Below are 72,089 nucleotides of genomic sequence, written 5' to 3'. Positions count from 1 at the left end.
TTACATCTAGCATTGTACATACTTTACATATAAATGTATACAAAACAGCTGAATTGACAAATTAAATCCAATTGTTAAAAACCATCTCCAACAAACTAGATAGTTACATTTTCCTGAATAGAAGCTTGATATGACAGGCTAAACCATACAGGCTAAACCATGCAGGCTAAACCATACAGGCTAAACCATACAGGCTAAACCATGCAGGCTAAACCATACAAGCTAAACCCTACAAGCTAAACCATACAAGCTAAACCATGCAGGCTGAACCATACAGGCTAAACCATACAGGCTAAACCATGCAGGCTAAACCATACAGGCTAAACCATGCAGGCTAAACCATACAGGCTAAACCATGCAGGCTAAACCATACAGGCTAAACCATGCAGGCTCAAACATACAAGCTAAACCATACAGGCTAAACCATACAGGCTAAACCATGCAGGCTAAACCATACAGGCTAAACCATGCAGGCTCAACCATACAAGCTAAACCATACAGGCTAAACCATACAGGCTAAACCATGCAGGCTAAACCATACAGGTTAAACCATACAGGCTAAACCATGCAGGCTAAACCATACAAGCTAAACCATGCAGGCTAAACCATACAGGCTAAACCATGCAGGCTAAACCATACAAGCTAAACCATACAGGCTAAACCATGCAGGCTAAACCATACAAGCTAAACCATGCAGGCTAAACCATGCAGGCTAAACCATGCAGGCTAAACCATACAGGCTAAACCATACAAGCTAAACCATACAAGCTAAACCATGCAGGCTAAACCATGCAGGCTAAACCATACAGGCTAAACCATACAGGCTAAACCATGCAGGCTAAACCATACAAGCTAAACCATGCAGGCTAAACCATACAGGGTAAACCATACAGGCTAAACCATGCAGGCTAAACCATACAAGCTAAACCATGCAGGCTAAACCATGCAGGGTAAACCATACAGGCTAAACCATGCAGGCTAAACCATACAGGCTAAACCATACAGGGTAAACCATACAGGCTAAACCATGCAGGCTAAACCATACAGGCTAAACCATGCAGGCTAAACCATACAGGCTAAACCATACAGGCTAAACCATGCAGGCTAAACCATACAGGCTAAACCATGCAGGCTAAACCATACAGGCTAAACCATGCAGGCTAAACCATACAGGCTAAACCATACAAGCTAAACCATACAAGCTAAACCATGCAGGCTAAACCATGCAGGCTAAACCATACAGGCTAAACCATACAGGCTAAACCATGCAGGCTAAACCATACAAGCTAAACCATGCAGGCTAAACCATACAGGGTAAACCATACAGGCTAAACCATGCAGGCTAAACCATACAAGCTAAACCATGCAGGCTAAACCATGCAGGGTAAACCATACAGGCTAAACCATGCAGGCTAAACCATACAGGCTAAACCATACAGGGTAAACCATACAGGCTAAACCATGCAGGCTAAACCATACAGGCTAAACCATGCAGGCTAAACCATACAGGCTAAACCATACAGGCTAAACCATGCAGGCTAAACCATACAGGCTAAACCATGCAGGCTAAACCATACAGGCTAAACCATACAGGCTAAACCATGCAGGCTAAACCATACAGGCTAAACCACAACGCTTCTCATCTGTCAGTCCAATCCAGGGGCTGTGTTCATAAGGATCAATTCCCAGTGTTACAACTCTCTGTTTTATAAACTCCTATGGAGAAAACAACACAACGCTTCTCATCTGTCAGTCCAATCCAGGGGCTGTGTTCATAAGGATCCATTCCCAGTGTTACAACTCTCTGTTTTATAAACTCCTATGGAGAAAACAACACAACGCTTCTCATCCGTATGAAAGCCTTGATGGCTGAACATTCATTTTTTATACTATTCTAAATAAAGTATATTTTTAACTTAAAGAGCGAGAACCCTGTCTGCTTTCCACTCAAGTCAACCAATTGAGACCGACATGCAAAACACAGAGATACTAAAAGAAGGATGTAGCCTAACGTGAAGTCTGCCCTTTATGTGAGAGTCAAGTAGCAATAAATTACACTAAATGAGCAAAAGTATGTGGACACCTGCTCGTCAAACATCTAATTCCAAAATCATGGGCATTAATATGGAGTTGGTCCCCCAATTGCTTCTATAACAGCCTCCTCTCTTCTGGGAAGGCTTTCCATTATATGTTCGATAACTGCTAACTTGAAGTCTGCACTTTATGTGAGAGTCATGCAGCATTTAGTTACACTACATGACCAAAATCTCCTAACTACTCTCTGTCTTTAGAGAAGTATTAACATGATCCATTGTGGAACTCCCAGCCAGGAGAACACAGCTGACTGGTATTACATCTCTTCTGATTCCCTAGAAGAGAGAAGAGATAACATCATTGAAATGTGATAACTTTCACTTCTATATCCTGTGATGTTCTTGTTAAATGTGTGTGTGCCCCTTTAAGAGAGCACAAGAGTTATGGACTAAGGGAGAGATAACCAGAAAGAGAAAGGAGATATCTGGAATGAGAAACAATGACATACTGCGTTTAGACAGTCAGACTAATTCTGATCCTTTGCCCAATTATTGCTTTTTGCACAATCAGATCAGATCTTTTGACAATAATTGGGCAAAAGATCAGAATTGGACTGCCTGTGTGAACACAGCCTTAGAGACAGAATGTGAATAAATGAGCCCAGGGTTCACATATTCCTCACACTGGCTGCATTTACACAGGCAGCCCAATTCTGATGTTTTGCCTAATTATCAGCAAAAGAGATGATCTGATTGGTCAAAAGCAGTTGAGTCAAAATGCAGAGTTTAAAATAGTAACACAAGAGGAATAAAATAAAATACACAAGAATGGAGCTATATACTGGGAGTACCAGTACCAGATCAATGTGAGGCTATATACAGGGAGTACCAGTACCAGATCCATGTGAGGCTATATACAGGGAGTACCAGTACCAGATCAATGTGAGGCTATATACAGGGAGTACCAGTACCAGATCAATGTGAGGCTATATACAGCGAGTACCAGTACCAGATCAATGTGCAGAGGTGTGATGTATTTGAGGTAGATATGTGCATGAAGGAAGGGTAAAGTGACTAGGCATCAGGATAGAGTAAAATAAAGAACCATTTGTAGTGAATGTGTGGGGTTTTTGTGTGGGAGTGTCAATGTAGTGTGTGTGTGGATATGGTTTGTATATATAGTCTAGATTGTGTGTATATGGTTTGTATATATAATCTAGTGAGTGTGTATATGGTTTGTATATATAATCTAGTGAGTGTGTATATGGTTGTATATATAGTCTATATAAGTGTAGTGTATACACACTCTGTACAACCAACTCCACAACAGCCCTCTCGATGTTGATAGGGGCGTGAGTGTATATGGTTGTATATATAGTCTAGTGAGTGTATATATGGTTGTATATATAGTCTAGTGAGTGTATATATGGTTGTACATATAGTCTAGTGAGTGTGCATATGGTTGTACATATAGTCTAGTGAGTGTGTATATGGTTGTATATATAGTCTAGTGAGTGTATATGGTTGTACATATAGTCTAGTGAGTGTGCATATGGTTGTACATATAGTCTAGTGAGTGTGTATATGGTTGTATATATAGTCTAGTGAGTGTATATGGTTGTACATATAGTCTAGTGAGTGTATATGGTTGTACATATAGTCTAGTGAGTGTGCATATGGTTGTACATATAGTCTAGTGAGTGTGTATATGGTTGTACATATAGTCTAGTGAGTGTATATGGTTGTACATATAGTCTAGTGAGTGTATATGGTTGTACATATAGTCTAGTGAGTGTGTATATGGTTGTACATATAGTCTAGTGAGTGTATATGGTTGTACATATAGTCTAGTGAGTGTATATGGTTGTACATATAGTCTAGTGAGTGTATATATGGTTGTATATATAGTCTAGTGAGTGTATATATGGTTGTACATATAGTCTAGTGAGTGTGTATATGGTTGTACATATAGTCTAGTGAGTGTATATGGTTGTACATATAGTCTAGTGAGTGTATATGGTTGTACATATAGTCTAGTGAGTGTGTATATGGTTGTACATATAGTCTAGTGAGTGTGTATATGGTTGTACATATAGTCTAGTGAGTGTGCATATGGTTTGTATATATAGTCTAGTGAGTGTGTATATGGTTTGTGTATATAGTCTATTGAGTGTGTATATGGTTGTACATATAGTCTAGTGAGTGTGTATATGGTTGTACATATAGTCTAGTGAGTGTGCATATGGTTTGTATATATAGTCTAGTGAGTGTGTATATGGTTTGTGTATATAGTCTATTGAGTGTGTATATGGTTGTACATATAGTCTAGTGAGTGTGTATATGGTTTGTGTATATAGTCTATTGAGTGTGTATATGGTTGTATATATAGTCTAGTGAGTGTGTATATGGTTTGTATATATATATACAGTATATAGTCTGGTGAGTGTGTATATGGTTGTATATATTATCTGGTGAGTGTGTATATGGTTGTATATATAGTATAGTGAGTGTGTATATGGTTTGTATATATATATATACAGTATATAGTCTGGTGAGTGTGTATATGGTTGTATATATTATCTGGTGAGTGTGTATATGGTTGTACATATAGTCTAGTGAGTGTATATATGGTTGTATATATAGTCTAGTGAGTGTGTATATGGTTTGTATTTATAGTCTTGTGAGTGTGTGTAGGGTCACTGCAAGATATAGTCAGTGCAGATAGTTTGGGTAGCATTAACTGACTATTTAGCAGTCTGGCTATTTAGCAGTCTTATGGTTTGGGGGTTTAAGTGTCTCGGAGCCTGTTGGTCCGAGAGCCGGTGATCCGGTACCGTTTGCCGGACGGTAGCAGAGAGAACAGTCTATGGCTTGGATGGCTGGCTTTTTTGGCAATTTTTCGGGCCTTTCTCTGACATCGTGTGGGTAGCCCTCTGTACCACCCTCTGTTTGACCAACTCCACAACAGCCCTCTCGATGTTGATGGGGGCGTGGTCTCCCCTCTTTCTCCTATAGTCCACGATCAGCTCCATGGTCTTACTGACGTTGAGGGAGAGATCATTGTCCTGGCACCACACTGCCATGTCTCTGACCTCCTCCCTGCTGACTCATCAGTGTCTGTGATCAGGCCTACCACTGTCGTTTCTGGGACTCCCAGAGTGATAGCCAGGCCCAGCAGTGGAACACAGAGACAGACCAGGGTCACCACGGGAACGCTCCCAGACCCTCCCTCAGGGATTGTAGACTTTTACCCCACTGAGGGAGAGGGGTCCCTAGTGCCAGGGTCACTTCCTGGAAAGGAGTGGGGGTCAGAGGTTATAAGGTCATGAGGTTAATTAAGGGGTACTTAATGTAACCCGTAGCTAACTGTAACACACACACATCTCACCTTTCCCAGGATCCTCCTGCTCACTAGCTCTACCTCCTGGTCTTCTAACCTCAGAGTATGTGACATCTTCTTCATGTTCGGCTACTCCTATGGTTACAGAGAGATGAAGAAAGAGATGGTTCCTTTTTTTTCTTATTTTATATATATTGCACCCCATGCGTGATTATATTACTTCCCTAAAACTAACCTCATGGTGATTACGCCCAATTAGATTTGTACCATTCTAGTTTCTCCCTCACAATCCACTATCTCAACATTCTATTAGAATTGTACCATTCTAGTTCCTCTCACAATCCACTATCTCACCATTCTGTTAGAATTGTACCTCTCTAGTTACTCTCTATGAATCCACTATCTCAACATTATATTAGAAAATGTATCAGTCTACACTGAAACTATATATAAAAGCAACATGTAAAGTGTTGGTCCCATGTTTCATGAGCTGAAATAAAAGATCCCAGAAATGTTCCATATGCACAACATTTTTATTGCTCTCAAATTTTGTGCACAAATGTATTTACATCCCTCTTAGTGAGCATTTATCCTTTGCCAAGATAGTGCATCCACCTGACAGGTGTGGCATATCAAGAAGCTGATTAAACAGCATGATCATTACACAGGTGCACCTTGTGCTGACGACAATAAAAGGTAACTCTAAAGTGCCACAGATGTCTAAAGTTTTGAGGGAGCACGCAGTTGGCATTCTGACTGCAGGAATGCCCACCAGAGCTGTTGCCAGATAATTTAATGTTCATTTCTCTACCATAAGCCGCCTCCAACGTCGTTTTAGAGAATTTTGCAGTCTGTCCAACCGGCCATGTGTATGGTGTTGTGTTGGCGAGCAGTTTGCGGATGTCAATGTTGTGAACAGAGTGCCCCATGATGGTGGTGGGGTTATGGTTTGGGCAGTCATAAGCTTCGGACAACGAACACAATTGCATTTTATCGATTGGCAATTAAAATTAATAAAAATACCGTACCGAGATCCTGAGGCCCATTGTGAGGCCCATTTTTTTTTAGGTATCTGTGACCAACAGATGCATATCTGTATTCCCAGTCATGTGTAATCCATAGATTAGAGCCTAATGAATTGATTTCAATTGACTGATTTCCTCATAGGAACTGTATCTCAGTAAAATCTTTTAAATTTCTGCATGTTGCATTTATATCTTTATATGTTGCATGCTGCATTCCGAGTCCTCTTTAACAATCCACTATCTCCACATTCTTTCCTTTGAGCTCTACTAGATTAGAGTCCCTTGACAGGAAGTGTCACGTCCTGACCATAGAAAGCCCTTATTTTCTATGGTAGAGTAGGTCAGGGTGTGACTGGGGGGTTAGTCTAGTTTATTATTTATATGTGGGGTTCTAGGTTTGTTTTTCTATGTTGGTGATTTTGTATGATTCCCAATTAGAGACAACGATTACCAGCTGCCTCTAATTGGGATCATATTTAAGTAGCATTTTCTCCACCTGTGATTTATGGGATATTGTTTTGAGTTAGTGCACGTAGTACCTCTGTAGTCACGGTTCATTGTTCTATTGTTTATTGTTTGTTTTGCTAAGTTTCACTTTATAATAAATTATGTGGAACTCAACATCCGCTGCGCCTTGGTCCGATAATTATTCCAACGAAGGTGACAGAATATCCAATCAACAAAGGACCAAGCAGCGTGCCCGGGAGGAGATGGCATCCTGGTCTTTGGAGGAGATCGAGGAGAGAATATCCTGGACTTGGGAGGAAGTCTTGGCAAGACGCGAAAGCCTGCCGTGGAAACAGACGCAAGGAGAAAAGGGAGGACAGCGATGACGCCGAGGTTCGCGGCCACAGAGAAAGCCCAATAGACAGCCCAATTTTTTTGGGTGGGAGGCACATGGGGTGGTCGGCCGAGCCGAGGAGTGAACCAGAGCCAGTCTGGGAGAAGAGGGAGAAACTGGAGGAGAGTGAGAGGAGAGAGTCAGAGACCGTCAGAGAGTGGATGAAGGTATTGGAGAGAAAGAGCGGAGAGAGTTGTTAAGTTGGTGGAAGATGCATGACAGTTGCCCTAAGGAGCGTGTAATTAGTTTAATGCCACCTGAGTCAGCTCCCCGTACTCGTCCTGAGAAGTGTGTTAAAGTTCCGGTACAATTGATGCCGGCTATACGCACCAGGTCTCCAGTGCGCCTTCACAGCCCAGTACGTCCTGTGCCAGCTCCTAGAACTTGCCGGGCGAGGTGTGTCATCGAACCGGTACCATTGATGCCGGCTATACACACCAGGTCTCTAGTACGTCTCCACAGCCCGGTACGTCCTGTGCTTGCTCCCCGCACTCTCCCTCAAGTGCACCTTCCCAGTCAGGTACGTCCTGTGCCTGCTCCTCGCACTCTCCCTGTAGTGCATGTCCCCAGTCCGGTACGTCCTGTGCCTGCTCCTCGCACTCTCCCTGTAGTGCATGTCCCCAGTCCGGTACGTCCTGTGCCTGCTCCTCGCACTCTCCCTGTAGTGCATGTCCCCAGTCCGGTACGTCCTGTGCCTGCTCCTCGCATTCGCCCTGAGGTGCGTGTCACCAGTCCGGTGCCACCTGTGCCAGTCCCACGCATCAGGCTTCCAGTGCGCCTACCCAGTCCAGAGCTTCAGGCGACGGTCCCCAGTCCAGAGCTTCAGGCGACGTTCCCCAGTCCGGAACCTCCGGCGATGTTTCACGGCCCGGAACCTTCGGCGACGTTTCACGGTCCGGAACCTTCGGCAACGTTTCACGGTCCGGAGCCTCCGGCGACGGTCCACTGTCCGGAACCACCGGCGACGGTCCATGGTCCGGGAACCTCCTGCGATGGTCAACGGTCCGGAACCTCCAGCTCCATGGCCGGAGCCTTCCCCTGCGCCGATGCCCAGTCTGAGCACGGCTTCCAGTCCAGCTCCAAGGCCAGAGTCTTCTTCTGCGTTGGTGCCCAGTCCAGGCACAGCGTCCAGTCCCGCTCCATGGCGGGAGCCTTCCCCTGCGCCAATGCCCAGTCTGAGCACGGCGTCCAGTCCAGCTCCAAGGCCAGAGTCTTCTTCTGCGTTGGTGCCCAGTCCAGGCACAGCGTCCAGTTCCGCTCCATGGTGGGAGCCTTCCCCTGCACCGATGTCCAGGCCAGGGCCGGTGTCCAGTCCCGCTCCATGGCAGGAGCGTTCTTCGGCATCTAGTTCCAGTCCAGGCAGAGTGTTCAGCCTGGGTCAAAGGCTGAATCAGCGGGATGAGCGGTTTCTTCGGCCCGCACCAGAGCCGCCACCAAAGATGGTGGATCCGCGAGCTGAGCGGGTTCTTCGTCCCGCACCAGAGCCGCCCCCGATGCTGGGGAGTACTGTCACGTCCTGACCATAGAGAGCCCTTACTTTCTATGGTAGAGTAGGTCAGGGTGTGACTGGGGGGTTAGTCTAGTTTATTATTTCTATGTGGGGTTCTAGGTTTGTTTTTCTATGTTGGTGATTTTGTATGATTCCCAATTAGAGGCAGCTGGTAATCGGTGTCTCTAATTGCGGATCATATTTAAGTAGCATTTTCTCCACCTGTGGTTTATGGGATATTGTTTTGAGTTAGTACACGTAGTACCTCTGTAGTCACGGTTCATTGTTCTATTGTTTATTGTTTGTTTTGCTAAGTTTCACTTTATAATAAATTATGTGGAACTCAACATCCGCTGCGCCTTGGTCCGATAATTATTCCAACGAACGTGACAGGAAGGTCCAACATGCAAACCACTATATTAACTGTAAGGGTAACTAACCAAGAGATACAATATCTAATTTTCTAATTCAACATATCTGATGAAAAGCTAACATATTGTTATGAGAAATTAGGAAACACTTTTTTTTCTCCAAATGTAACAGGTTGATGCTCTGTCTGTCTGTCTGTCTGTCTGTCTGTCTGTCTGTCTGTCTGTCTGTCTGTCTGTCTGTCTGTCTGTCTGTCTGTCTGTCTGTCTGTCTGTCTGTCTGTCTGTCTGTCTGTCTGTCTGTCTGTCTGTCTGTCTGTCTGTCTGTCTGTCTGTCTGTCTGTCTGTCTGTAAAAGCATCTGTGTGTAGCTGGTGAGATGAGTCAGGCGCAGGACAGCAGATAAGAGTAAAGATAGCAATTTTACTCAAAATATATCACAATACACGTCGTAAATACAAGGCCACACAATACGGACAGCAATACAATAAACAATTACTCACAAACAAACATGGGGGAACAGAGGGTTAAATAATGAACAAGTAATTGGGGGATTGAAACCAGGTGTGTAAGACAAAGACAAAACAAATGGAAAATGAAAAGTGGATCGGCGATGGTTAGAAGGCCGGTGACGTCGACCGCCGAACGCCGCCCGAACAAGGAGAGGGACCGACATCGGCGGAAGTCGTGACACTGTCTGTCTGTCTACAGTATTGCACTAATACTGTACATATCTTTCAAAATAGGATTCTCTGTGGAGAACCATTTTTGAGGCCCTATGGAATATATTCAAAAGGAAATTGACTGAAAGTCATAAATAAAACACAAACATTGCACTATACGTAACTGTGGTATAGTACATTCTAAAAGAGATTCCCAGTGACTCATACAATACCACATGTTAAACATATAGTACTAATTCATATGAATAAGTACAGATACAAATACACTTCAGAAAAGCTCATATTGATCCCAACCAAGATACTGTCTTATTTTCCCTATATCCCCTGGGTTTACACAGTTATTATTTGTGACACAAACACACAGTAAATCATCATTATAGCCAGTTAACAATATTCATTGAGTCTAACATCAGTCAGTTAAGATAGAGAGATCTGTTTTTTTTATCATGGGTCTCAATCCACCGAATCCGCTTATGTCGACCTTCCGCATCTGTGGTGGAAAGTGGCAGAGGTACAGCGCTGTTTCTCAGGCCAGGAGACATCACAAAAATCGGTCTTCTCACGAAAACGGCTGTACCACCGATGTGCCAACGTCTGTCTGTACCGTCTGCACCGTTTGGGTTACAAACTAATGTGACCCCACTATGGAAATGGGAGACTATCAAGAACACAATGGTGTTCTCTGTCTTGCTCTACGACCCCCACAAGTGTCACCGGACTCGTCTGAAGGTAACCTATAAAAACGAATGGAAGTATGGAGCTAGTTTTGTGGCAAAAGAAAAGGGGTTCAATATGTGTCCAAAAAACTAAAATGATTCCTTAGTTATCTCCTAGATATAGGACATAGACATCAAAACCTTATTCGTTATGATTTGTTCTTTGACTGTCTTTTTGGGCATTTATGAATGTGTTATTCAATGCATTTCTATGGGCTGTAGTAGTAAAGACCAAATTCAATATTTTATCAAATTATTATGGTATTTCTGTACATACAGGGGTCTTGCAAGGTGTCAAAAGCATTACGCAGGATTGCTGGCCCATGTTGACTCTAATGCTTCCCACAGTTGTTTCAAGTTGGCTGGATGTCTTTTGGGTGGTGGACCATTGTTGATACACACGTGAACATTTTGAGCGTGAAAAACCCAGCAGCATTGCAGTTCTTGACACAAACCGGTGTGCCTGTCACTTAATACCATACCGCGTTCAAATCTTTTTTCTTGCCAATTCAGCCTCTGAATGGCACACATACACAATCCATGTCTCAATTGTCTCAAGGGCTAAAAATCCTTCTTTAACCTGTCTCCTATCCTTCATCTACACTGAATGAAGTGCATTTAATAATTTACATCAATAATTGATCATAGTGTTCACCTGGATTAAGTTGGTCATTCTATGTCTTGGAAAGAGCAAGTGTTCGTCATGTTTTATACACTCAGTGTATTCAGCCTTCTTCTGTTACATATTCTTGTTGAAATATAATCTCCACCCCCCACCTCCCAAAATGATTAAATGTTGTATTGTAAACTTATGTTTGAAAATGAATAAAACTATATAAATGAGAGAGAATAAAGAGTAGGAGAGACTCACCTTTAGAAACTTAACTTTCAACTCCAGTATCTTGGTTCTGATGCCGAGTGAATGTAACATCAGAGTAGACAATTTCACCAGACATTATTACTGCTCTAAGTTCTCTTTCAGAGTGGAGACCAGAAGAGGAAGAAGGCCCTCAACATCACACATACTCACTCATTCAAATCCCATGAACACTCACACAATCACATGTGCACGCAAGTGTGCATACACACACAGACAGACATACACACACACTAGTAGTACACAAACATACCTGTTAAGGAATGACACACACGCTTGCAGGCACGCACGCGTGTCCCAGGAGAATGCTGAGTGGGATGGTGAGTTGAAATACAGGTCTTATTTTCCCCTGGAATTCATTTGAACATGTTGTAAACTAGCAACCCTGTGATTGAACTGTATTAGTAATACCACTTCTAAAGGCAGTTCCAAGACAGTTGACTTGTCATCGTCATTCAAACATGGCCTGTAGAATTTACTGTAGGTAGGATTCTAGCTAGCTGTAATTATATAGCGATATAAAATATTATCTTTCAGATACGTTTCATTTGTGATAGTTGGTTAAAGCGAGACAGCAGATAATACATTATTTCTATAATGCTAATATATTATAGAACATCAAATATCATCAAATAATGTGTTATAATAATCATTTCATAATGACAGCTCCTGCCAATTTGACTCTTTTTGAGGGCTCTCTTGGAGCTCCATACTGACAGCTGTGGAAACAACTGTTGTTTTCTGTGAATCTATTTGTATAACCGGTGACAGTGACACTGTTCTCATATTTACACACTCTGCTTCATGTTGTCAAAGGCAGGTAAATGATGTGGTGAGGTGTATTCAGATGAGGTATTATGTCATTTGATCCTATTTCATGGTTATAAAATGACCAAATATCAACCAATGTATGAAATACTCAATTACTAATACTACTGCAACTACTACTACTGCTACCACTACCACTACTACTACTATTACTACTACAGCTACTACTACTGCTACTACTGTATTACCATGTCCTACAATACATTTGACAAATATTACTGTTTCCCACTGTGTTATTCTAGCATGACTCAACAAAAAGAGAGATGCGTGTCAGTGCATCAATGTCATGTCACTGTTGTCAGATGAAAGAACTCTGTAATGTGTTACATGGAGAAGACATGTTGAGCTCTAGAACCATCTAACTTAAAAGATACTGTCATCAGTTGTCCACATTACACTCATATGATACTGTCTGTGTATACTGTAGTGTACATCTACTTGGTGTGTCATCAGTCCCATTATTTACAATATTTACATCATCAACAGTGGTAGTAGCAGAGATGCAAGAACAAGCGAGATATCTCAGTAGCTCCTTTTTTGCCCTTCATATACAGTAGGTCTATGAATTAAGCAGATCAGACCCAGCTGCTCTCACATTGGTGTCTATGGGAGAGCCACGCCTTAAAGCGGCAATATGTAACTTTTTGGGCAACCAAATTCACATAGAAATATGAGTTATAGATCTGTCATTCTCATTGAAAACATGCCTAAAAAGCGGTAGATCTGTTCTATGGCCTGTTCTATGGTCTTTTACTTTCGGTTTTGTACACCAGATTCAAACAGCTGAAAATACAATATTTTTGGTTATTGAATATATGTATTGAATGTATATATTTCACAGCGGTTTAGATGGTACAATCATTATCTACACTATACATTGCTTATTTTGTCACATAAACTGAAATTAGGCAAACTATTTGAATTTCAGCAACCAGGAAATGGTAGAGCGATTTCTGAATATTGCACCTTTCAGGATTAAGCAGACCGGAAATGTGCCAATTTTGTTCAACGGTAAGCAATTTTTGACCGTTCAAAACAAAGGTTGGACCACTTAAATTAGTTATTTGTATGTATGCCTCTCAAGACACAAAATACTGCACAAAGCCTGAGATACTTTACCCGTGAGGGTTTGAGGGTTTGTGGAGGGTTTGTGGAGGAGGGTGGTGTGTGTGAAGCTGCCTTTTTCCACTGTGGGCAGAGAGAGACAAGTGTCTTGATGGTAAAACATGTGTTTTTCTAGTCCCTCCAGGTTCCGTTGTCTCCATCTCTCCATCACCAGGCTGCTGTGTGGTCTACTGGTGATGTCTCCCTTTCTACTGGTGTCCATCGTGCTGACGGTGAAATGCTGCAGGGCTCGAGGTGAGAACTTTATTTCAGTGTATTTACAATCAGTTTATCCAGCTGGATAATCTCCTTCTTTATGTCATGCTCTGTGATCAATCAAGCAACATTATGGACTAAACGTTCAAATCCTGTTGCTGCAGGATTATTTTGCTGTGACAATATAGTTTACATTAAGATCATATATCTGTATATGAGGTGGGGGTGAATGACCACCCTATATTGAAGTAGCATCTCTATGAGAACCTGAGCTTGTATAGCAGATGGTGTGGTGAGCATTTAACCAGGTCACCACTCAGGAACTAAAGAGTAGCACTAACTCAGTGGTTGCTTAATGTGCTGTCAATGACAATGAATGCAAAATACTATATTTGTTGGATGTGTTCTAGTATCAAGTTGTGATTATTGTAAATGGTTGAGAGTTCCGTCTCTACAGTTATAGTAAACTGTACTAAGAGATTAATGAGTGGGGGTTTTTGGTGTCTGTGCTTTGTGTGCAGAACAGCAGGTTGATGTTTATTGGGCTGTATCTTAAACTGGAGGCAGAGCTGAGCAATTTCCACTAGATAGGCCTGCTCCAAAGTCTAAATTGGCTACATATTGAAAAATAATAAAAACAAAAATATGCTTTTTAGTCATAATTTATGTTTATGCATAATGTTTGCAGTGTGGTTAAAGTTAGGATTAAGTTTAGGTTTAAAAAAACTGATTTTATGACTGTGTCTATGCAAGCTAGTGACTACTCTGCAGAACTGCCTCTAGTACATCAGTCATCTCAATAAATGCAAACCTGCTGCAGGACATGGTAAGTCAGTGGCCATTTAAAGCTGCAGTCCGTAATTCAAACTATCACAAAACGGACACCCTCGCACTTGTGTTATACAGCTGAGGAATGGGGCTAGGGGAATTAATTCATGTACGTTGTTTACAACTGACATTGTTAAGAAACATTGTCATAAAATAACAGTATATGTTTGTTATGATGGGATATGACAGTTACGGAAAGACACAATCATTTCACATGTGATCTTATGAGCCATTATCAAAAAAACAAGCTTTTGGCAAACCATTGTGGCAAACCTTTGTGGAAAATTTGCAGCAACTTGTGAACTTCTGGTAAACAATTCTGGGAAACTTGTGAACATCCTACTGAATGCTGCAAATTTGCTACAAACGTAGTATTAATTTGCAAATTAGATCAGGGTTTTGGTTACTGTGTGTTCACAAAATTGAAATGTATCTACAAAAACCAAATCACATAACTTTAAATCAATTTGCTTCTCAGAGAAAATTAAAGAGAGACATTAAACATAGGAAATATACTAAACAACATGCATTCAATGTCTTAACAGATCAAAATAAATCCAACACAACTTGAAATCATCAGCATGGTAATGAAGAAAAGAGCAAAGACTAAATTGTTTGTTTATGTCACGATCATCTTGGGAAGAAGTGGACCAAAGCGCAGTACATGCTTATTTAATATAAGAATTCGCCAACAAAACAATAAACATCAAACGAAACAAGACCCCAGTCTGAGGGATACTCTGTGAAGGAGCACGAATGAGGATATAGATTTTTAAACATACAACAAACATGCTGTCTGCCATACATAGCTTTACTACATAACAATCCCCTTACCTCATTAATACTTCAACGGCGACAAATGAACCGTTCTCGGACCATCTCGGCCAAAATAAATCAAATGTGACCCCTTTTTTTTTTATTCTGACCAAACCAAATAGAGACATAAAAATGATCTCTAAGGTCAGGGCGTGACAGTTTAATCTTTTGTGACCACTCAGGGGATGTTTAAAGGGGCAACTACAGAATTATTTACATGAGCCAAGTGATAACTGAGCAATAGATTTCAAACAATGGAAGTTCAGACGATAATTAACAACATTTCAATAAATAAAACTATTGCCTTTTAGAGTGATCTTTGGAGATGGCGGCCCTGTGGAAGTCCTTCGTCCAAAGCTTGTTGAATGCATGCAATGAAACAATCAGAAAACACAAAACTAAATTAGGATACTGAAAACATTCGATTTTGGATTCTTAAAAAGGTAGAAATTGAGGAATGCATAATATGGCAATTCATACTGTATTATTTTTCCAAAATGTTGGGTTAAAAATAATCACATTTGGGTCATTTCGACCACACAGCGCTGGGTAAATATTAAACAAACACAGCATTGGTATAATTCAATCAAGCAGGGTTGGGTTGGGTTGTACATCTAACCGAGAAACTTGGGTTGAGAGCTTCACCCAGCTGCAGGGTAAATTATGCTATATTTCTGGGTTGTGTGACATAAACCCAGGACATTGACGGGGGGGGGGGGGGGGGGGGGGGGGGGGGGGGGGATAGAATGTTGAAATGAAAATAATTCATTTGTATTGACTGCATTTCAGAACATATATCACGTCAGAGAATTGTCCTATGTACAATAATGAGAGCAAATCAATAGATATTCACATCCACTGTCTTAGGTGGCAGCACACAGACACACACACACACACTCACATCATGCTGTTATGCCATAAGTAATTTGGGTCGAGTCAAAACATCCTTACACAGAGAACAAGTGTAAAATATTACATTTGAAGGTCACTCTACAAAGGACATGGACTAATGACTCATGACCTAACTGTATTTCACTCATATAGCACTTTCACGATGTAACATTTGAATTTAAAATAAATTGTTGTGATAAATTGAAATAGTAGTGGAACGTGCGTTAGCCCAGCTTGAACAAAACTTTTAATTATATATGAATCGTACAAATATATAAAGATGTATGTGCAACAGTAGATTATTAACTAAAGGCAAACAAGCACATACTGCACAGTACACTTAATGTATATTGAGTCCATCATGGTCTCTGTGTCAGTATTATTAGTTATAATAACAAAAATAGATTCCATCATTTTTTTCTCATTTCATAATATAATCACCATCATTCTTTAATTATTATATTATAAGAATCAATAGATTATTATTATATTATAATAATTAAAGAAATATGGTGATCAATCATATTGTTAGGGTTTAAATTAACAGAGTAGAAATCTCACAGATGCTTAATAAAGCTCAAACCAAGTTTATTCACCCACTGGGTCATACAGCTGCATAAGACAAAGAACATATTCACACAAGCACTAGTTTTTAACCCTTTCTCCTATGCTGAGACCCTCCTACACATCTGAACAGCCTATACATCGCTGTTGCTAGACAGAACCTTGGAGATATCTGTTCTTCCTCACTTCATCTGACCTGACTTCTGCCCAAACTACTCACTCCTCCCCAACTCACCGTGGTCATGTTGACTTGTACCAGACTGTGTCTCTTCTCCTCTCATAGGATCCCTGATGGCTAACAGTAACATATCCTGACACAATGTAAACGTTATACATTCCCTCTCTCCCTCAGTGGCATTAATAAGTATACTTCATATTTCAAGTTCAGAAGTCAGAACACAACAATATTTTGAAAATATTGGAACATGAACTGCATTGGCCTTAATGTTTGTGTTTTTCCACAGCTCTGCCCAGAGTCTCAGTGAGTGTCTCTCCTCTGGGTCTCCTCTACTCTGGAGAGACAGTCAGTCTGCAGTGTGTCATACCAGGCTACACAGACTGGACGTACCTCTGTTTCAGAGACAACCATCATCTTCCCAGTCAGACCAGTAAAGCCATCGATATCACCATCCCCATCACTTTGACTGGTCAGGCTGGTCAGTACAGATGTGAGGGGAAGAGGATGAGGAGAGATAGGACCCAGAGGTCACAACCCACATCTACATGTTAATGTTGCATGTACTATAATCTACCAACTGTGTTACAGAGGACCACCATGTGGGTAGTGGACAAGTGGACACTTCAGGAAAAAGTGTAGAGTATTGAGATGTATAGCCAACAGGGGGGTTCCAACCCTCCAAGACCCCAAACATTGACATATATTTGACCAAAACACTACTACTACTATATACTACTCTACTGTACTGTACTATACTGTACTGTACCCTCCTCTATTGTACCCTACTCTACTGTGCTGTACCCTACTCTACTGTACTGTACCCTACTTTACTGTACCCTACTGTACTCTATTGTACTGTACCCTACTCTGTTGTACTGTACTCTACTGTACTGTACCCTACTCCACTGTAACCTACTTTAGTGTACTGTACTGTGCTCTACAAGCTCATAAGATGTTGATGTATTGTGAGTGATGACTCCAGATTTACAGTATTATTTATATATTATGTTACACAGCTGGGGATGTGATCCTGGAGAGCCCTGTCCATCCTGTGACTGAAGGAGACTCTGTGACTCTGTGCTGTAAATACCGGACAATCAGATCAAACTTCAAGGCAGATTTCTACAAAGATGTAGAAGCTCCTCCTTGCACAAAGGAGAAGGTAGCGGTCCTGCTGCTGGGTTGTTGCCCTCCTACGGCCTCCTCCACGTCTCCTGATATACTGGCCTGTCTCCTGGTAGCGCCTCCATGCTCTGGACACTACGCTGACAGACACAGCAAACCTTCTTGCCACAGCTCGCATTGATGTGCCATCCTGGATGAGCTGCACTACCTGAGCCACTTGTGTGGGTTGTAGACTCCGTCTCATGCTACCACTAGAGTGAAAGCACCGCCAGCATTCAAAAGTGACCAAAACATCAGCCAGGAAGCATAGGAACTGAGAAGTGGTCTGTGGTCACCACCTGCAGAACCACTCCTTTATTGGGGGTGTCTTGCTAATTGCCTATAATTTCCACCTTTTGTCTATTCCATTTGCACAACAGCATGTGAAATTTATTGTCAATCAGTGTTGCTTCCTAAGTGGACAGTTTGATTTCACAGAAGTGTGATTGACTTGGAGTTACATTGTGTTGTTTAAGTGTTCCCTTTATTTTTTTGAGCAGTGTATATTAAAAAACAAATTTACAAATGTTCTGCTCTTCTTCCTCCTCAGAATAACGAGATTATCCAAAAGCAAGCAAAACCTATTCTACAGGTTGGCAGTCATTAAAACCTTAATTCGCAATTTTTGAGTTTGGGACGAAGAGGCAGAATGTGCAATAAGCTCATTCCTTCATTTGTTGACTGGAAATGTCCATTGTCAGCAGCAGCTGGACCTGTTGATGTGACCAATGCTGAGGTTGACCTCCAAAAGAGGGTCAAAGCCAAGAAGAAGAGAGGTAAAACGACATCCCTCCCTCCATATTCCCCCTATCAGAACCTCACACCTCTTTGACCCCATAGTGAATACATTTATATATTATTCTGTTTATTATTCTGGGTATTATTCTAGATATTATTTGGGATATAACTATTATATTATGCTGCTGTTTATTTTCCTACAGAAACAGCAGCCTCACTAGAGGCAGATTCGGTCTATTCTCAAGTGAAGCCACGCACAGCCCCAGGTAAAACTAATAGTCATATGCTATTGATAGTAGTACAGGTGTAGGATCTTAATTTGACCAGTTTCTCACAGAAGGAAAATAAACCTGCACAAAATGAAATTGTTATTTATTTTATTTTTATTTCACCTTTATTTAACCAGGTAGGCAAATTGAGAACACGTTCTCATTTACAATTGCGACCTGGCCAAGATAAAGCAAAGCAGTTCGACACATACAACAACACATAGTTACACATGGAGTAAAACAAACATACAGTCAATAATACAGTGAAAAATAAGTCTATATACAATATGAGCAAGTGAGGTGAGATAAGGGAGGTGAAGGCAAACAAAATATATATATAAATAAATAAAAATATAAAAAGGCCATGGTGGCGAAGTAAATACAATAAAGCAAGTAAAAAAAAAAAAAGTAGAGATAGTAGAGATAGAAAAAGTAGAGATAGAAATAATGGGGTGCAAAGGAGCAAAATAAATAAATAAATAAATACAGTAGGTAAAGAGGCAGTTGTTTGGGCTAAATTATAGATGGGCTATGTACAGGTGCAGTAATCTATGAGCTGCTCTGACAGCTGGTGCTTAAAGCTAGTGAGGGAGATAAGTGTTTCCAGTTTCAGAGATTTTTGTAGTTCGTTCCAGTCATTGGCAGCAGAGAACTGAAAGGAGAGGCGGCCAAAGGAAGAATTGGTTTTGGCGGTGACCAGAGAGATATACCTGCTGGAGCGCGTGCTACAGGTAGGTGCTGCTATGGTGACCAGCGAGCTGAGATAAGGGGGGACTTTACCTAGCAGGGTCTTGTAGATGACCTGAAGCCAGTGGGTTTGGCGACGAGTATGAAGCGAGGGCCAGCCAACGAGAGTGTACAGGTCGCAGTGGTGGGTAGTATATGGGGCTTTGGTGACAAAACGGATGGCACTGTGATAGACTGCATCCAATTTATTGAGTAGGGTTTTGGAGGCTATTTTGTAAATGACATCACCGAAGTCGAGGATTGGTAGGATGGTCAGTTTTACAAGGGTATGTTTGGCAGCATGAGTGAAGGATGCTTTGTTGCGGAATAGGAAGCCAATTCTAGATTTAACTTTGGATTGGAGATGTTTGATGTGAGTCTGGAAGGAGAGTTTACAGTCTAACCAGACACCTAGGTATTTGTAGTTGTCCACATATTCTAAGTCAGAGCCGTCCAGAGTAGTGATGTTGGACAGGCGGGCAGGTGCAGGCAGCGATCGGTTGAAGAGCATGCATTTAGTTTTACTTGTATTTAAGAGCAAATGGAGGCCACGGAAGGAGAGTTGTATGGCATTGAAGCTCGCCTGGAGGGTTGTTAACACAGTGTCAAAAGAAGGCCAGAAGTATACAGAATAGTGTCGTCTGCGTAAATACGAACTATTGTGTGGATGTGTAGGGCTTGATACATATGTAGTTAAGAAAATCAAGTCTGATATTCTAAACTGGAAATTAAAATCTTTAGAAGCTTCTTATAAACCTTGAATACACCACACGTTTGCATTTCCTGCTTTGCAGGACATTTCCTGCAACAACAAGGTGATCAAATTAAGATGCTACACCTGAATACTTATGGAACTAATGCTCTGATATCAAAGTATACTGTACCTATTTAAAGTATACCTCTAAAAAATGTTGTGTGGTGATATGGGGGTGGCAGGTGGTTAGAGTGTTGGGCCAGTAACCGAAAGGTTGGCTGATCGAATCCACAAGCTCACAAGGTAAAAAAATCTGTTGTTCTGCCCCTGAATATGGCAGTTATCCCACTGTTCCTAGGCTGTCATTGTAAATAAGAATGTTGTTCTTAACCGGCTTGCCTAGTTAAATAAAGGTTAAATAAACAAATATGTTACAGGTCCCTGAGGGAGATATAAGGGACGTGTCATCAGAGGAGGAGCAGGAGAAATCTGGGAACATGGATTGCGCACACACGCGCCCCCACACACATGCACACACACACATATAAACATACACATATAAACATACAAACAAAATCCCACGCACACACACAAAACAGACATGTGTGCAGACATGCACACACACACACAAAAAAGAAAAACACACACACATGCAGAAAAACGTTGGTTGTTTAGGCCTGGTTCGCAGTCGGCGTTCCAATTCATCCCGAAGGTGTTCAATGGGATTGAGGTCAGGGCTCTGTGCAGGCCAGTAAAGTTCTTCCACACCAATTTCGACAAACCATTTCTGTATGGACCTCGCTTTGTGCAACTGGGCATTGTTATGCTGACACAGGCCTTCTCCAAACTGTTGTCATAAACTTGGAAGCATAGAATCATCTAGAGCAGACATGGGCAAACTACGGCCCGCGGGCCACATACGGCCCGTTAGGCTTTTTAATCCGGCCCGCCGAACTTGTCCAAATTATAGTAAAAACCTCCTTTTTTTCCCCTTTCCCTGCAATGCCCACGTTTCCCCAATAGATGGCGCACTCAAAACACATTGACCGTTGTTGGAGTGGCGCGTATTTCTCTTTATTTCACTTTAATTTTCACTTCGTTTCACGTCACCATTAAGCCCTTCTGTGAAAATGAGCGGACCAAAGAGAAGGAAAGTGGACAGCGAATGCCGAGTGTTTAATAAGGAGTGGACAACAAAATACTTCTTCACTGAAGTCCGATCAACGGCTGTATGTCTGATATGCCAAGAAGCTGTTGCGGTTTTCAAAGAGTACAATATCAGCCGTCACTTTGCCACGAAGCATGCAAACTATGCTAGCAAGCAGTCAACACAAGAACGGGCGGCGAAATAGTATGTAAATGCCATATCTTGCATATTCCTTGAGACAAATTTATTAACTGATAAGGGCTATTTTTCACATTTGAAAGACAGTTAATAAATTGGGTTGTAGTGTTCTTACTGTGCTATGAGGTTTGCACACACTACATTTAATGCTTTAGTATATCCGGCCCAAACACTCCCTCCAAATGCTCCTGGCCCGGCCCCTCTGTCAAATTTTAGAACCCATTGTGGCCCGCGAGTCAAAAAGTTTGCCCACCCCTGATCTAGAGTGTCATTGTATTCTGTAGCGTTAAGATTTCCCTTCACTGGAACTAAGGGGCCTAGCCCGAACCATGAAGAACAGCCCCAGACCATTATTCTTCCTCCACGGAACTTTACAGTTGGCACTATGCATTGTGGCAAGTAGCGCTTTTCTCGCATCCATCAAACCCAGATTCGTCCGACGGACTGTCAGATGGTAAAGACTGATTCATCACTCCAGAGAATGCATTTTCACTTCTCCAGCGTCCTATGTCAGCAAACTTCACGTCACTCCAGCCGACGCTTAGCATTGCACATGGTGATCTAAGGCTTGTGTGCAGATGCTCGGCCTCGGAAACCCATTTCATGAAGCTTCCAACGAACAGTTCTTATGATGATGTTGCTTCCAGAGGCAGTTTGGAACTCGGTAGTGAGTGTTGCAACCGAGAACAGACAATTTTTATGTGCTTCAGCACTCTGCTGTCCCGTTCTGTGAGATTGTGTGGCCTACCACTTCACGGCTGAACCTTTGTTGCTCCTAGTGTCGTGGAAAATTGGTTCAAATATAACGCTTTACAAGAACTTGTGAAATCAAACATGCTTTTAATACAATTGTATAGCAATCTGGAATGTCCCGCGGAACACACATCTTCCCAGAGTCCTGGCTCCCATATTTATACACACATAGTATTATGTCCATCCCTTATGCAAATGAAGTTTCTTTTCTTAAGTCCTTCACCACTATTATCTTTTAGTTCAAGCTTCCTACTTGTTCACGCCCAATAACGCCCATATCTGCTTTCAATTAGTTTATAATAGTGGCCGGACCCTCTATCTTAGTGTGTCAGCAGATTCTGTGCCTCTTCCTGTCATTAATGTATCAATATACTCTTTGTTCTGCCTTTATTGGAATCAGCAGATTCTATCCTATAAGCCTTCTTTTTAGAAGGAACTGACTAGGGGTCTTTTTATCATTAGTGTGTCAGGTCAGCAGACCATGTGTCTATCCCTTTCATTACTGTCTCAATCTACTCTTTGTTCTGTTCTCCCCTATCCTTAGTGTGTCCAATTGTCTTAGGCGCCTATGTGTCTCTGGTATGTGTGCTCTTAGTGGAATCAGCAGACTATGTGTCTCTTCTCTTCATGTGGTCTGTTTTTTTTAATGTTCAGCTGTCCTATGCCTTTATATGTTATCCATGTGTCTCATTTTACTCCTACAAATCCCTCCTCTGGGGCTAATTAGCCACATACATTATTCAAATATGACTTTGAAATGGTAAATGAGAATACATATAATGGACAATAAAATACAAAAACAGAGTAAAGCATATAAACCAACTAGACCAAACATCTCCAAATTATTAATACTAAATAGGAGTAAAAGATCCAATTAGAAACATTAATGAAAACCTAACTAGACCAAACATCTCTAGTAATTCATAAGAGTAAAAGATCTAATTTGGTATAGAACTAATAAAAATTAATATATTACATTTTTGATGAAGCATGAGCATGTAGATACCTAGCCTTGCCTGAGGTTATCTCAGTTATGTGAAAATTAAAAAGAAAATAATACAATGAGTATAATAAGAAATTGAATATGAGAAAATTAAAAACCTACATGCAGTTACAAAAGAAAATTGACACAACATCATTCTAAATTTAAGCATTTCAACATGATCCTCCCTTGCAGACACCTCTCTAATAAAGTGATATCAATGATACCAACCTTAGTTAGAAGATTTAAGGACATGGTCCGTAGACACTTGTAACCAGAATACCCTCTGTCACCTAACATGTTCTTGAAATTAACCTAGTTTTTTAGAAGGCATAACTAGCTTTAATTAAAGGAAACCATATATATTCATCAATATATATATCTAAAAATTCAAAGAAACATACAAAGAACACAAAGCATTAGGCAAAATAAAAATGCTAAAACCCCATTATCTAGGAGCACAGTCCTCATCCTTACAAATAAGACAATCTCCTCTTTAACACTTGGCACAGAAAAAAGGTTCTGGGTGATGGTTATGACCATCCTCATGAATTTTTGTACACCACTTGCAATTGTGACGCAAATGACACTTTTTGTGGACATGTATAAGTAAACATTCATCTGAACTGGGTAATTGAACATATACATGGAAACCATCCTTATGAAAATCGTGACACGCATGACCACCCTCCCCCAATCACTTCATAGAGACAGTTAGGGTTACCAAAGGGGCAGTCAAGAGGTCCTCCAACCGCATTACAAGGCTTTCCATACTTATTAGTATACTTGCCTGGGCTACCCGGTACAGGATCAATCACCACAGGAGGGTCATCTCTCCTTACAGACATCTATTTAACTGTTGTCTGAACCACAATTGACTTTACCAGGGGTATACCACAACAAAATGCAATACCCAGAGCCAATAACCCTCCTCCCAACATGATGGCCATCCTAGCAAACATGGCTCCCCACTTTCCTAACGCTAGGTCCAACCAATCGCATACATGAGAGTCTAAACCAGCATTAGCCTTTACTTCTGCTCGTAATCCTTTGAGTTTGGCCATAGCAATATTGGGAATAAAGGTGCAACAGTCATCCCCAAACATGACACAAACTCCATCCTTCTCCGCTAAGAGCCAATTGAGAGCCTGTCTATTTTGCCAAGTCATTTTACTGGTAGCCTGTACCTGTTCCCCCAACGCCGTAAGAGCCGAGTCAGTATAGTTAATGAATCTCTGTTGGTTATAATATATATAATTAATCCACTCTAAGTTTTTATTTGGTGTTATCCACAAAAATATAGATTCAAATCCTGATTTAACTTCATCTCTTGCCTTGAACTCCCTAGGTACACCTCTAAGCAGTCCAATTGCATTAAGGTATACCTCAGGATCCTTCTCATAAGCCCTTTTAACTCTAGGTTTAACATAGTCATCATGGGGTGATTTAATAATAGTAACCTATTTAATTGCTCTAACTAAGGCACAAAGACCAATCCATCCATCAGACAATACATTCAACAGTTAGTTTCTGGATGTGTGGAAAGAACAATCAGCAATACCTCTGTCTTGATTTTTCAACATAGTAAGAGATGGCGCAACCTGAGTTATGTGACCACACAACCCTTTTCTATTCATAATCAACCCTTTATCATTACTTTTACGAACTCCCACATTCTCTAACACCCAAATAGTATCACATTCTACAGTGGTGTTTCCTACATCCATTCCTTCGGTGTGGTGTCTGTAAAAACATTCATATTTTCCTTTAACCACAGTACTTCTGTCTAATTGAGGTCCATTTGATTCAGTTCTAATATTATAGGCAGCACAATCATTGTCTCCCAGCATGGTCTCATTCAACATAGTTTTACCCCTAGTGCTTACCCAGAGCAATCCTACATTCTATGTCACACAAGGGAATAGAATACTTTCTATTGGTACAATGGTCATTTTTCCAACTTACACAGTTTTTAAATGATGCTGGTTCAGAGACTATTAAAAGATCAGACAAAGTTGATTTTCTACACAAAATACAATTGTCCATTTTGTGTTTGTTTGCCATATACTTAGCCCATTCGTATCACTCCTTCTTCACTACTTCTTCTCATGTGGTGTCCTTGAGTGGTTCTGATTCTGATATATCTAATTCTGTCGCTTTTTCAATGTTCTTATCTTGAGGTAGATCATTAGAGTTTATCAGAAAGTTCCAAATGTCAGTAAAAAATTCTCCTGACTCTGATGTCTCAAGTTGCTTTGTGGGTACGGTGGTCTGCTTGGTAAGGGAGGTCGATGTCATCTTAGTGGTAGCTACTGTGGTCGTCACAGCAGCCGCCACCCTTGTTGTTGTCACAGGTTCTTCCTGCTCAGGTGCAGGGGTAGGATCAATCTTAATGACCGTGGTGCTACTCCCTTCGGTCACTGTTGTTCTTGTTATTTCAACTATTAATTCTTCACCTTCAACTGGTTCAATCTGATTCATGATGAGCACCCTCTCGTCTTTTTCTTTGATTAATGTCAGGTCACATCCTTTCGGATCCCAAACGACTTGTCCCTTTGTTTGGTGATGTGTCCATCCACAGAGTGCCATCTCCGGTAAGGGTTTGATCCTTATGATTGAGATAGACTTCAGTTCTCCTGCTTCTGTTATAAGTTGAGGTGGAACAGAGATTCTAACCTTGTCAGTCTTTTTGGATTGTTCGGCTGATTCCTTTCTTCTCTTCCTGCTTCCACCATACATCTTGATTGTGCGTGAGTCTGTTGTTTCTATACTAGCATTCACTGTTACTTCTGTTATGTCAATGTCATTATTCTTTTGTTGTTCTAACTTCAATTGTCTAAAGGAGACCATTCAAGAGTTGAAAAGTCAATTGTGGGGAAATCCCCATTTTCTTCAGCTTGCGGGACTTTTCCTTCTCTTTCTTCACCTGAGGCTCCCTCCTCAGGCCGGACTTAGCTTCCATCTGGAAGGGTTTCAATTTTAGGGAAGAAATGTTCTCATTCTGTTCCTTGTGAGGCCTCTCCTCCTCTTCTGGGTGCATTAGTCGGTGCACCTGTCACATTTTGGCTTTCACTTGATTTGCTGTTTTCTTGGCTCCTCCCTGGTGAATCAGCATCCTCTGTGTCTTCATCTCTATATGGTTGTGTCCTTCTCTCTGTTGGGACTCAGGTGCAGTGGTTCAGATGGTACCACGTCTGGCTTCCTTTCACTTGGACGGCCGTTCTTGTTGCTTTGGCCACCTCATAGGGTCCTTCTCTCCTCGGTGGATCCCACTTCCTCCGGAACACTCGAACGTGGACTAGATCTCCTGGTATCACTGGGAGAGGTCCTTCTGGTCCCCTTGGATCATCAGACGCAGAACCTCTCGTCCTGGTTCAGGTTTCTGCCTACTTTCTGTGAGGCATTCATACTTAGAGACTTATGGCCTCTGTTCTATGATTGCACCATACATCCTCTTACTTCCATCACTCATCACACAACAAACTGACATTCCAGCTGAAGCTGGCGAACCCCTCTCCTTCTGGTTTCCTAAACATAAGACTTGGAAAACAACAGACAAAACATAACAGCATTGACAATGTTATGTGTTATGCATAAACATATTCATGAAAACTGAAATCTGAGACCATGACAATTCCCACTCTCTCTTCACCTGACTCTATGCCTCCAGGATACTTTTCTGCTGGACTCCACAAAAATAAAAGCCCTAAAAAGCTTCCTCATGCTTCCACCCAGTCTTCCCCTTTTGGCCCCAGGTTCTGAGAGGTGTTCCCAAATCATGTCATTTTTTACTTAGTTTCCCATCTGCTCCATTTTAACTGATAATCATGTGCATAACCTTAATCAACATTATCTCTTCTTGACGTAATTCAACACTATATATGCTTTCACATCAATTCCTTTAACATGTTTGTTTAGAGTATAATATCCTATCATCTATTCTTTTTCACATGATGCATTAAAAAATGAAACAAGTAGCCCCCAAACTCAACCCAGTATGTCTATAGTAGCCCCCAAACTCAACCCAGTATGTCTATAGTAGCCCCCAAACTCAACCCAGTATGTCTATAGTGGAATCTAGTCTCTCTCTCTCTCTCTCTGATTCCACGTCCTCTGTCATGGTGTTTTCAAGCTCACCCCTTATTCAGCTGGACCTCACTTCTCGTGAGACTTATGTACCCACCAAAGAGAGACATGAAGAACTTTACCACTGCAGTGTTGTAAGAAGTATACCACCAGCCTGGTGTATCTTGATGTACACTCAGTCTCCAGAATGCAGCCCAAGCCCTTCCATTTCTGGCTGTTTTTTTTTCCTGAGGACATACACACTAACACATGGGTTATTTCCTGACAACAGACTTTCTTCTTATAGCAAGATCACTAAATCTTAATTTTTAATAACAGCCCTATGTAATCATTCTGCCTCAAATACCTGGCCTCCTGCCACAGAAATATTCATAATGATAGTCAAATGATGGTCCCTACAACAACTGCTGTAAAATAACATGTAATCAGTCAAGCGTCTTCCAGTTGGATTAATATCCAATCCTAACAAAACTAAGTCATAAGTTTCTTAAACTTTTGCTCTAATGTTCAAAATGCCACCACTTATTATTTTTACCTTTTTACCATTCTTACCATTTTATCATTATATTATTTTTACCATTTTACCATTTTACCATATGTGAATTGTTCTATTCACTTTAGAATTGTCCCTATATTTTACACAGCCAGCTGTCTTTCCTTTTCTGTGAATTATCTCTATTATTATACATAGTTTCTAGAAATAACACCCCTTCACTACCATTACCTTCATTTATGAGCCCCCTCATATCCCCAATGTAGTCACAGTTTTTTCTAACCGATAACAGCCATTTGTTTGATACATACTTAAAACATTCTTAAATCCATTTATATATCATTTATATCAGTATCAGTCCCTCCCCAGGAACATATACACAACCTCATGTTCCTCAAAACAAAAATAAATTGACCAAACGAGAAAAAGAGAAAAAAAATTATAATAATTACTCATTTGCAATAAATTACCACTATTTGTAATGTAATTAAACCTGGGGAAAATGTCCATCCGTTTCATTCTATGCCAATGTAATTGTTGGTCTCTTTCTTCTTCATCATTGGGTATCATTGCACAACAGACTACCTTTTTATTCAATTATATTATAACATTTTTATCATTACAATTCCAATGATATTATAAAACAAAAGAAACAAAAAACCTTATCTAATATTCTGTAAGTTTTGTCAACCTCCTTGTCTCAGGATTAGTTTCCAGAGCTTCCCTAGGCCTATTAAATTTAAACAGTTCTATATCTAAATAACTAAACAGTTATTTTTTAAATACATTTTCCAACCCAATATTCAGGATAACAGTCCTTAGTGTTTACTTTAACTCAAATTTGACCTTATCTATTCAATACACAACATCCCTTTAATAATTCACATTTATACTAAACACTTTAAATACCAGTATTATCTATTTTACAATAGCCCTTTTGTCTCAGTTTTTCTCTCATGAGTGGCCTGATAATAAAAAGGTCAGTACCCCAATTCCTTTAAGTCATTATTCTCCCAACAAATATAATGTCAGCATGTCTATTTTTAGATACAGTTCACAGGTCATCAGACACAGTTGTCCCTCACTATTCAGTCGGTTAGGGTGGGTTTGAGCTCCACACCCACTTGTGGTGATATTCTCTCCCATGCCTTAAAGCATTCTGACGTCACCTTCTATGATAACTCCCTTATTCTACCGGTGATTTCTCAGACGAATTACAGATGATGTATTTATCAACATAACCCTCACAGAGACCCACACTCCAATAAACCCTTTGGAGTAACTTTCATCACATTTCATATGCAGAATGAACAAAGCACATTTGTGTATTTACCCAAAGACCATAACCCCAGGGAACTGATATTTTTTCAAAGTAATTATACACTTTGAATAGAGTCTGGTGTTTCTTAATTATTTTATAATTAAATCCCACCTGTTCCAACAATTACTAGTGAAGGTGATCAGTCTTACACAGGAAATTCTTAGGATTCGGGGCATTTTGACACCATTAAAATGTTTCCACTCCCCTTTCTTTAGAAACAACTTTAAATACTTTTTTCAAAAAACATTTCCATCCTTTTGCATACCCAATTTGAAACTGAATTGGAAAAAACCCTTCCAATAAATCTACTAATGCATATTCATTCCCAGTACATGGTGTACTTACTAGTGAACCATAGGCCAATAACACAAAGGGACTGGACTCACTTATCCAGAACTCCATTTTTAGCCTTATCCAGATATTTTTATTTTTAAAGCGGCTGACTTTAACTAACTGCTTTCCACAGTAATGCAGTCTCCAATGACATTTTGACCAGAGAAGATTAAAACCCTTTTTTTTTTTTTTTCCTTATTCTTTCTGGAAAAGAAAGTGTACATATCGTTAATATTCACAACGTTACCTTTTAATCAGCAAAACAATAGTATTACTTATACATAGATTTTATTCTATAAGCGTCTTTAACAGTTCCAGAGAATTGTGGTATAGAATGTCTAATAATTAAAATTCCATCGGTACTCTACTAGAAGTTAGGTAAAAACATGATCTAATACTTTTTCCATCACATATAAACTGTAATCTCTATGAACCACTCATTGATCAATCAGAGACTATACACCGCCAAGTGAAAATTCCATACCCACTAACCTCAAACCACTTAGTTGTTTGTTATTTTGACAAGGATACAAACTCTTGTATAGCGGCATTTCCTGCTATTTCACTAAGTTCTAGTGTCACCTTACACTAATTTTCCCCATACCCGCTATAACCATATCCAAAACAGGGAGCTATATTCTTATTTGTTCTTAGATATTGTCAATAGTTCTGCTAATCACCCGCACGTCTGCGAGGACGAGAGGAACCACATTTGTACTTCATCGTAATGTATTTTCTGATGATAGAATGTTGACATCAGAACGCCTGCAAATCGAGCTTCACATTTTGGTCCCATGCGACTGTGCCTCCCTTATTCTATTTATCCTGTTTATCAGGTAATAGTGTCCTCCATTATCCAGTTTTTTCATATTCAATCCGAATTCGGTAGAACTAATGTGCGCTTCTTTCAGTGACTCCATGACTTTTAAAAAAAATCCCTCATCTCTCTATGCTATGGAGAAACAGTCCTTTTGTTTTCATGCCACTATTTATTTATTTATTTATCCTAAATACTCCCATGTATTATACACCTTTTATTTACTATTTTTCCGAGGTAGAGCTAATCCCCTTTCCAATTAATAATTCATTTGTCACATCACTTAATTTCTCTTATCAAAGCCTACTCTATATAGTACAGACATTATTTCTGAATACTACAGATGACTTAATGTCTTATTCTAGTACAGTACTTCAAATATCACTGTGTTTTTCCCTTTACAGATATCATTATTTATTCATTTTATCCATTTGGTTTATTCTATTATTATAGTTCTAATCAATTTTATGATTACATTTACATTACATTTAAGTCATTTAGCAGACTCTCTTATCCAGAGCGACTTACAAATTGGAAAGTTCATACATATTCATCCTGGTCCCCCCGTGGGAATTGAACCCTCAACCCTGGCGTTGCAAGCGCCATGCTCTACCAACTGAGCCACACGGGACCACTGCCCGCTCCGTTAAGATCTCTATCTAACGTCTTACTTTTACCTTTATTTATTTTGTCTATACTTTCTTACCTCTTCTCTATATTCTTATTGTTTGATCCTATGGTCAATTGATTAGTGAGTCAAGCCTCCCCTGTTCTCCTGTTTTATCCTGGCCACTCCATTTTGCACCCCTCTCTGCCCTTCAGGCTATTTTTAGACCGTAGCTTCTGTAGACACAGAGTGACTGACGGCCTGTTTTTTCCTCTTTCTTTGTTACACCGTTCGTGAATTCTTAATGTGTCCTGGATTTCACTATTTATCTTAACCAACCTAGATTCGTTTTTAACTTTATAGTATAATTTCAATTTATCGGCGATTCTACTTTCTGTTTTGTTTCACACTTTTCTATTCGTTTTATACTATTCGGTTAATGTTTTTTTAAATTATTTTTATTCATTATTTATTTTGACACCTTTTTTAGTAATTTTACTATGGTCGCTTATTACTTTATCACGTCAGTGTTTTTATCCTTGATTATAACTTATTTTACTTCGATGTTTCTTAATTTCGTTCCCTCTATCTTACAATAGCAGTTAACTGCACCCTTCTACAACTCTATACTCTATTCACAGGAGGGCTGCGCGCTCCCTCTTCTGGACGTTCTGCCTACACACACACAACCTGTCCTTTCTTTCTTCCTAATGTTCTATCTTTACACAGATCCACTCATTCTCTTACAATATTTTCATACATTCGTTTATTTTTCCATTCGTTCATTCAATCCCTTTGTTTTTACCTCAAAACAACTTACAGTCTTTGACTTAATATATTTCCTCGACATAAGCCTAGACTGATAGGATTTCTACAATATGACGAGACTACTGTCTAATCGGATCAGCCTGTCTTCATATCCTATTTTACCCACCCCGTATTGATCTCTATTTTATATTAGAACAATATCGTGGCGTGACCTACTGAATTACAAACCCCCGTTTAGCTAGACGGAGCGTTTCTTATTCGTAGGATTTCGCTTGCAGTTGAACGCCGCACAATCGGGCTAACGTCCTTCCTGCCTTCTAAATATTCATCCGTTCAGTCCCCCGTTCTGGGGCGGTAGCCATGAAATATTTATTTACTAAATATTCACCCACAGATTCTTCTGCCGTGAATATCCCACCCAAGCAGACCTCTTTAAAAATGTTCCTTTTTTAAAGAGCGGTATCGTGGCTTCCTAACTACTTATTTATGTAGTTCTCTATTATTTTTAGAGCCGTTTTCATAAGTAACCTGTCCAAGCATTCCTTCTACTAATTTTATTGAAGAGGTATCACAGGATTTTCTACCTACATTATCTGTTTTGACCGTATGGGCTGTCCCACATTATAGCCAACCATCTCAGCCAGATGACGCAAACAACCGCATCATTTAAGCTACACATTCGAACGATCCACAGAACGAGCGCATGCTCCGCTAAACACCCAACACAAGCAAAGTTTACAGCGCCTATTCACTCAGTCTCTATACATGCGCATACATTTATATTTAATACAATTCCCCAAATCACACATACATGCAAATTCATTGAATTCAAAAGTTCTTTAGTATTTACTGGTTTCTTTTTAGGAAATTTGAAAGAGAGACTTACATGGCGCCCCTCTCGCTGAGACAGGATCTCTGAAGCAATCCATACAAACATTTCAACTATGTAAGAACAAGCTTACCTTTTTCATAGTTGTGGCCATAGTGTTTGCAAGATTGTCCAAAGAAACTATCTCCAGCCCTGAACGCCATTCCGCAGTCCCTGTCCCTCCTGGCTAAGCTCGCCAAATTATGTCGTGGAAAATCGGTTCAAATATAACGCTTTACAAGAACTTGTGAAATCAAACATGCTTTTAATACAATTGTATAGCAATCTGGAATGTCCCGCGGAACACACATCTTCCCAGAGTCCTGGCTCCCATATTTATACACACATAGTATTATGTCCATCCCTTATGCAAATGAAGTTTCTTTTCTTAAGTCCTTCACCACTATTATCTTTTAGTTCAAGCTTCCTACTTGTTCACGCCCAATAACGCCCATATCTGCTTTCAATTAGTTTATAATAGTGGCCGGACCCTCTATCTTAGTGTGTCAGCAGATTCTGTGCCTCTTCCTGTCATTAATGTATCAATATACTCTTTGTTCTGCCTTTATTGGAATCAGCAGATTCTATCCTATAAGCCTTCTTTTTAGAAGGAACTGACTAGGGGTCTTTTTATCATTAGTGTGTCAGGTCAGCAGACCATGTGTCTATCCCTTTCATTACTGTCTCAATCTACTCTTTGTTCTGTTCTCCCCTATCCTTAGTGTGTCCAATTGTCTTAGGCGCCTATGTGTCTCTGGTATGTGTGCTCTTAGTGGAATCAGCAGACTATGTGTCTCTTCTCTTCATGTGGTCTGTTTTTTTTTATGTTCAGCTGTCCTATGCCTTTATATGTTATCCATGTGTCTCATTTTACTCCTACACTAGACGTTTCCACTTCACAATACCAGCACTTACAGTTTACTGGGGCAGCTCTAGCAGGGCAGAAATTTTATGAACTGACTTGTGGCATCCTATGGTGGCATCCTATGACAGTGCCACGTTGAAAGTCACTGACCTCTTCAGTAAGGCCATTCTGCTGCCATTGTTGGGGTATGGAGATTGCATGGATATGTGCTTGATTTTATATACCTATCAGCAACGGGTGTGGCTGAAATAGCCAAATCCACTCATTTGAAGGGGTGGTCACATATTTATATATATATATATATATATATATATATATATATATATATATATATATATATATATATATAGTAGTGTATTATGTTGTATGAGCATAATTACTGTCTTACCCTAATTAGCCAGGACGTCCCTAGTTTGACAGTGGTGCTCCATTTTCAAATCAAATAAAAATGTATTGGTCACATACACGTGATTAGCAGATGTTATTGTGGGTGTGCGAAATGCTTGTGCTTTGACCCCCCCAAAAAAATCCCCCAGACACACAAATCTAAATAGGAATGAATTAAGACTATATACATATAGACGAGCGATGTCAGAGCGGAAGGGACTAAGATACAGTAGAATAGTTTAGAATACAGTATACAGTCATGGCCATTTGGGAAAAGGAAAATGCAAGATACAGTATATATTTTCACTGAGCTGCGCTTCGATAGATGGGTCAAAGATGGAAGACTGGTTTGCCCAGCAGAGATTGCCCTTGTCCTTTGTAGAATCTTTCTGGTTGTAGTGTTGTAGAGCGGATACGTTGAAGTACCCTGTCTTTTCATAGGATTCTCTGTCCTTTCCGTTTACAGCTGCAGCTGATAACTCGACGCCTAGGATGTATCACGTATTCAATAAATAAGTTCAAATACCAAGTTAATACCAAGTTGCCATATTCAGCTCGTGCTGTATTCTGGCTGGTCTAGTCGAAACTCATCCTTCCAGCGTGGTGATCGTTACCTCCACGTTGAAATTAGCCCTTTTAAATGTATGGACACCAGTCCTCACGTCGTCAGGAACTGGTCTCATGTAAATGTCGTTATGTAGAGTGGAAATTCACGCTGGGGTTTGCTAAGTCTGATGTGAATTTGGTCACGGGGGCTTTTATCCTGGAGAAGAGAAGGGCATGTTTCATCCCTCTCCAACCAATGTCTGTTCACTTGGGCGGGGCCACTGAGTGAGCATAGTTTACTTATGAAAACAATTCTCTCATTTAGAAGGCTACAATTACATTTAACATTTTCACAAATAGTTTCATATTTAAACATTTCAATTGCACAACAATTCCATGTGAATCTGATAACTAGAATGTGTAGACTATAGATACAATTTATGTCGTCCTATCATCAGTAATAATGTTTCAGACAACAACTGATCTGACATCATATTCTATAAGTACCAAAGGATACTTTCAACTGGTTGGATTACAGAAATATTGTTCCGTTCCCAACCTTTTGATGTTACTGTATTGCAAAGTCTCTCTCTGTGGTAACAACAGATTTTCAAAAGTCCGTTTTTGTAGAGTGGTTTTTGTGGGGGGTCATAAACCGGTGGGGGAAGAGAGGGAAAGGGGGTTTTATGATCCTCACTCAACAGGGCAAAGTCATGACAACAGTATATACATATGAGATGAGAAATGAGTAATGCAAGATATGTAAACATTATTAAGTGACTAAGATACCGTAGAATAGTATAGAATACAGTATATACATATGAGATGAGTAATGCCAGAGGGAGAGCCAGTTTCATCATAGCGCTTGATGGGTTTTCCGACTGCACTTGAAGAAACTTTCAAAGTTCTTGAAATGTTCCGTATTGACTGACCTTCGTGTCTTAAAGTAATGATGGACTGTTGTTTCTCTTTGCTTATTTGAGCTGTTCCTGCCATAATATGGACTTGGTCTTTTACCAAATAGGCCTACCTTCTCTAGGGAGAGCAAACAAGGGATCCGCTCTAGGGAAGTCATAATGGATGGAGGTTCTGGTGAGTTACCGCTCCTCTAATATCCAATAGCTCTTCCCGGCTGTGTGTAATGACACAAAACAATCCCTGAGCTAATAACGTAAAAAAGAGTACAAAAACAAACAAAATACTGCAGAGTTGCTTAAGAGCTAGTCGCAGTGCTGCCATCTCCGTCGGCGCCATCAAAGCACTTCATGATGACAGAGGTGAGTGCTACGGGGCGATAGTCAGTTACCTTTGCCTTCTTGGGTACAGTAACAATGGTGGCCATCATGAAGCGTGTGGGGACAGCAGACTGGGATAGGGAGAGATTGAATATGCCCGTAAACACAACAGCCAGCTGGTCTGAGCATGCCCTGAGGAAACGGCTAGGGATGCCATCTGGGCATCCTTGTGAGGGTTTAAATGTTTTACTCACGTCGGCCGTGGAGAAGGAGAGCCCACAGTCCATGGTAGCGGGCCGCGTTGGTGGCACTGTGTTATATTCAAAGGGTGCAAAGAATGTGTTTAGCCTGTCTGGAAGCAAGATGTGGGTCTCGGCGACGTGGCTGGTTTTCCTTTTGTAGTCCGTGATTGTCTGTAGTCCCTGCCACATACATCTCGTGTCTGAGCCGTTGAATTACGACTACACTTTATCTCTGTACTGACGTTTAGCTTGTTTGATTGCATTGCGGAGTATGTATTCTGCCATATTACCAGTCACCTTGCCATGTTTAAATGCGGTGGTTCGCGCTTTCAGTTTCGCGCGAATACTACCATCTATCCACGGTTTCTGGTTAGGGTAGGTTTTAATAGTCACAGTGGGTACTACATCTCCTATTCACTTCCTTATAAACTCAGTCACTGTATCTTTTCAGTTTTCTCATACATTTCCCCCACGTGGGCCAGCCCACTAGCAATTTGAGTTCTATCATTGAGCTTTAGACCCTCGCCATATGAGTGACATCTAGCAAGAGGTACATCATGCACCCACAGCAGAGTGAGAGAGAGAGCAATCTGCACATATGTGACGTAATACTCAATTTTCAAGGACCACTTTTGGCTCATGAGTGATACTTTCACAACTACTGGCTAAAAAGTATACAAAAGTGACAGAGAATCTCTAAATTATATATATATACCCATTGACTCTTGAACAATGTAACTTATAAATGCCTCATGAGATTAGTTCAACTGCCATACCCCATCAGCTGAAGACACATTGAGATTTTCATAATGACTTTTTAGGGAAGGGTGTGTCTGAAAAGGACAGTTTTCTAATGTCATATCCTCTCTGCAGCAGTTCTGATGAGCTGGTCAGTTCTGGTACTGTGTATCACTTCCTCTTTAACAAACCAGGAAAAGTGCTGGGGTGGCAACATTTCAGTTTCAACCACATTGCTGATAACAAAACTCTATAATTGAATGTCTGGCATTACATTAGAATACCCCTGGTGATAAGACAGAATAGAATATTATAGACTATTATAGAATATTATAGAATAGAAAAGAAGAGAAATGTCAAAAGAGAGCTCTCCAAACTACTACTTTAGGTTGATCAGTTATAGTTCAGTTGCAACATCAGGAAATACTAACAGAAATAACTTGATATATGACATCCTTTCTCTGATAAAAATAGTGATGTGCAACATTTTATAACCTCCCTCATCTAAGATAGTAATGACCTCTCACTATACTTTAACATTAAACTACTGTAGTTCTACAACCAACACACACAAATGTCACTCTTCAAGAACATGGTCGTAAGATCTTCTGTTTCCAAAACGGAAATGTGATTGCAAAGAGGTCTTCCAAGTAAGCAAAGGTCAACATCAGTGTGGGGTATTTACATGTAAATGTAAATGTTGTACATTTTCTGTAATTTAGCCGACGCTCTTACGCAGAGTTATTTACAGTGACTGCATACATTTTCATACTTTTTCGTACTGGTCACCCGAGGGAATCGAACCAACAACCCTGGTGTTGCAAGTGCCATGCTGTACCAAATTATTCATCATTTCCATTACTGTACTACGTTCCATGTGTAAACTACTTGACCAGGTCTGGCTCATAGCCTCAAAATCCTACAGTCAAGGTCATAGTGATTTATGAAATCACTGTTTGTCTGACTGTGACTGCTATTTTCAGTGTCACTGCATGGTTGGTTCCAGTTAACTGTTCCAGTTAGGGGGTTTCTTTACAGTAAGTGTTAATATCTACTGTGCATTTCGGAAAGTATTCAGACCCTTTGACTTTTTCCACATTTTGTTACATTACAGCCTTATTCTAAAATGGATTCAATCGTTTTTTACCCTCATCAATCTACACCCAATACTCATGACAAAGCAAAAACAGGTTTATAGAAATGTTTGCTAATTTATTTATTTTTTTAAAATGAAAAATTAACATTTACGTAAGTATTCAGACCCTTTACCCAGTAATTTGTTGAAGCAATTTTGGCAGCGTTTACAGCCTCAAGTCTTCTTGAGTATGATGCTAAAAGCTTGGCACACCTGTATTTGGGGAGTTTCTCCCATTCTTCTCTGCAGATCCTCTCAAGTTCCGTCAGGTTGGATCGGGAGCGTTGCTGCACAGCTATTTTCAGTTTTCTCCAGAGATGTTGGATCAGGTTCAAGTCCGGGCTCTGGCTGGCCAATCAAGGACATTCAAGGACTTGTCCCTGAAGCCACTTCTGCGTTGTCTTGGCTGTGTGCTTAGGGTTGTTGTCCTGTTGGAAACTTTACTCTAGTCTGAGGTCCTGAGGACTCTGGAGCAGGATTTTTCTGTATTTTGGTCCGTTCATCTATCCCTCAATGCTGACTAGTCTTCCAGTCCCTGGGTCTGAAAAACATCCACACAGCATGATGCTGCCACCATTGGAATTTAGGGCAAAGAGTTCAATCTTGGTTTCATCAGATCATAGAATCTTGTTTAGGTGCCTTTTGACAAACTACAAGCGGGCTGTCATGTACTTTTTACAGAGGAGTGGCTTCCATCTGGCTACTCTACCATAAAGGCCTGATTGGTGGAGTGCTGTAGAGATTGTTGTCCTTCTGGAAGGTTCCTCATTCTCCACAGAGGAACTCTGGAGCACTGTCCGAGTGACCATCGGGTTCTTGGTCACCTCCCTGACTAATGCCCTTCTCCCCCAATTGCTCAGTTTGGCCGGGCGGCCAGCTCTAGGAAGAGTCTTGTGGGTTCCAAACTTCTTACATTTAAGAATGATTTATGCCACTGTGTTCTTGGGGACCTTCAATGCTGCAGAAATGTTTTGGTACCCTTCCCCAGATCTGTACTGCGACACAATCCTGTCTCAGAGCTCTACGAATAATTCCTTCGACCTCATGGCTTGGTTTTTGCTCTGACGTGCACTGTCAGGTCTGTGCCTTTCCAAAGGTGCCTTTCCTGTGCCTTATTTATTTTTTAAATAAGGTATTTCAGTTTTTTATTTTCATACATTTGCAAAAATTTCTAAAAACCTCTTTTCACTTTGTTATTGTGTGTAGATTGATGAGGAAAACAATACATGTAATCCATTTTAGAATAAGGCTGTAATGTAACTAAATCTTGAAAAAGTCAAGGGGTGTCACGTCCTGACCTTAGTTCCTTTTTTATGTCTCTATTTTGGTTTGGTCAGGGCGTGAGTTGGGGTGGTCATTCTATGTTTTGTTCTATGTTTTGTATTTCTGTGTTTGACCTGGTATGGTTCCCAATCAGAGGCAGCTGTCTATCGTTGTTTCTGATTGAGAACCATACTTAGGTAGCCTGTTCCCACCTGTGTTTGTGGGTAGTTGTTTCCTGTTTTGTGTTGTGTCACCTGATAGGACTGTTTCGATTTTCGTTATTTCACTTTTGTTATTTTGTATTCAGTGTTCAGTTGTAATAAATTTAACATGGACACGTACCACACTGCAGTTTGGTCCGATCTTTCATATTCCTCGTCCGAAGAAAACGACGATCGTTACAAGGGTTCTGAATGCTTTCTGAATGCACTGTATGTGGACAGACAGACAGACAGACTGTGTCTCTGTCAAGGAGACCACCATGCAGGAAGTGACACACGATGTTACCTGAAACGTAGAAGGGGACCTTTGTCAGTAGTCAAGGGCCCACTTCCTCCCGAAAACACACAAGTGGGCGGGTGTTTCATGTTCCTCAACCACACTGAACAATAAGCATGCAGGAGAACTCATGCAAACCCTTCCACTGGCACATGACGCCTACATTCAAATATACACACACATTGTTCTGAAACCATTGTCATATAAATATTTAGTCTGTCATATTTCACAAATACCGGAGCATGTGAGTTAAAATATACTTTTTATTACTTTATAATAAAAGCCGAGCTGGATCATGAATACAACTGCCTTCCAGTCTTGGCACACACGTTTTACACATTTGTCCTCCTTACGTCATACTCATAGTAACTCCTCTTAATGACTCATCACCTCTGGCATTTAGCCACCGTTATTATATTGCCTTCATATTAGGACATGCAACCTGTAGTCACAGAAAGAGTTTCATGCATGTAGGACCATAGCAACAGATCTTGACACTCTTCAGGAATAACCAATACATGTCATTCTGCTAACTCTTCTGAAAGGGACACCCCTGTTCTGGAAAAGACCCAAGAGGTGTAACCATAGCAACAGTAAAAAGTTGGCCATAACAGTTACAAGAATATCCATCTGTGCATGTCTAATAGTATCAAATGACCCAAAGCACATAACTAGTTTTGATGGCTCCTTCTGAAATAAATAATTGCCACATGTGTAGTGAAACATTTACAATACCATAAGTCTGATCAGTACAGTAACAGACCACAAACACACCCACTCCTCATGGTCTAACTCTCCAGCTGAGTGAAGGGGTACTTTCAGAAAACGCCTACAGAGTGTGACTTCCTTTGTAACTAACATACAGCGAGTCTATTCTAGAACAGCAGCCCTCATCAAAGGAAATCTCTTCTCTCTCTTCTCTACTCTTCTCTGTGTGTTTTGGTGAGTCTAGCTAGCTACCAGTCAGTCACCGAGAGATAGGGAGGACGTACAACCAGAGGAAACAGACATACAACGCCTAACAGAGATGTCTGGTGGTCCCCTCTCCTCCTTCTCCAAACAGGGAATACTCCTACTCTCTATCCTCCACTATGGTTAGTATTGTATGGAATCTTTACTTTCTGCTGCTGACGTTTTGTATCAATTACATTTGCTTGCTTGCATGATACAGTTAGGAATAATAGTTAAACTGTTTACTTCCTTGGTTTTTAACTCTAACTTTAACCCTTATCCTAACCTTAACCTTTACCCCAACTATTATTCTAAACCTAACCTTAACTTAATCTTAGCAAGCAGTTGCTTATCAACTGATAGTTTGTTGATAGTTTGACCATCTGTAGATCATCTACAGTGCATTCAGAAAGTATTCAGACCCCTTCCCTTTTTCCCAATTTTCTTAAGTTACATCATTATTCTAAAATGGAATAAATAAATACACATTCTCATCAATCTACACACAATGCCCAACAATGACAATGCGAAAACAGATTTTTAGAATTTCTTGAAAAATTAATTAAAATTAAAAACGGATTCTTTACTTACATAAGTAGTCAGACCTTTTCCTATGAGACTCGAAATTCAGCTCAGGTGGATCCTGTTTCCATTGATCATCCTTGAGATGTTTTTAACAACTTGATTGGAGTCCACCTGTGCTAAATAAAATTTACTTGACATGATTTGGAAAGGCACACACCTGTCTACATAAGGTACCACAGGTGGCAGTGCATGTCAGAGCAAAAACCAGCCATGAGGTCGAAGGTTTTGTCCGAGGCACAGATCTGGGAATGGTACCAAAAAGGTCTGCAGCATTGAAGGTCCCCAAGAACACAGTGGCCTCCATCATTCTTAAATGGAAGAAGTTTGGAACCACCAAAAACTCTTCCTAGAGCTGGCCGCATGGCCAAACTGAGCAATCAGGGGAGAAGGCCTTGGTCATGGAGGTGACCAAGAACCCGATGGTCACTCTGACATAGCTCCAGAGTTCCCCTGTGGAGCTGGGAGAAACTTCCAGGCCAATCATCTCTGCAGCACTCCACCAATCAGGCCTTGGAGTTTGCCAAAAACACCTAAAGGACTCTCAGACCATGAGAAACAAGATTCTCTCATCTGATGAAACCAAGATTGAACTCTTTGGTCTGAATTCCAACCGTTACATCTGGAAGAACCCTGGCACCATCCCTACGGTGAAGCATGGTGGCAGCATCATGCTGTGTGGATGTTTTTCAGCAAAAGGGACTGGGAGACTAGTCAGGATCAAGGGAAAAATGAACAGAGCAAAGTATAAAGATATCCTTCATGAAAACCTGCTCCAGAGTGCTCAGGACCTCAGACTGGGGCGAAGGTTTGCTTTCTGACAAGACAATGACCCTAAGCACACAGCCAAGACAACACAGGAGTGACTTTGGGACAAGTCTCTGAATGTCCTTGAGTGGTCCAGCCAGAGCTCGGACTTCAACCTGATCGAACATCTCTGGAGAGACCTGAAAATAGTGCAGCGACGCTCCCCATACAACCTGACAGAGCTTGAGAGGATCTGCAGAGAAGAATGGGAGAAAAGCACAAGTACAGGTGTGCCAAGCTTGTAGCGTCAAACCCAAGAAGACTTGATGCTGTAATCCTTGCCAAAGGTGCTTCAACAAAGTACTGAGTAAAGCAGGCCTGGGCAACTCCAGTCCTCGGGGGCCTGATTGGTGTCACACCTTTGCCCCATCCCCAGCTAACACACCTGACTCCAATAATCAACTAATCATGATCTTCAGTTTTAAATGTAATTAGTTTAAATCAGCTGTGTTTGCTAGGGATGGAGAAAAGTGTGACACCAATCAGGCCCCCGAGGACTGGAGTTGCCCAGGCCTGGAGTATAGGGTCTGAATGCTTATGTAAATCTGATATTTCAGTTTTGTATTCTTTATACATTTGCACACATTTATAAAAAACTGTTTTTGCTTTGTAATGATGGGGTATTGTGTATAGATTGATGAGGGAAATAACAATTTAATCCATTTTAGAGTAAGTGTCACGTTCCTGACCTGTTTTCTGTTGTTTGGTATGTGTTTATTGGTCAGGGCGTGAGTTTTGGGTGGGCAGTCTATGTTTTCTGTTTCTATGTTGGTTTTGGGTTGCCTGGTATGGCTCTCAATTAGAGGCAGGTGTTTGACGTTTCCTCTGATTGAGAGTCATACTAAGGTAGGTTGTTCTCACTGTTTGTTTGTGGGTGATTGTTCCTGTGTCTGTGTAATCCACATGGGACTGTTTCGTTTGTTCGTTCGTTTTAGGTAGTCTGTTCCTGTTCTTGCGTCCTTCGTCTATATGTAAGTTCGTTTGTTTCAGGTCTGTTGCCTTCGTTTATTGTTTTGTAGTTTGTTATAGTGTTTTGTCAGTGTTTCGTCTGTTTTGAAATAAATCGTTATGTATTCATCACCCGCTGCGCCTTGGTCCGTTAATACACCACCAGACGAACGTTACAGTAAGGTTGTAACGTAATAAGATTTGGAATAAGTCAAGGGGTCTGAATACTTTCCGAATGCACTGCATATGGGACTATCCAAATAAAGTGTGACCAAATAACTCTTGCATAATAAATTACACTGCAGGACAAGAACAACTGCTGTTATGTCCTACATATTAAAGTTTGCTTTGTTGTAACTGTATTATTTTATTATTTTATTCTTACTTAATGAAAGAAGACATTGTATAAAAGTTAATAATATATGATTAATAGTAGACTGCCATGAATGTATTATGTTGCCCATGCAGTGTATGCATCACGACTCAGTATATTGACCCAGATGCAGACACAGGAGGCGGATAGTACAGTTCTCAGATGATTTACTGCATTCTGGAGTCGACTCTTCAGTGTTGACGTTGAGAATGGTGTTTTGCGGGTACTATTTAATGAAGCTGCCAGTTGAGGACTTGTGAGGCGTCTGTTTCTCAAACTGGACACTCTAATGTACTTGTCCTATTGCTCAGGCCTCCCACTCCACTTTCTATTCTGGTTTGAGCCAGTTTGCGCTGTTCTGTGAAGGGAGTAGTACACAGCGATGTATGAGATCTTCAGTTTCTTGGCAATTTCTCATATGGAATAGCCTTAATTTCTCATAAAAAAAATAGACCTTCAGGTTTCAGAAGAAAGTTCTTTGTTTCTGGCCATTTTGAGCCTGTAATCGAACTCACAAATGCTGATGCTCCAAATACACAACTAGTCTAAAGAAGGCCAGTTTTATTGCTTCTTTAATCCGAACAACAGTTTTCAGCTTTGCTAACATAATTGCAAAAGGGTTTTCTAATGATAAATTAGCCTTTTAAATTATACATTTGGATTAGCTAACACAATGTGCCATTGGAACACAGGAGTGATGGTTGCTGATAATGGGCCTCTGTACGCCTATGTAGATATTCCATAAAAAAAATCTTCTGTTTCAAATCAAATCAAATTTCATTGGTCACATACACATGGTTAGCAGATGTTAATGCGAGTGTTTAGCAAAATGTTTGTGCTTCTAGTTCCGACCGTGCAGTAATATCTATCATGACTCAGGATATTGACCCAGATGCAGACACAGCTACAATAATCATTTACAACATTAACAATGTCTACACTGTATTTCTGATCAACTTGATGTTATTTGAATGAACAAAAAATAGCTTTTCTTTCAAAAACAAGGACATTTCTAAGTGACCCCAAACTTTTGAACGGTAGTCTAAATATCTCTCACATCAGTCACAGTCAATTCATTCGTTCTAATTTACCTCATCAGTCTCATTCTGAACATCGCATAATCCGTTAAATCTGCACAAACCCTAGTCTACATGATGACTCAGCGATACACAAATTGGCTTAGTTATTTATTTTCTAACTAAATAATCACACCGAATTACATAAACACACACACAGGATAGATTATACATTGATTACTACATAGTGCAATGAAAAGTCCCAAGTGGACTAACCCAATATGACGGCTTGTTACACAGTGAAATGGAGGGGAAAGAAAGAGAGGAAGGAGAAGAGACGAAGTAATTCGTACATACAGTTGAATAACACATACATATGGATAGTTAGCACCCTAACAACCACTCATTCGGATTTAGAAATGCAATGTACATATTTACGCTTGTATGTCTTTGTCATCTCACTCTGTTGAAATCACTCAATCAGGCTGTGGAGAGAAGTTCGACAGAAGTCTCTGGTTGTGTAAGTCTCTAGTTGTCCACCAGAGGTCACCATGTCCTTTGTAGTCATAGCTTCTTGGTCTCAGAGTGCCTGTTAGAATGGTTCTTCCAGAGGTGTACCACGCAGTGTTCAGCGGGCCTTGTCCTTCACTCTGTTTGTTTAGAATAGATACCTTAGAGGTACCTATAGTGATGAGAGAAAATTATTCTTCGTCTCTCGTCTTCGGTCGAGTTTCCTAGGCTAACAGTGCATAAACAGCTGCAGACTGAATGTTCCTGTGTACAGTAGTCTTCTTCTTCTTCTTCTTCTTCTTCTTTGAGAGAGAGAGAGAGAGAGAGAGATTCAGAGGGTCTTACCATTTTCTGGTATTATAGTCATTAAACCATTTTGAAATGCATTCAGCTCACGCTGCACTTATACTGGTCTTTAGAGATTCCAACTATTTCAACTTGTGGATGATCCTCACGTTCTCTGGTCTAATATGTTAATTCTTCAGCAAGTCCTTTTTAGCACTCGCCTTGGAGGGCGGTTCCATCCCGTTGCCACAATGTCTGTGCTCACGTGGGCGTGGTTACTGACTTGGCAAAGTCTTTATGAAAAAACATGATCTAATTTAGAAGGCTAAAGTCACATATAATCTTCTCACAAATAGTTTCATATTTAATCATATAAGTTGTACCACATTTTGATGTTAACCTGACCCCTTGAATGCGTACACTTTCAGAGATACGGTTATTTAGTTATACCGTCCTTAATGATATCACAAAACAACAACTGATTTGATTATTGTTTAAGTCCCACCAACCATTTCCCACATTATCTACATTAGAAATATAGTTTCAATGTCCAGTCTTTTGATGTTACAGTACTGCAAAATGTCTCTCTGTTGTAACAAAGGGATGTTTTACTTTCATTTCTGCATAGTGGGAGAGAGAGTTCCTGTAAGGTATTTGTGACAGTCATAAAACTGGCCAACTCCCCCCACTTCCCCACCTTCCTCTCTGGTGGGAGAGGGGGATCTCTCTGATCCTCACCCAGGAGGGAAAGTCATGACAACAGGCAGGGGTTTGTGATCAGCTCAGAGTCAGGCAGGTACAGGACGGCAGGCAGGCCCGGGGTCAGGGTAGGCAGAAATGTCAGAACCGGGAAAACTAGGAAACAGAACTTGAGAAACAGGAAGACAGGAAAGCACGCTAGTAAGACCTGACAAGACGAACTGGCAACAGACAAACAGAGAACACAGGTATAAATACACTTGAGATAATGAGGAGGACGGGTGACACCTGGAGGGGGGTGGAGACAAGCACAAAGACAGGTGAAACAGATCTGGGTGTGACAGTATGATGCATTTCTGGTGCATAATTAAACACATTATGTAATAATAATAATAAAGTAATAGTAAAAATAATAATAATAGTACAATTAATAACAACATTAATAATAATAATAATAGTAATAATAATAATACATGGTATTTATATAGCACTTTCAAGGATCCAAAGTCTCTTATATGTGGTGTTTGCATTTCCACATAGTTGATTTGTACTTAGACGTGAGCAGAGGAGCATTTATTGATAAAGATCCAGCCCCACTTCTCTTTTCCTGTAATCTCATCCTGTTCTGCTGAATGTGGGGGAGGAGTGGACTTGAATAAAGTAAAGTAGACCCACACACTCAAATATGTAAAGATATGTTAAATGCAGATATGTAAAGTGTCATACAGTATATATAAACTTGGAAAAGTGCTATTTAAATGAAGTCCATTATTATCTATTCATTGATGGGGTAAGACTTTACATTTCAGTGTATTATTGTGTCATTATTTGTGTAGGTACACTGTAGGCACACTGTGTACAGTGAACAATGAGTAATTACAATATTCTACACTGTACCTTCATTAACAATAATTACACAGTAATAAGAGCCCTGTAGTGTAAAGTGTAACCATTGATCAATGTCAGAATGTCATGTTGTGTATTTGTGTGTTTCAGGTGTGGGTATTTCTCTGTTCAACAAAGCAGTGGGGGACTCAGTGAAGCTGCCCTCAGGCTTAGAAAGGGAAGCTATCAAGTCAATGGAGTGGAAGTATAAAAAAATGGTCATTGCAGAATTTGATGGGAACGTTTCCTTACCAAGATCACAGTTTAAGGGGAGACTAGAGATGAACTACAGTAACTTTAGTTTAACAATCCAATAACTGTCACTGCAAGACTCAGGGGAATTTCAAGTTTCTGCCGCATCAAACAAAGGAGGCCAGATTCCAACCAAGACCATCCATCTTCAAGTCCATGGTAGGCTGCTTTGTGTTATTCCATCTTTTTTATCTTGTATTGTCTTTCTCCTGAAGGTATCGTCTATTTAGAATAATTATCTCTCTCTCTCTCTCTCTCTCTCTCTCTCTCTCTCTCTCTCTCTCTCTCTCTCTCTCTCTCTCTCTCTCAGAGCCTATATCCAAGGTGGTGATCCAGACGGACATCAAGCTACTGGCCAACCAGTCCTGTTCAGTGTGGCTGCTGTGCAACGTGTCAGTCTCCTCCAACCTCTCCTACACCTGGGAGAGAGGGAATGAGACGTACAGGGACGCCCAGCAGATACACTTCTCTCTGTCACCAGCAGACGGAGACATCAGTGTAACCTGCAACGCCTCCAACCTAGTCAGTGAGAAATCTGCCTCTACAACAGTGAAGTGTTGTAATGACACAACCACCCCAGGTAACTAGATATAATAACAATCCACCATACACTTTAGTATAGTGTGCTTCTATGCTTATGTTGTGAAATATAATATACAGTATTATGTAGTACATGTGATGACATTGGGTAGATATAATATACAGTATTATATAATATATGTGATGACATTGGGTAGATATAATATACAGTATTATGTAGTACATGTGATGACATTGGGTAGATGTAATATACAGTATTATGTAATACATGTTATGACATTTGGTAGATATAATATACAGTATTATGTAATACATGTTATGACATTGGATATGTGTGCTGTTGGGGGTACTAGAGGACTGGAGCTGGAAACCACTTCAGTGTTTCTTAATCCTGGTCCTGGGGACCCAAAGGGGTGCACATTTAGGTTAATGCTCTAACACTACAGGAGTGATTCCACTAAGGTACGATGATGAGTTGATTAGTGGAATCATGTCTAGGGCAATAAATAAAACATGGACCCATTTGGGTCTCCATGAGCAGGTTTCAGAAACACCAGTCTAATATCATCTGTGTTATAGAGTATGATACATGGATGAAGTGGTATAGGATCTACATCGTGGTACCAGTAGGCGTCGCTGTGCTGCTGATCCTCACTGTAGCTATGGTAGTGTATTACTGCAGGGGGCGCTATAACACAGGTATGTACAGCATAGGGGTCTCATCCTTACTTAAAGTGACATTTTAGGCCCTGGAAGTATTCTTAGGATAATTATGTTGTGGCATATGCTTAATAATTAGATTTTTTTTTCAAAATGTTGGCCTTATTCTGACTAGTATCTATCTGATTGGTTGATATTTTGTTCTTGCCATACACAGCAGCTCTGACTGACGACACAAGAATGAAAGATGTAAGTATGCATTGCCGTTATTATGTACAGTTGAAGTCGGAAGTTTAGATACACTTAGGTTGGAGTCATTAAAACTCATTTTTCAAACACTCCACAAATTTCTTGTTAACAAACTATAGTTTTGGCAAGTCGGTTAGGACATCTACTTTGTGCATGACACAAGTTATTTTTCCAAAAATTGGTTACAGACAGATTATTTCACTTATAATTCACTGTATCACAATTCCAGTGAGTCAGAAGGTTACATACACAAAGTTGACTGTGCCTTTAAACAGTTTGGAAAATTCGGAGGAGTACCTGTGGATGTATTTTAAGACCTACCTTCAAACTCAGTGCCTCTTTGCTTGACATCATGGGAAAATCAAAAGAAATCAGCCAAGACCTCAGAAAAAATTTGTAGACCTCTACAAGTTTGGTTCATCCTTGGGAGCAATTTCCAAAGGCCTGAAGGTACCACGTTCCTCTGTACAAACAATAGTACGCAAGTATAAACACCATGGGACCACGCAACCGTCATACCACTCAGGAAGGAGAGATGAACGTACTTTGGTGTGAAAAGTGAAAATCAATTCCCAGAACAACAGCAAAGGATCTTGTGAAGATGCTGGAGGAAACAGGTAAAAAAGTATCTATATCCACAGTAAAACGAGTCCTATATCGACATATCCTGAAAGGCCCCTCAGCAAGGAAAAAGCCACTGCTACAAAACCGCCATAAAAAAGCCAGGCTAGGGTTTGCAACTGCACATGGGGACACAGATCGTACTTTTTGGAGAAATGTCCTCTGGTCTGATGAAACAAAAATAGAACTGTTTGTCCATAATGACCATTGTAATGTTTGGAGGAAAAAGAGGGAAGCTTGCAAGCCGAAGAATACCATCCCAACTGTAAAGCACGGGGGTGGCAGCATCATGTTTTGGGGGTGCTTTGCACAGAAGGGACTGGTCATGAGGGAGGAAAATTACGTGGATAATTATGTGGATATTTTGAAGCAACATCTCAAGACATCAGTCAGGAAGTTAAAGCTTTGTCGGAAATGGACAATGACCCCAAGCATACTTCCAAAGTTGTGGCAAAATAGCTTACGGACAACAAAGTAAAGGTATTGGAGTGGCCATCACAAAGCCCTGACCTCAATCCTATAGAACATTTGTGGGCAGAACTGAAAAAGCGTGTGCTAGCAAGGAGGCTTACAACCCTGACTCAGTTACACCAGCTCTGTCAGGAGGAATTTGCCAAAATTCACCCATCTTATTGTGGGAAGCTTGTGGAAGGCTACCCGAAACGTTTGACCCAAGTTAAACAATTTAAAGCCAATGTTACCAAATACTAATTGGGTGTATGTAAACTTCTGACCCACTGAGAATGTGATGAAAGAAATAAAAGCTGAAATAAATAATTCTCTCTACTATTATTCTGACATTTCACTTTCTTAAATAAACTGGTGATCCTAACTGACCTAAGACAGTGTCACGCCCTGACCTTAGAGAGCTTTTTATGTCTCTATTTTGGTTTGAACAGGGTGTGATTTGGGTGGGCATTCTATGTTCTGTATTCTATGTAATTTTATTTCTATGGTTTGGCCGGGTATGGTTCTCAATCAGGGACAACTGTCTGTCGTTGTCTCTAATTGGGAATCATACTTAGGCAGCCTGTTTCCCTTTGTGATTTGTGGGAAGTTATCTTTGTTAGTGGCACTATAGCCCTGTTAAGCTTCACGGTTGTTTCTTCGTTTATTGTTTTGTTGGCAACATTTATATCTATAAAAAGAAAATGTACGCTCACCACGCTGCACCTTGGTCTCCTACCGACGACGGCCGTGACAGACAGGGAATTTTTATTATGATTAAATGTCAGGAATTGTGAAAAACTGAGTTTAAATGTTTTTGGCTAAAGTGTATGTAAACTTCCAACTTCAACTGTATGTGTACTGTATTACACTATACTGTGTACTGTAATTGCTGATTGCTATTTTTGTGTTTTTGTGCAATGTTCATCCATTTTGTTTATTGTTTTAAGTACCTTTTTCTGTTTTTATTCCAGACAAGAATAAACAGTCAGGTAATGTCCATCTATGAGAACGTAGATGATCTGGCTGTCCCAAGACTGAACAAGGTGAGAGTGAAATATGAATGGTCATACCTGATATATTTGAACATAAATAAAATAAAACAGTCTCTGTGTGAAAGGGAGACTATGTAGTCTACTTGGAAATTGTATACATTTCATAATGCTGAAACAGTTTGTTCTTGGTTGCCTGTCACATTTAGTCGCAGACTCTATATGACAAGATCACATTTGGACGCCAGCCAGAAACCCCCTGTTCTTCCTACCAGGAAGTACTGTGAGCTGAACAGGATGTGGTCATAAGCTGGGGTTCTATAGATATAGAACCCTCTGCATCCTCTGCATCCTACATGTGTACCTTCTGTAACAGATGTTTCATTTCATCACAACCTGCACATTTCTGTTTTTATTTTCTTACTTGTTCAGAACTGCAACCTTCGTCTGTTCATGGTCATTGTGTGGTACAACTTGTTATTTTCAAGATATTCAGAGTTACATAACTTTTTGTTAGGTTCTATTGCATTGTTGCATTAACTGTTTATATTTGTGTAATAACGACTAATGGCAATTCAAAATGATATTCTTAAAGATTACTTGTGTTTCTGTGGGACTCTACAAGAGTTGAAAACAAGTTATATATGTTTGTATGTATTTTAGTTTAGACGTGTCTATTGTACAGTTAAAGGTTTTACATTCCACAGACATGCTTTGTAGAAATCACATAGGCCACATTCACATCAATTCATCATATGCTCACAAACTATCTTTTGTTGTTGTGTGAAATCAGACAATGAATAGACCTTAATAATACAATAATACCATCTTTACATATTGAGAAAAGGGAAAGAACATCCTAATAAATACAACGATTTGTACCAATCATAACGCATAAATCATATAATGATTCTGTTAAGAGAATTCTGTTCTCAATGTTCATAAACTGAACTTCAATTAAACTACCCGGTCTGTTACCAAGAATTTGTAAGGTTCTTGTTGAAATGAAACAGACAGAGGCCAGTCTACACTAGCAACGTTTATTTGCGAGAGCTCTGGCTATCATTTCATGTACATTGGTTTATATACCTCTCATTTCGTCATAAATGTCCCTCGTCCTCTCAGACAATGACACTATAGTTTACAAGTCTTCTACTACGCATACATTGCTTATCACATCCTGCAACATGTTACACAATCTACTGCAAGCCCAAGGTTTCTCCCCTCCCTGGGTGGGGAGACTTCCTTCCCTGTTATCAGTTTCACAGTGGTCACAAGTTGTCTGCCACAGTTCCTTGCCTGCTAACAGTCCCTCTTTCTTATGGACAAACATTCTTCATCATTATACAGAGACAGAGTAGAATTCTGTTTGAGAAAGGCTACCTTCAAGTGATAGAAAAACAGGAATTACAACAGAATTAATGCCATATTTCTATTCCAGGTGTATTATCCTTTATATGACATAATAATAATAATAATAATAATACATATATTTTATATAGCACTTTCATTTAAGAACCTTATAGTCACTTACAAAAACAAAGGGATCTGGCAGATTCTTGGGCGATTAGCTTCAACAGCTTCAGATGATAAGGCATTGAGGCAGTATGGGTAGGCAGTAGCTTGAGTGGGGGAGCTTAGATGGTACAACCTATAGCTAGGCAGGAGTTTTGGATTGACGGCTACGATGTTCAGCTCCTCTCTATAGGTAGGCTGGGTTTTCTTTCAACTCCCGAAAGTGTAGGACCCACCTGGTTGATGCTTCGACACCTGTAAAAACGCCCCAAAACACCAACACACCTTGGTATAGACATGTGATGTACATAAACACTGGTCAAACACTGGTTGAATCAACATTGTTTCCAAAAAAGTATGTGTGAGGAGATTGAATCAACGTGGAAAAGTGATTGGATTTGCACGCAAATCAGCAATGTAAGGGCATTTCGTCTTTTTTTTAGCTAACTTTTAACCTAAATCCAAGGGCATGCTGATTTGTGGGGGTTGATTTCACATTGAATTCACATTATTTGACAACTCTAGATTTGTAAATCAAATCAAGTAGTTGATCTGATTGGTGTCTGTACCCAGCGGAAAGTAGATTCTAAAGAAAAGTGACTTGTTGAACCTGGATGTGAGGGACTCTATGACAGACATTAAACAAGGCAGTCAGTGATATCTTCTATTTTCCACCTAGCACACAAAAGATAAGTTGCAACGCGTCTTCATTTTAGCTAAGAATATGCCCGTTTTTTTTTAAATTTTCACCTAAAATGACATACCAAATCTATCTGCCTGTAGCTCAGGACCTGAAGCAAGGCTATGTATATGTTTGATACCATTTGAAGGAAACACTTTGAAGTTTGTGGAAATGTGAAATGAATGTAGGAGAATGTAACACATTAGATCTGGTGAAAGTTAATACAAAGAAAAAAATATGCGTTATTTTCTTCTTTTTTGTACCATGAACTTTGAAATGCAAAAGAAGGGCCATAATGTATTATTCCAGCCCAGCAACAATTTTGATTTTGGCCACTAGGTGGCAGCAGTGTAAGTGCAAAGTGTTAGACTGATCCACTGAATCATTGTATTTCTGTTCAACATTTTGCATCAAGACTGCCCAAATGTGCTTAATTATTTTATTAATAACTTTTCAAGTTCATAACTGTGCACTCTACTCAAACAATAGCATGGTATTCTTTCACTGTAATAGCTACTGTAAATTGGACAGTGCAGTTAGATTAACAAGAATGTAAGCTTTCTGCCAATATCAGATATGTCCTGGGAAATGTTCTTGTTACTTACAACCTCATGCTAATCGCATTAGCCTATGTTAGCTCAAACGTCCCGTGGGGGACCCAACGATCCTGCAAAGGTAAAGGGAGCATCTATTTACACATAGGGCACTGTGAAATTTGATTGAAATTTAAATGTGCTGTCATTTATTTCCCACTCACCTCTGAAAATATATGTTAAAAGACATCCGCACAGAAATCCTAAGAGCAACATTACGATCCCGGGGACACGGTTCTCCCCCTCCACCACCACGTCAGGATTGGGCTGTTCATCTGAAGACATAGGGAGATAAAAATGTATGGTAACAAGGTAAGAACACAAATACGGCCTCATCTACAATAATTCCTCCCTGTCTAACTGTATAGCTGGCTGGCCAAAGAATTCCCTGCTCAAGGTTCATGAATACACCACTTTTTCCTGGTCTGGTCATGTGTTACAGAAATAAATCCTGGCCTTAGAAATGACTGTACCTTGGCATATCTCCCTCACAACCTTAGAGGCGTTAGTGAGCCCGTTGCTGGAAGTACATATGATGATGACATTTCTGTTGGGGCTGGAAGACGCCCAGACAACAGATACGTTGGCGTTGGGACCCCCCCTCCAGAAAGAGCCGTCAAACGAAGCCTCTGGTTCACAAAGAAAACTGGTGTCCTCCACTGAAGAGGAGCACTGAAGAGGCATCACACAGTGGCCGTCCTTTAAAATGCTGAATACATAGGCTCAAAGAGACGCTCTGGACATTTGAAGAGAAACAAGGGAAGGTCTTGAGAATAGATAACACATTTTATATAAACAAAACTGGCAAGGAAATTTGAATAAAGTAGAGATGAGGAATGAGGAACACTTTGAAATGATTTTAAAGAACAGTTTTGCCTATTATAGGCTAGCAAACTAGTGAAATGTAAAACATAAAATTCCCAAACTTGTGTGGAGGGTGACTTATGTCCAATGAGGGACATTTTGGGGGACCCTTGGCATTTTGGGTCACTTGCACCCCTAGAGGCAAATTATGTATAAATCCTACAGAGTGCACCTTCAAAACAAGGCACAGTTGTTATTGATCTGCTGCTCCCCCTGAATGTGTGTGTGTGGAGAACAGAGTAGACCATGTCATTCCCACATTTCTGATCTCCAAGTCATCAGACTCAGATGCATACAGGAATTGAACTACTTTATTTATTTTCTACCTCAGAGTCTGATGGTTTTGTGCTGTTCTCTCTCCAGTCTCTCCAGTCGTATCTCCTGGATCATCTACATAAGTCCTAGTAGGAGTGGTTGTGGGTCTGGTTGTTGCTGGTGTTCTACTGGTCATTCTCCTGGTCCTGCTGGTGAGATATCAAACAGCAAAGGTGAGACTTTTACTATGTCTCATTTAATACAAAACATTCTATCACATGTTTAGGAGAGAAATGTCAACATATAATATAAATAGGTTCCTGTTTCAACAGAATATTATATATTCTGGTGAGAACACCTGTCTCTCAACTATATTGATACATACAGTATAACATCTTCTCTGTACTTCTTAAGCTGAGTATCTCTCTCCCTGTAGGCCCCCTCAGCCCCAGAGAACCAACCAGGACCCCCAACAGGAACAAGGATCTACCCAGGGCCAGGCTCCTGATACTGGGTATACACATCAGCAGCATGGTCAGTCTATCAGTCCAGACCTCTACCAGTCTCGACTCTGTACCCGCATACACTGACTGATCTACATCCACTTTGTATAGCAACATGTTACCATACTCTCTGTCCCTAGTCAAGCTGAGTGATAACCAACCTAACTAACCAGTCTCTCTCTTCTTTGACCAACAGGTGATGCTACCATCTACGATACGATCAACCCCTCAGACAACAATGATAATGGAGGTGTAATGTAATGTTTTCAGTATGAATGTGTAGTAGTCTGCTGCTCTTCATTTAATATGACATGTAGAGTTTGACTAAGTTGAGGTGTTTGTGTATTATGTCTCAGATGCTGCTGACTTACGCCCAGATTCAACTGAACAAGTTGGGCAAGAAAAAGGTGACTGAACTGTGACATACATTGATAATAAAAAAGTTAGAAGTGTATCTAAGATGAGTTAAAATGTGCACATATATATATAAGAATACTACCGTATAACAATACTACCGTTCAAAAGTTTTGGGTCACTAAAATGGTACCCGCAAAACACCAGTCTCAATGTCAACAGTGAAGAGGCGAACCCATGATGCTGGCCTTCTAGGCAGTGTTCCTCTGTCCAGTGTCTGTGTTCTTTCTTTCCATCTTAAACACTTCTTTGGGATAGGGGGGGCACTGTTTTCACTTTGTAAAAACTCGTTCCCAAATTAAACTGCCTCGTACTCAAATCTTGCTTGTACAATATGCATATTATTATTACTATTGGATAGAAAACACTCTCTAGTTCCTAAACCGTTTGAATTATATCTGTGAGTAAAACAGAACTCATTTTGCAGCAAACTTCCTGTCTGGAAGTGAAAAATCTGAAATCGAGGCTCTGTTCCAGGGCCTTCCTATTCATTTGCTTCAAATCTATGGCTATACATGCACTTCATACGCCTTCCACTAGATGTCAATAGGCAGTGAGAGGTAAAATGGGGTGTATAGCTTGATCTGAGGTCAAAAGAGAGCTCTTGGAATGACATGGCCCCAATTTCCTTTGTTCAGCAAGGCGCGGGAAGAAACTCTGGATTGCCTTCTGAAAAGCTTTCGTTATAGACGGCTAATATCTCCGGCTTTGATTTTATTTGATAAATGTGATAATATCATCGTAAAGTATGTTTTTTCAATATAGTTTTATCAGATTATTGAAAGTTTATCGGGAGTTTTGGCGTGTTCCGTTCTCTGCGTTTGGTGGAGATGGACAGCTTCGCGCCACTTGGCTAGCTAAGGTTGCTAATTCGACAGGAGAAGAGGACATTCTACAACCAAACAACGATTATTCTGGACAAAGGACAACTTGTACAACATTCTGATGGAAGCTCATCAAAAGTAGGAACCATTTATGATGTTATTTCGTATTTCTGTTGAAAATGTTTAGTCATATTTTCCGCCCTTATTTTGGGCGCTGTCTCGCTATAACGTAAGCTGTATGTCGTACTAAAGTTATTTAAAAAAATCTAACACAGCGGTTGCATTAAGAACTAGTGTATCTTTCATTTGCTGTACAACATGTATTTTTTTGTAAAGTTTATGATGAGTTATTTGATTAGATTAGGTGACTCTCCAAGATTTCTCCGGAAAATTTTGTGCATTTTGACTACGTATTCACATTGTAAAACCACGATTTGTACCGCTAAATATGCACATTTTCGAACAAAACATATATGTATTGTGTAATATGATGTTATAGGACTGTCATCTGATGAAGTTTATCAAGGTTAGTGAATAATTTTATATCTTTTGCTGGTTTTTTCGCTATCGCTACCTTTGCGGTGAATGAATGCGGTTGTGTGGTTGGCTATTGTAGTAAGCTAATATAATGCTATATTGTGTTTTCGCTGTAAAACACTTAAAAAATCTGAAATATTGGCTGGATTCACAAGATGTTTATCTTTCATTTGCTGTACACCATGTATTTTTCATAAATGTTTTATGATGAGTATTTAGGTATTTCACGTTGCTCTCTGTAATTATTCCGGCTGCTTTGGTGATATTTTTTATTGTAGCTGCATTGTAAAACTATGATTTATACCTCAAATATGCACATTTTCGAACAAAACATAGATTTATTGTATAACATGTTATAAGACTGTCATCTGATTCTTGGTTAGTGACTAATTCTATCTCTATTTGGCCGGTTTTGTGATAGCTACCTATGCGGTAAAAAAATGGTGAAAATATGCGGTTGAGTCTTTTGCTATTGTGGTTAGCTAATATAAATACATATTGTGTTTTCGCTGTAAAACATTTAAAAAATCGAAAATGATGGCTGGATTCACAAGATGTGTATCTTTCATTTGGTGTCTTGGACTTGTGATTTCATGATATTTATATGCTAGTATTTACTTGTGGCGCTATGCTAGGCTATGCTAGTCAGCTTTTTTACTGATAAGGATGCTCCCGGATCCGAGATTGTGATCAAGTAGAGGTTAACAATGTCTACACTGTCACGACTTCCACCGAAGGTGGCTCCTCTTCCTGTTTGGGCGGTGCTCGGCGGTCGTCGTCACCGGTCTACTAGCTGCCACCGATTCCCTTTTCCTTTTCGGTTGGTTATGTCTGTATAGGTTTCACCTGTTTCTCGTTTGGTGTTTGGTTCAGGGCTATTTAAGCCTTCTATGCCCGCCTGCTTTTGTGCGGGCTTGTTCTCTGTTCTGTTTGTGGATGGTTGTGTTTGTTATTTTTGGTGTCCTGTTTGGGTCGGTCATTATTTCGCCTGTTGTTTTTGGCATGACCTTACTTACCGGAATAGATATTTTTCCTAAACTTTCCGGTTTTCCATAAACCTCTGCTCTCTGCGCCTCCGCACCCACCACTCCTAGCTACGTGACATACACTGTATTTCTGATCAATTTGAAGTTATTTTAATGGACAAAAAATTTGCTTTTCTATCAAAAACTAGGACATTGCTAAGTGACCCCAAACTTTTGAACGGTAGTGTGTATATATATATTTACAAATTCTCTTATCTTCTTCCTCCTTCTAAGAAAAACGTGATTATCCAAAAGAAAAGTCTGCTCTGTGGTGAAGACAGGGGAAGCCACATGTAAGACCCATTCTATAGGTTGGCAGTCATTAAAACCTTAATTCACAAGTTTGTGGCGAAGTGGCAGAATGTGCAATAAGCTAATTCCTTCATTTGTTGACTGGAAATGTCCATTGTCAGCAGCAGCTGGACCTGTTGATGTGACCTATGCTGAGGTTGACCTCCAAAAGAAGAACAAAGCTAAGAAGAAGAGAGGTAAGATGACATCCCTCCCTCCATATTCCCTTATCAGAACCTCACACCTCTTTGACCCCATAGTGAATAAATGTATATATTATTCTGGATATAAGAAGAGAGGTAAGATTGGACATCGCTCCCTCCATATTCCCCTTATCAGAACCTCACATCTCTTTAACCCATATTAACTTCTAAGGCATCTTAGAAATGCAAGAGACAGTTCATATTGTAAAATAGCTCACTGGATGGCTTCCACAGGGTGTCAGCAGTCTATGTTCAAAGTGTCAGGCTTGTAACTTCAAAATTAATAAGAAATAACAGTTTTTGTATAAGGACACAGTCTTAAAAATCTGTGTTATCGCGCGCCATAATGAACCTGCGCACCTGCTAAAATCGGTTTCCTATTGAACATACTTCTTTCCGAAAGATATATTATAGTTTGATTACATTTTAGGGTGTCTGAGGAGTAGATACAAACGTATTTTGACTTGTTGAAACAAAGTTTAGGGGTAGATTTTCGGATTCCTTTCTCTGCAAGTTGAACAGGTGGATTACTCAAATCGATGGCGCCAACTATACAGACTTTTTGGGATATAAAAAAGGATTTTACCTAACAAAACAACACAACATGTTATCTCTGGGACCCTTTGGATGACAAATCAGAGGAAGATTTTCAAAAAGTAAGTGAATATTTAATCTTTTATATGTGAATGTATGAAACCTGTTGTGTTTTCGCTGTATTAGCTACTGTACATTGGACAGTGCAGTTAGATTAACAAGAATTTAAGCTTTCAGCTGATATAAGACAGTTATATGTACCTAAATGTTTATCCACTATTATAACTATTAGAATTTATTTGAATTACGCGCCCTCCAGTTTGACCGGAAATACTGTATGTAAGGGATCATCATAACCTCACAACTCTAACTGTGTATTGTATAACTGTATAGTATTCTGTATAACTGTACAATTATGCAGATGTTTTATCCTCACCCCTATAGAAACAGCAACCCCATCTGAGACAGAATCTGTCTATTCTCTAGTGAAGCCATACACAGCCCCCGGTAAGACTACATCAACAATCTATAGAAAGGGTATGAAACTATATTTAAGTATGTCCTAACAAACTGGTGACAACATGTTTATGATCACGTTACCTTGTTATCATCAGTGTGATTAACTATGGGTTCTAGTGTTGATGTTAACATACGTTTGGATTTGCACTCCCAGAGCACTCCCAGAGCAGCTGGACCTGTTGATGTGACCTACAGTATGATGAGGTTGATCTAGAAAACAGGGCCAAAGCCAAGAACCTCACACCTCTTTGACCCCATATTGTATAGCTGCTGTATATTATTCTGTACATTATTCTGGATATTATTTAGGCTATTATTGTGGATATAACTTTTATTTTATGCGGATGTTTATCCTCCAACAGAAACAGCAACCCCACCAGAGGCAGATTCAGTCTATTGTCATGTGAAGCCACGCACAGCCCCAGGTAAAACTAATAGTCATATGCTATTGACACAAATACAGGTGTAGGATCTAAATTTGAACAGTTTCTCACAGTAGGAAAATAATCTTGCAACAAAAGGTAATGTAAATTATTGTGTGTATTATAATTAATTTACACTTTTTGTAGGTCTTGATATATTTGTAGTTAGGGAAAAACAATTCTGAAGTTCTAAAGTGGAAATTCTAAAGTGGAAATGGGGGTGCCAGATTCTGGGGGTGCCAGATTTTCAACCAAGGTCCCATTGAAATCACAGCGAGATATTGATGAGTTTTCACTTCCTACGGCTTCCACTAGATGTCAACAGTCAATAGAACTTTGTCTGATGACTCTAATGTGAAGGGGGGCCGAAGGAGACAGGAATTAGTGACCACTGCCACAAGGTGATCACGCATTGAAGAGGCGCGTTCATGTGAGAGGGAGCTCCGTTCCATCGGTCAACTGAAGTCGATGAAATTCTCCGGTTGGAAAGTTATTCAAGATGTATGTTAACAACATTCTAAAGATTGATTCAGTACATCGTTTGACATGTTTCTACTGACTGTAACGGAAGTTTTGGACATTTCGTCAGCTTTTAGTGGACGGTAGTGGACGCGCTTTGGGTTGGGCGTTTGGTAAACATGTCCAAAGTAGCTAATTGGACATAAATAATGGACATTATCGAACAAATCAAGCATTTATTGTGGACCTGGGATTCCTAGTACTGCATTCTGATGACTTCATCAAAGGTAAGGAAACATTTATCATGTATTTTCTGGTTTCTGTTGAGTCCAACATGGCGGCTAATTTGGCTATTGTTCTGAGCTCCGACTCAGATTATTGCATGGTTTATTTTTTCGTAAAGGTTTTTTGAAATCTGACACAGCGGTTGCATTAAGGAGAGGTATATCTATAATTCCATGTGTATAGCTTGTATTATCATCTACATTTATGATGAGTATTTCTGTTGAAACGATGTGGCTATTGTGGGGTTTTATAAGGTTTGACATGCTTAACTAACTATAAACTAGTAGGGCTTCTTATGCATTAAAGTTTGAATTTCTGACTCATGTGAACCTGCATTTTCCATTGTTCTCAGGCTTACCAGTGCTCAAGGCCTAACCATGAGGCCACATTCTGAAATATGTGTGTGTATGCAACAAATGTACAAGGGCATAAGATATGAACACAAGTGTGAAATGTGTGTGTGTTAAGAAGGGCGCTGTACTGTGTGACCGAAACTGTACTGTGTTTAGAGAGGCACATGAGGGGTGTAGAGGGAGGGGGGTGAATCAGGAGACTGCTGACTATGGTGTACAATAGACAATAACAGATCAACTATACACACGAAGATCATCTGTGAGGTTCTGAATTATGCACTACAACCCAATACTATATGTGATTGTGATTGAATACTCAACGTGATTGAATATTAGCAACTGTTGGCCTGGGCGCCTGGGTGTCTGTGTGTGTGTGCTGGAAGTAACAGTTAGCCTCAGATAAGTGTGCTGGGAAGATGTGGTTAGCCTTGAGCGAGAACAGTGGGCTTTGTATACAGGTGCAAATAGCTCAGACAATGTTGCAGAGCTGTCTGACCTCAGTCTCTGGGGTGAGGGAGCGTAATCTACACAGCAACAGCGTCGGGACACCAAAGAGCGCTAAGGGGCTAGGACTAGCTTAAGCGCCAACACCAACGATAGGCTGGGTGAGTCTAAACCACGCCCAGTCTCTACTCTGACAGGCCAGCTCGGAAGCGGGAACTATCTCTGTCATGAGTATATTATAATATTTTTGTCAGGAACAAGACACTTCTCTGTTTCATCCTGCGTGATGACACAGTGAACCCGTATACGGAAATTGCATTTGCCATTTATTAACTTTTAAATAAAACAATTATTTTAACCAAGTTCAGGTGTGCTATTGTTCCTATCTCAGTTGAACCTTCGCAGCCTTAACAATTGGTGACCCCGACGTGATCTGAGGGAACTTCGCTGGACAAGGCGCCAGCCTTTGGCCGAGACTGTCGCCAGACGGGGTCCTCTCACAAAAAGACCGGTCTACTAAAAAAGGTAAGCAGATGCCTATTGTCTAAACTAAAAGTCTGCACATTGGCGTTAACCAAATTTATTTTGTGAGAAAACCTAACTGGTGTAAGTTGCTAAATTTTCGAACCATATGTTCATTACAGTAAAGTAAGGGTAAAACTAATTACGTATTATTTAATTACGTACTACTTAATGGCGAATGCATTTTCAGTTGGCCAACAGAATAACAATGGAATGACTGTATGTGTATGAAGTGGAATTAAAAGCCTGAATGTGTGTATGTATGTATGTAAGCTAGGGTTGTCTCAAATGTCTATAAGATTAGGGAAGTGAGTGAGGACAATGGCAACATAACCACCGTGAATGGCGGAATATTGGATATAAGATAAGTTCTAATAATTGAGCGGCAATATACAGGGTTCACGGATTTTTATGTATTTACATGGTGTGTTGGATATAAGATAAATTGTCGCTTAATGTTAAAGTGGACGGCAACATAGTCCAGGGAAAGGCAGAAGTATTGGATATAAGATAAGTCTAGGTCGACCCTCGACGGCAATACACTGTATAAGACAAGTTCCCTGTAACAAGTGAACGGCAAGACATTGGTGAAGAGAGGTTGGGTTATATGCGCATATGACCGAACGGCAGTGTTTTGGAAATAAGATAAGTTCACTGATTAAATAAGACGTGTTGGATATAAGATAAGTCACACTGTATGCTTGTCTTGCTTTATGATTGAACTTTTATGTATGTATTGTATCAGGCTGTTATATAATGAAAGGGAGTAAGGACATGTATACAAATAACATAACCAGATATACTTAAGTAAAACTATAACCATGTAATACAATCACATATCATTAATCACAGTCTCACTAGGTAATAACAGATAAAGACAAAAATTATAAAACATAAAACAAAAGCAATAAGAGACTGGGTGAAAAGCTATACAGAGAATGGACAGAGGAGGGCAGTATTGCCGCGCTCAACGGTCTCCCAGTCGACGGGGAGCCTGGTTGAATGCTGGTGACATAACAAAAAACGTAAAACCAATTCGGAGTAGAGAGAATACAGATAATCCTCGCTTGGGGAAAACTTGGACCTTTGAATTGTAATATTTTCTGGGAATTGTCTCGGTGCCGGAGTTTGGAACTACAGAAAATTGTTATAATAGGGTTATTGCCTCCTTTATTCCAAAAGTGATGGTAGTTCAGGGGTTAAATAACTGCCTCCCAAGCTTGAGACCTGACTTCGGTTCACGGTAAATGCTCTGACTAAAATCGAAGTATTTTAATTGTAATTAAACCATTTGTATGTTTTGCCTGAGAAAATATGGTCATTAGGGTCGGTATAGGATATAAACTGAAACGTTTTAATAACTTGTTTAGGTTAAAATGAAAGACTAATCTAATTCTAAATGATAGCGATGCTCTTTCGATGTGATACGTTGTGTTGCCTCAATGATCTTCATGAATAATGTATGGAGACATGAGTCATATTTATATTACTGAATCGTAGAAGTGACAGTTACCTAAACCTGATGAATTCTAAAGAATAACGGAGAAATACGATAAAGTTGTGCCCATTGGAATGTTATAATTATTATGGATGATTGACATGCGATATAAATTTAGCGAAGTATATGGTACGTTTACACTTTGGAGTAGAGAAAGTTGAGAAGTTGATTTTACTTATACGATAGTTTCGATGCAAAACTCAGTTGGAGTAAGTAGATGTTTTGCCTAGAGGCATGAATAAGAGAGTTAGTTTTGGTATATATCCATATGTGAACGCATATCTTGATTTGAACCTTACTAATCTATTTGATAAAATTACTAAACCTGTATATTCAACATTTGATAATGATTGGCAAATCCTTATATTTAACCACAACGTTGAATTTAGCATTGGGTATTATAGGAGGAACGGGATACAATTTGTACTTTCCCCACCGGGTGAGGCCGTATCAAATTATGCCAGAGAAAATTGGTTGTGTCATTTAGAGGGAAAATGCGTGCATTATAGCTTTGAGTCACTTTTCAAAAGTGGCTAAAAGTTATTGGTTTTTGGTTAGGTAACACCAGGGATTTCGAACAAGAAGTAAACGTATTCTAAACGTGATCTGTTTTCATTATGGGGAACAATGAACTGCCCGCAAACTGGTATGGCTGGGAGTGTTTTATTTTAGGGGGACAGTACACGTTTATCACAGTTGTGTGAGTGTAATGGCAGGGTATAAAGTATTTTGGGGAGAAAATTTGGAGAAAGACTGAATGAGTTACATGAAACATCGAGGAAATTTAAAACGAATGATTTGAGGGTATTATCATAATTATTAGGTTTTGTTTTTGTAGTAAACGTTTGGGTTAAGGGGTTTTCCATGTTCCCAGAGACAAGATATCTTAAAGGGGTACACTCATATATGGAATATTAGGAGTTTTATTTTCTGAGTTTTAATTAGACAAGGGAATTTTTTAAGATAAAGGGTTCTTTAGTATGTCTAGACATGGTATGGAACACGAATGTAAGGGGGTGGTGTAACCTTTGACCAGTTTTCATTGCATTCCCAGGTGGTCTGATCAGCCACAGGGGGGGGGGGGGGGGGGGGGCGTGAAGATAATGAATTTGTGGTCATTTGGGATACTAGTTTTGAGGTAAATTAATTATAATGGAGTTTATAGCTCTTGAACATGAGGTAGGACAAATTATGGGGAGCAGGGGAATAAACTCTAGGGAGAAAGAGGAAGTGGTTCAGGATTCTGTTTTTAAACATTGGCTATGAAGGTTTTGAATTGGCTATTATTGATTTGGTGTTACAACAGAAAAAATCCCATTTGTCATCGATAATAAATGGGGGAAGATATGATACATTGAGGTTTGAACAGGAGATATTTTAAGCCAATAGGGCAGGAAAATACATAAGCATTTAAATTATTAATGAAAATAAATAAGTTTCAGTTCTTAGCAGTGGTAATTTACTGTGGATAAGGTATCCACACTGTAAAACATATATTAATTATTTATGAGACTGAGTTTAAGGATAACCAATGTTATTGTTAAATAAAATATAGTGGACTCTTGGGGGAGAGAGCTTATTTGTAAAGAAAGGATTTGATATGGTTAGCATTTGTTTTGGCCATTAGAAGATTTTTATTTAAATAGTATTAAAATTGACAGGGGTATATGACATATGCGATGATTTAGGATTATTGATAGGATGGAGATAGCTTGATTAAGGTTATGTAAGGACTTTAGAGATTGACACTATAAGACATTTTGTTGTTTTTTAAATCCATGATTTTAGATAAAGTCAAAACAGTGAGACACTTAGTTAATATTTCAAAGGAACACATAGTTGTTATTGACTATTATGAGAAAAAGGCAGACAGAGGGGTCTACCCCGCACTGCTGAGACCTTGAAGGTTTGAGAGAAGAGAAGGGTTTTGTAAGGGGTGCCAGGACATAGATAACAGAATGGGTAGATAACAGTTACTGAATGGAGACAAAGGGGAGAATTGGACATGTGGAGAATGAAAGGGGCGTTCCTTCATGATAATGTAGAACATAAGAATATTTTACTAATCTTACCTAAGTCATTATTTAGAATAGGTAAGGTTGTTACCTGGCCAGAGCCAGGTATCAAAACGGGGATGGGTACATTGTGGTCTAGGATAGGATGGGGCCTATTGGATAATAAACTAATAGAAGTGAAATATATAATCAGATAGAACAAATGAGAAACTGTTTGTTAATAAGATGCAGAAGGTTTGATTAGCCTGCTGGGGGCAGTCTTCAATCATATATTATTAAACTTTAGAAAGAAATAACTCTGTCATGAAGTAAGAAAAAAATACAAAGATAACTACAATTGAGGACATATCTGTAGTTGTCCTTGTCTTATTGTTTACGGTTGATGCTTTTTTAAGGGATGACTTATAAACAATATTTGGTTACAATCTGGTATCACCTTAAATTAAATGAAACACCTGCGTCTAGCACAGAATCATAAGATACCTTGCTTCTGGAAGCACTGCAAAAGTTGCTGACCCAACTACACCAATGACACTCGCATCAAATATATGTGAATGTGTTTCATTCAAAAATAATTGTATCAACATACCTTAGGAGAAACTACAAAAAACTAACAAGGAAGTTAGTGAAAGCTAACTGTATTATTACATTTAACATTTAAGCAAGCACATTTAATCGATACAAAACATGAGCAGCAGAAAGTAAAGAGAGAAAGGGACTTCCGTTGATGAGGGCTGCTGTTCTAGAAAATAATCCCTGTATGTTAGTTGAAAAGGAAGTGACAATCTATTGTCGTTCTCTGAAAATCCCCCTTCACTCAGCTGGAGAGTTAGACCATCAGGAGTGGGTGTGTTTGGGGTCTGTTACTGTGCTGATCAGACTCATGGTATCAGAACAGTGTGTGTGTATTTTCATGTAGGTGTTGCATGCCTGCAGAAGGGTTTGCATGAGTTATCTTCCATGCCCATTGCTCAGTGTGGCTGAGGTACATGAAACACCCGCCCACTTGTATTTTCAGGAGGAAGTGGGTCAAAGCTTACTGACAATGGCCCCCTTCTATGTTTCAGGTAACATCTTGTGGTGATGTCTCTTCCTGTGTCTTTGGTCTCTGTGGCAACCTGCTTCTGTTTCATAGGAGAAGTGACACAATGACCTCACTACTGTCTGTCTGTCTGTCTGACAAAACAAGTATTTCAGCAGATTTCGTAAGTTTTTGTGAGACTTAATTCGTAGGAAAGACACATTTTTGTGCGACTTAATTTGTAGGAAAAGACACATTTTTGTGCGACTTCATTCATAGGACAATACATTGTTGGGGGGCGAACTTCAGAACAATCTTTTGAAAGATATTGGACTTACATTTTGGACTTTTTTTTGTGTCCCACATTTATTTAGAAAAAAGAAACTTGTTAATTAACAACCCAATATTGTTAATCAACTAGGTTGTCAGAGAGAATAAAGTAGATGTCACGCGTCAAAATATTGATTGATGACCCTATGTCCAGCTGTCAAAATATTGATTGATGACCCTATGTCCTGCTGACGTGTGCAAGCCCAGGGTTTCCTGTCTGGGTTTCCTGTCCTGACCCCCCTGTTGGTTTGAGGGGGGGCGTGGTTTATGACCCTATGAATGGTGCTCCTGTTTCTCATGGCTTAGAGTGTGTAAAAGAGTTTTATGCTGTTTTTGAATTTGTCATGCTGTTTGATGTCATGTGTCCTGTTGGGGACCGGGGTGGGTGGGGGTGTGTGTGCTGAACATTTCAAAGAGTAAGGCCTATTTTATAGCTTATAGCCCTCCGGGGTTGTTGTCTAGGAAACACGTATGTCCGGGGGTATTGGGCTTTGCAACAGCCTTATAAAGCCCCTGAACAATCCATGTTTAAGACTGTACAAGATCTTAAAAATAACCATGGAATTTGGGATCGGTGACAAAGCAGTGATGACTGTAACAACTGAAGCAGGCCCTCGGGTTGTCCATAGAGCACGGGCAAAGTATCAACCCGCAATATATGATGCTCCAAAAAAACGTTTTTTAAATGTGTATAGAACCCAAATACCTCCAGCAAATGTGCTGAAAGATCAAGTGTTGATGTCTAATGGCCAGCTGTGGGGGTATCGTTTTGATTACCTGGCCTGTAGAGTGACCCTCTATACGGTCGCTGAAGGAGAAGAATATACAGACCAGACTGTAGGCTTGGAATATGGTGTTGAAGACTGGTCGGTTTTTCGCAAGGTTGTGTGTCCTGAACTGGGCCTTATCACCAAGGGGTATAGTGTGTTCACGGGCCACGAGACCCGTTGGGAAGGTACCCCTGACTCCTCAGGACGAATATTTCACAGGGTGAAAATACAAAGACAGAATGGACGTCCTTGCGGCTGCGTGGAGTTCTATATCGGCACCGAGGAAATCCGAAACCAAAACATTAGGGAGGGTGGCCTGACTGGTGATTCCAGACTGCGTATGCTTATTCCTTTTAAAAGTTGGGATGTAATGGAATTGAACATGTTGCAGGCGTTGGATGCTCTCTTTGTACAGAGCCAACAGCGGCAGAGCCTTGTTCATTTAAAGAAGTGCATAATATATACGAATCGTAAAGATTACGATTCAAAAGAGCCTCAAGAAGATACAGCGTCAGAAGAAAACTAAGTAAGCGGATGCTTTAACCACGCCCAGATACCCAAAGGCCTGGTTCTACAATAAAAAGAAAAAAAGCATACAGTTCTTCATTTCATCATACACCATGGATATCCAGACCATCTACGAGGACTCCGCTACGTCATGGGGGCCCGACACTAAGGACTCAATGCCACGAAGCCCTACACTCTACTCCCCCCTGGCAAGACCCGAGACCCCCCCGACATTTACACAACCTGAGGATGTGTTTGATGGGGTGGCCAGTACTATTTTTGTGGATACCATCAAGGCCTCTGTAGCTACACTTTTAGACGTGGTGATTGGCGCATATATACAAGAAAAATGCATCGGCTGTGAGATCAATCATCCCAGCCAGCGTCGTCATCCTTGCCTCTACGACCCTCCTAGATACTACTTTTTCAATCATTTTGAGGAGCTGGTGAAAAGACTGTGGTCCTGCCGGTTTATACCAGCGCTGGTCATCGCCCTGGAGTCTATGGGTCTTGTGCCGTCTATCCCTAGAGTTTACGGGGTAACCGAAGCCTTCCTACATGAACTGAAGGAGGCCATCTTCATCCACGAGAAACTCAAAGAAATCCGACACACCCTGGTGGACGACAACAAATACAGGGAAGCTGTGGTGGCTGATGTGATGCTTTTCTGGCTCAATAAATCCCAAGAGACCGAGTGACATTTTGTTATTTAGACGTAAAGCTATGGGTAACTATGTGTCTACGATGTTGGAGCGAATAAATACATTTTTTCTTTTGAGAGACCTTACAAATGTTATGCATCAGATTATTGAAAATAAAGTGAACAATGTATCGTTCTACACGACACACAATACCTGGACTAATGTAGAGCGTTTGCTGAAAATGGAACAAATCATGAATCATGTACGACATACGGGGGAGAGTATGCAATGGACACAAATGGTATCAAGAATTGTTGATGATTCTGAAGAACTAGAAATAACTTTGGCTAAGATTTTACATTATTTGTTTGAACCACCATTTAATGTGAACGTGTATCATATTTGTTGTTTATATACTTATATATCCGACGTGTGTGTTTTAAAAATTCAGCGACACAAACCTGTAAATCTAAACCATATATATAGGGTGTTGCATGCTGTGATTGTTGAGAAAACTGGGACGTGTATCTTGCAACAAATCCTGAATTGGCTGTATACGTAATACAAGGTGTTAAAAAATAAAAATTCTCAAACTGAAATGTTGTCGTTATTTGAAAGTGGCTCATTAACGTTATTGGCCCTCAGAGAGGCAAGAAGGATGGCTGAGCAGCTGTTGAAAAACATTTATTATAATCCCGCTAACCCCGGGTCTTATGGTGGTAAAGAGCGTTTACAGAGAGCTATAGCCGAAGAAACAGGTAGCCTGTTAAGCGATGCTAAAGTGAATGAGTGGTTATCAGAGCAGGATGCCTATACTCTCCATAAACCTGTAAGAAAACAATTTCCAAGAAATAGAGTTTTTTCTACGCATCCCTTGGCCCAATTTCAGGCGGATCTATGTGACATGCAGGCCCTTGCCGATAAAAATGATGGAAATCGCTACATGCTAACGGTTATAGATATTTTCTCTAAAGTAGCCTTTGTAAGGGTGTTAAAAAATAAGAGCGGGGCCGAGGTAACCCGGGCCTTTGACTCGATCTTGAAGGCAGGAGGCGCACCCAAGAAAGTGCAGACTGATGGAGGAAAATAATTTTTTAATAAGACATTTCAGAAGCTCATGAAGAAGCATAATATAATACATTTTGCTACAGGCTCGGATTTGAAAGCTTCAGTTGTTGAACGCTTTAACAGAACTTTGAAGGAGCGGATGTGGAGATATTTTACAGCTCACAACACACATAGATATATCGATATAGTTCCTGATTTAGTACAGGGTTACAACAACAGCTACCATAAGAGTATACGTATGAAGCCTTCGCAGGTGTCTTCTGAAAACTCTTTTCAAGTCTTTAAAAATCTGTATGGTTTGTTCCCCCTTCGCCGTAAGAAAAAAATTAACTTTAAATTCAACGTGGGTGACTTGATGCGTATATCTAAGTTGAGGGGTGTTTTCGACAAAAAATATGAGCAAGGTTACAGCGATGAGTTGTTTACCGTTACAGAATGTCTGCCACGCATACCCCCGGTCTACAAGTTAACCTTTTGCCACTATAGGGGGTGCTGTTTCGCATTAGCATAATTTGCTCTACAGATTAAACTGCCTAGTACTCAATTCTTGCTCGTACAATATGCATATTATTGTTATTATTAGATAGAAAACACTCTCTAGTTTCTATAGCCGTTTGAATTATGTCTCTGAGTGGAACAGAACTCATTCTACAGCACTTTTCCTGATATGGAGTGAGATTTCAGAAATGTTGGCCTCTGGTCCCAGGTCAGTTTTAAAGTCCCTGTAAATCCTATGAGGATACAAACACTGCCCACGCCTTCCTCTAGATGTCAGTAAGAGGTGACAATTTGAATGGAGTCGATTGCGCAATCAGGGCCTGTATAAAACAGCACAAGGCAGAAGTGGATTTCTTTTCCTGCTGCGCCTGACGCACGAAGGACGTTGGACTGGCTCTCTTTCCAAGCTTTGGTTTAGCCACTTATATATCGCCGGTCATGTTTTTACTCGTTATAGGTGTTAAAGACATCATAAGGTAGTTAATTTAAACCGTTTTATAGCAATTTATATCCGTTTAGTGCGATTTTGAGGCAATTCTTAGTGATGCACTTTGAAGCTTTGGGCACGTTTCCAGTACCGGTCGAACGTTAGTGGGCATTTCGACGGACAAGAGGACATCTTTCGACCAAAAGAAGATTAGACCCAAGAAAGGATACATTGCCCAAGATTCTGATGGAAGATCACCTCATAGTAAGAAATATTTAAGATGATAAATCGTTGTTCTGTCGAAAAATGTTAAACGCATATTCCGCCATTTTGTTTGGTATAGCTTCGCTTGGCGAACCCTGTATTGCACAGTAAGGATAATTTTAGAAATGTAATTCAGCGATTGCATTAAGAACTAATTTGTCTTTCGATAGCTGTCCAACTTATATTTTTTTAGTCAAGTTTATGAATAGTTAATCATGAGACAAGATCACTGTCAAATATGGCGCCCGACATTTTCAGGCTAGTTTTGCTAGTATTGTCATTGTATAACCACGGTTTTTTGTGGCTAAATATGCACATTTTCGAACAAACTCTATATGTATGTTGTAATATGATGTTACAGGAGTGTCATCGGAAGAATTCTGAGAAGGTTAGTGAAAAAATTAATATATTTTGGCGATGATTACGTTATCGCTCTCTTTGGCTTGAATCAATACTCTGGTAACGTTTGCACATGTGGTATGCTAATATAACGATTTATTGTGTTTTCGCTGTAAAACACTTAGAACATCTGAAATATTGTCTGAATTCACAAGATCTGTGTCTTTCCATTGCTGTGAGCTGTGTATTTTTAAGAAATGTTTTATGATTAGTAATTAGGTAATTCTCGTTGCTCTCTGTATTTATTCTAGTCGAGTTGTGATGGTGGGTGCAATTGTAAACTATGATTTATACCTGAAATATGCACATTTTTCTAACAAAACCTATCCTATACAATAAATATGTTATCAGACTGTCATCTGATGAGGTTTTTTCTTGGTTAGTGGCTATCAATATCTTTATTTGGCCGAATTGGTGATAGCACCTGATGGAGTAAGAAACTGATGGAGTTAGAAAAGTGGTGTCTTTTGCTAACGTGGTTAGCTAATAGATTTACATATTTTGTCTTCCCTGTAAAACATTTTAAAAATCTGAAATGGTGGCTTTATTCACAAGATCTGTATCTTTCATTTGGTGTCTTGGACTTGTGATTTAATGATATTTAGATGCTACTATTTAATTGTGACGCTATGCTAGCGATGCTAATCAGTGTGGGGGGGGTGGGGGGTGATCCCGGATACGGGGTTGAGAGGCGGTAAAAGTTAAAAGATTATGACGGGGATCTTATAGAGGGATCTTTTTATGAGAAGGAATTACAGAAGGTCCAGTTGGGTAAAGACAAAGTCTTTCACGTGGAGGAGATTCTAGATCAGAAGAGAGAAAAGGGTCAAAAATGGTTGCTGGTCCGCTGGAAAAACTGGCCCCAAAAGTTCAACAGTTGGGTATTGGAGCACGATATGTTTGAGGCAACTGGGGTTAACT

At 40.0% G+C, this 72,089-nt stretch overlaps 1 protein-coding gene and 1 long non-coding RNA gene across 2 annotated transcripts; both read left to right on the top strand.

Moving 5' to 3' along the window:
- The first annotated feature begins 40,573 nt into the window (after positions 1-40,573).
- On the top strand, positions 40,574-51,376 carry LOC120030345 (SLAM family member 8-like). The gene is given in 7 exon segments (XM_038975722.1): positions 40,574-40,763; positions 46,837-47,136; positions 47,288-47,557; positions 48,097-48,216; positions 48,395-48,426; positions 50,469-50,540; positions 50,696-51,376. Coding segments are annotated over 7 exon segments (939 nt in total). The 5' UTR covers positions 40,574-40,696; the 3' UTR covers positions 50,774-51,376.
- Positions 51,377-54,517: 3,141 nt separating this feature from the next.
- Positions 54,518-55,305, top strand: LOC120030346. The gene is made up of 3 exons (XR_005473641.1): positions 54,518-54,628; positions 54,832-54,929; positions 55,095-55,305. It is a non-coding gene; the product is annotated as an uncharacterized LOC120030346 (long non-coding RNA).
- The last annotated feature ends 16,784 nt before the right edge of the window (positions 55,306-72,089 follow it).

Source organism: Salvelinus namaycush, chromosome 36 (genome assembly GCF_016432855.1).
Source record: "Salvelinus namaycush isolate Seneca chromosome 36, SaNama_1.0, whole genome shotgun sequence".
NCBI lineage: Eukaryota > Metazoa > Chordata > Actinopteri > Salmoniformes > Salmonidae > Salvelinus > Salvelinus namaycush.
This window is presented reverse-complemented; position numbering and strand designations above follow the sequence as displayed.